Raw genomic sequence first — 70653 nt, 5'->3', positions numbered from 1 at the left:
GTGTGGGGGGAGCACTGACAGTGCTGGCTGTGTGGGGGGAGCACTGACAGTGCTAGCTGTGTGAGGGAGCACTGATAGTGCTGGCTGTGTGGGGAGCACTGACAGTGCTGGCTGTGTGGGGGGAGCACTGACAGTGCTGGCTGTGTGGGGGGAGCACTGACAGTGCTGGCTGTGTGGGAGAGCACTGACAGTGCTGGCTGTGTGGAGGGAGAACTGACAGTGCTGGCTGTGTGGGTGGGAGCACTGACAGTGCTGGCTGTGTGGGGAGCACTGACAGTGCTGGCTGTGTGGGGAGCACTGACAGTGCTGGCTGTGTGGGGGGAGCACTGACAGTGCTGACTGTGTGGTGGGAGCACTGACAGTGCTGGCTGTGTGGGCGAGCACTGACAGTGCTGGCTGTGTGGGGGGAGCACTGACAGTTATGACTGTGTGGGGGGAGCACTGACAGTGCTGACTGTGTGGTGGGAGCACTGACAGTGCTGGCTGTGTGGGGGGAGCACTGACAGTGCTGGCTGTGTGGGGGAGCACTGACAGGGCTGGCTGTGTGGTGGAAGCACTGACAGTGCTGGCTGTGTGGGGGGAGCACTGACAGTGCTGGCTGTGTGGGGAGCACTGACAGTGCTGGCTGTGTGGGGGGAGCACTGACAGTGCTGGCTTTGTGGAGGGAGCACTGAAAGAGCTGGCTGTGTGGTGGAAACACTGGCAGTGCTGGCTGTGTGGGGGAGCACTGACAGTGCTGGCTGTGTGGGGGGAGCACTGACAGTGCTGGCTGTGTGGGGGAGCACTGACAGTGCTGGCTGTGTGGGGGGAGCACTGACAGTGCTGGCTGTGTGGGGAGCACTGACAGTGCTGGCTGTGTGGGGAGCACTGACAGTGCTGGCTGTGTGGGGGGAGCACTGACAGTGCTGACTGTGTGGTGGGAGCACTGACAGTGCTGGCTGTGTGGGCGAGCACTGACAGTGCTGGCTGTGTGGGGGGAGCACTGACAGTTATGACTGTGTGGGGGAGCACTGACAGTGCTGACTGTGTGGTGGGAGCACTGACAGTGCTGGCTGTGTGGGGGGAGCACTGACAGTGCTGGCTGTGTGGGGGAGCACTGACAGGGCTGGCTGTGTGGTGGAAGCACTGACAGTGCTGGCTGTGTGGGGGGAGCACTGACAGTGCTGGCTGTGTGGGGAGCACTGACAGTGCTGGCTGTGTGGGGGGAGCACTGACAGTGCTGGCTTTGTGGAGGGAGCACTGAAAGAGCTGGCTGTGTGGTGGGAACACTGGCAGTGCTGGCTGTGTGGGGGAGCACTGACAGTGCTGGCTGTGTGGGGGGAGCACTGACAGTGCTGGCTGTGTGGGGGGAGCACTGACAGTGCTGGCTGTGTGGGGGGAGCACTGTCAGTGCTGGCTGTGTGGGCGGAGCACTGACAGTGCTGGCTGTGTGTGGGGAGCACTGGCAGTGCTGGCTGTGAGGGGGGAGCACTGACAGTGCTGGCTGTGTGGTGGGAGTACTGACAGTGCTGGCTGTGTGGTGGGAGCACTGACAGTGCTGTCTGTGGGGGAGCACTGACAGTGCTGGCTGTGTGGGGGAGCACTGACAGTGCTGGCTGTGTGGTGGGAGCACTGACAGTGCTGACTGTGTGGTGGGAGCACTGACAGTGCTGGCTGTGTGGTGGGAGCACTGACAGTGCTGTCTGTGTGGGGCGGAGCACTGACAGTGCTGGCTGTGTGTGGGGAGCACTGACAGTGCTGTCTGTGTGGTGGGAGCATTGACAGTGCTGGCTGTGTGTGGTGGATGCACTGACAGTGCTAGCTGTGTGGTGGGAGCATTGACAGTGCTGGCTGTGTGTGGGGAGCACTGACAGTGCTGGCTGTGTGGTGGGAGCATTGACAGTGCTGGCTGTGTGGGGGAGCACTGAGAGTGCTGGCTGTGTGGGGGAGCACTGAGAGTGCTGGCTGTGTGGGGGGAGCACAGACAGTGCTGGCTGTGTGGGGGGTCACTGACAGTGCTGGCTGTGTGGTGGGAACACTGACAGTGCTGGCTGTGTGTGGGAGCACTGACAGCGCTGGCTGTATGGGGGAGCACTGACAGTGCTGACTGTGTGGTGGGAGCACTGACAGTGCTGGCTGTGTGGGGAGCACTGACAGTGCTGGCTGTGTGGGGAGCACTGACAGTGCTGGCTGTGTGGGGGGAGCACTGACAGTGCTGACTGTGTGGTGGGAGCACTGACAGTGCTGGCTGTGTGGGCGAGCACTGACAGTGCTGGCTGTGTGGGGGGAGCACTGACAGTTATGACTGTGTGGGGGGAGCACTGACAGTGCTGACTGTGTGGTGGGAGCACTGACAGTGCTGGCTGTGTGGGGGGAGCACTGACAGTGCTGGCTGTGTGGGGGAGCACTGACAGGGCTGGCTGTGTGGTGGAAGCACTGACAGTGCTGGCTGTGTGGGGGGAGCACTGACAGTGCTGGCTGTGTGGGGAGCACTGACAGTGCTGGCTGTGTGGGGGGAGCACTGACAGTGCTGGCTTTGTGGAGGGAGCACTGAAAGAGCTGGCTGTGTAGTGGGAACACTGGCAGTGCTGGCTGTGTGGGGGAGCACTGACAGTGCTGGCTGTGTGGGGGGAGCACTGACAGTGCTGGCTGTGTGGGGGGAGCACTGACAGTGCTGGCTGTGTGGGGGGAGCACTGACAGTGCTGGCTGTGTGGGGAGCACTGACAGTGCTGGCTGTGTGGGGAGCACTGACAGTGCTGGCTGTGTGGGGGGAGCACTGACAGTGCTGACTGTGTGGTGGGAGCACTGACAGTGCTGGCTGTGTGGGCGAGCACTGACAGTGCTGGCTGTGTGGGGGGAGCACTGACAGTTATGACTGTGTGGGGGGAGCACTGACAGTGCTGACTGTGTGGTGGGAGCACTGACAGTGCTGGCTGTGTGGGGGGAGCACTGACAGTGCTGGCTGTGTGGGGGAGCACTGACAGGGCTGGCTGTGTGGTGGAAGCACTGACAGTGCTGGCTGTGTGGGGGGAGCACTGACAGTGCTGGCTGTGTGGGGAGCACTGACAGTGCTGGCTGTGTGGGGGGAGCACTGACAGTGCTGGCTTTGTGGAGGGAGCACTGAAAGAGCTGGCTGTGTGGTGGGAACACTGGCAGTGCTGGCTGTGTGGGGGAGCACTGACAGTGCTGGCTGTGTGGGGGGAGCACTGACAGTGCTGGCTGTGTGGGGGGAGCACTGACAGTGCTGGCTGTGTGGGGGGAGCACTGACAGTGCTGGCTGTGTGGGCGGAGCACTGACAGTGCTGGCTGTGTGGGGGGAGCACTGACAGTGCTGGCTGTGTGTGGGGAGCACTGGCAGTGCTGGCTGTGAGGGGGGAGCACTGACAGTGCTGGCTGTGTGGTGGGAGTACTGACAGTGCTGGCTGTGTGGTGGGAGCACTGACAGTGCTGTCTGTGGGGGAGCACTGACAGTGCTGGCTGTGTGGGGGAGCACTGACAGTGCTGGCTGTGTGGTGGGAGCACTGACAGTGCTGACTGTGTGGTGGGAGCACTGACAGTGCTGGCTGTGTGGTGGGAGCACTGACAGTGCTGTCTGTGTGGGGCGGAGCACTGACAGTGCTGGCTGTGTGTGGGGAGCACTGACAGTGCTGTCTGTGTGGTGGGAGCATTGACAGTGCTGGCTGTGTGTGGTGGATGCACTGACAGTGCTAGCTGTGTGGTGGGAACATTGACAGTGCTGGCTGTGTGTGGGGAGCACTGACAGTGCTGGCTGTGTGGTGGGAGCATTGACAGTGCTGGCTGTGTGGGGGAGCACTGAGAGTGCTGGCTGTGTGGGGGAGCACTGAGAGTGCTGGCTGTGTGGGGGGAGCACAGACAGTGCTGGCTGTGTGGGGGGTCACTGACAGTGCTGGCTGTGTGGTGGGAACACTGACAGTGCTGGCTGTGTGTGGGAGCACTGACAGCGCTGGCTGTATGGGGGAGCACTGACAGTGCTGACTGTGTGGTGGGAGCACTGACAGTGCTAGCTGTGTGGGCGAGCACTGACAGTGCTGGCTGTGTGGGGGGAGCACTGACAGTTATGACTGTGTGGGGGAGCACTGACAGTGCTGACTGTGTGGTGGGAGCACTGACAGTGCTGGCTGTGTGGGGGGAGCACTGACAGTGCTGGCTGTGTGGGGGAGCACTGACAGGGCTGGCTGTGTGGTGGAAGCACTGACAGTGCTGGCTGTGTGGGGGGAGCACTGACAGTGCTGGCTGTGTGGGGAGCACTGACAGTGCTGGCTGTGTGGGGGAGCACTGACAGTGCTGGCTTTGTGGAGGGAGCACTGAAAGAGCTGGCTGTGTGGTGGGAACACTGGCAGTGCTGGCTGTGTGGGGGAGCACTGACAGTGCTGGCTGTGTGGGGGGAGCACTGACAGTGCTGGCTGTGTGGGGGGAGCACTGACAGTGCTGGCTGTGTGGGGGGAGCACTGACAGTGCTGGCTGTGTGGGCGGAGCACTGACAGTGCTGGCTGTGTGGGGGGAGCACTGACAGTGCTGGCTGTGTGTGGGGAGCACTGGCAGTGCTGGCTGTGAGGGGGGAGCACTGACAGTGCTGGCTGTGTGGTGGGAGTACTGACAGTGCTGGCTGTGTGGTGGGAGCACTGACAGTGCTGTCTGTGGGGGAGCACTGACAGTGCTGGCTGTGTGGGGGAGCACTGACAGTGCTGGCTGTGTGGTGGGAGCACTGACAGTGCTGACTGTGTGGTGGGAGCACTGACAGTGCTGGCTGTGTGGTGGGAGCACTGACAGTGCTGTCTGTGTGGGGCGGAGCACTGACAGTGCTGGCTGTGTGTGGGGAGCACTGACAGTGCTGTCTGTGTGGTGGGAGCATTGACAGTGCTGGCTGTGTGTGGTGGATGCACTGACAGTGCTAGCTGTGTGGTGGGAGCAGTGACAGTGCTGGCTGTGTGTGGGGAGCACTGACAGTGCTGGCTGTGTGGTGGGAGCATTGACAGTGCTGGCTGTGTGGGGGAGCACTGAGAGTGCTGGCTGTGTGGGGGAGCACTGAGAGTGCTGGCTGTGTGGGGGGAGCAAAGACAGTGCTGGCTGTGTGGGGGGTCACTGACAGTGCTGGCTGTGTGGTGGGAACACTGACAGTGCTGGCTGTGTGTGGGAGCACTGACAGTGCTGGCTGTATGGGGGAGCACTGACAGTGCTGGCTGTGTGGGGGAGCACTGACAGTGCTGGCTGTGTGGGGGGAGCACCGACAGTGCTGGCTGTGTGGGGGGAGCACTGACAGTGCTGGCTGTGTGGGGGAGCACTGACAGTGCTGGCTGTGTGGGGGGAGCACTGACAGGGCTGGCTGTGTGGGGGAGCACTGACAGTGCTGGCTGTGTGGGGGGAGCACTGACAGTGCTGGCTGTGTGGGGGAGCACTGACAGTGCTGGCTGTGTGGGGGAAGCACTGACAGTGCTGGCTGTGTGGTGGGAGCACTGACAGTGCTGGCTGTGTGGTGGGAGCACTGACAGTGCTGTCTGTGGGGGAGCACTGACAGTGCTGGCTGTGTGGGGGGAGCACTGACAGTGCTGGCTGTGTGGTGGGAGCATTGACAGTGCTCGCTGTGTGTGGGGAGCACAGACAGTGCTGGCTGTGTGGTGGGAGCATTGACAGTGCTGGCTGTGTGGGGGAGCACTGACAGTGCTGGCTGTGTGGGGGGAGTACTGACAGTGCTGGCTGTGTGGGGGGTCCCTGACAGTACTGGCTGTGTGGGGGGAGTACTGACAGTGCTGGCTGTGTGGGAGAGCACTGACAGTGCTGGCTGTGTGGGAGCACTGACAGTGTTGGCTGTGTGGGAGAGCACTGACAGTGCTGGCTGTGTGGGGGAGCACTGACAGTGCTGCCTGTGTGTGGGGAGCTCTGACAGTGCTGGCTGTGTGGTGGGAGCATTGACAGTGCTGGCTGTGTGGGGGAGCACTGACAGTGCTGGCTGTGTGGGGGGAGCACCGACAGTGCTGGCTGTGTGGGGGGAGCACTGACAGTGCTGGCTGTGTGGGGGAGCACTGACAGTGCTGGCTGTGTGGGGGAGCACTGACAGGGCTGGCTGTGTGGGGGGAGCACTGACAGTGCTGGCTGTGTGGGGGGAGCACTGACAGTGCTGGCTGTGTGGGGGAGCACTGACAGTGCTGGCTGTGTGGGGGAAGCACTGACAGTGCTGGCTGTGTGGTGGGAGCACTGACAGTGCTGGCTGTGTGGTGGGAGCACTGACAGTGCTGTCTGTGGGGGAGCACTGACAGTGCTGGCTGTGTGGGGGGAGCACTGACAGTGCTGGCTGTGTGGTGGGAGCATTGACAGTGCTCGCTGTGTGTGGGGAGCACAGACAGTGCTGGCTGTGTGGTGGGAGCATTGACAGTGCTGGCTGTGTGGGGGAGCACTGACAGTGCTGGCTGTGTGGGGGGATTACTGACAGTGCTGGCTGTGTGGGGGGTCCCTGACAGTACTGGCTGTGTGGGGGGAGTACTGACAGTGCTGGCTGTGTGGGAGAGCACTGACAGTGCTGGCTGTGTGGGAGCACTGACAGTGTTGGCTGTGTGGGAGAGCACTGACAGTGCTGGCTGTGTGGGGGAGCACTGACAGTGCTCCCTGTGTGTGGGGAGCACTGACAGTGCTGGCTGTGTGGTGGGAGCATTGACAGTGCTGGCTGTGTGCGGGAGCACTGACAGTGCTGGCTGTGTGGGGGAGCACTGACAGTGCTGGCTGTGTGGTGGGAGCACTGACAGTGCTGGCTGTGTGGTGGGAGCATTGACAGTGCTGGCTATGTGGGGGAGCACTGACAGTGCTGGCTGTGCGGGGGAGCACTGACAGTGCTGGCTGTGTGGGGGAGCACTGACAGTGCTGGCTGTGTGGGGGGAGCACTGACAGTGCTGGCTGTGTGGGGGGAGCACTGACAGTGCTGGCTGTGTGGGGGGAGCACTGACAGTGCTAGCTGTGTGAGGGAGCACTGATAGTGCTGGCTGTGTGGGGAGCACTGACAGTGCTGGCTGTGTGGGGGGAGCACTGACAGTGCTGGCTGTGTGGGGGGAGCACTGACAGTGCTGGCTGTGTGGGAGAGCACTGACAGTGCTGGCTGTGTGGAGGGAGAACTGACAGTGCTGGCTGTGTGGGTGGGAGCACTGACAGTGCTGGCTGTGTGGGGAGCACTGACAGTGCTGGCTGTGTGGGGAGCACTGACAGTGCTGGCTGTGTGGGGGGAGCACTGACAGTGCTGACTGTGTGGTGGGAGCACTGACAGCGCTGGCTGTGTGGGCGAGCACTGACAGTGCTGGCTGTGTGGGGGGAGCACTGACAGTTATGACTGTGTGGGGGGAGCACTGACAGTGCTGACTGTGTGGTGGGAGCACTGACAGTGCTGGCTGTGTGGGGGGAGCACTGACAGTGCTGGCTGTGTGGGGGAGCACTGACAGGGCTGGCTGTGTGGTGGAAGCACTGACAGTGCTGGCTGTGTGGGGGGAGCACTGACAGTGCTGGCTGTGTGGGGAGCACTGACAGTGCTGGCTGTGTGGGGGGAGCACTGACAGTGCTGGCTTTGTGGAGGGAGCACTGAAAGAGCTGGCTGTGTGGTGGGAACACTGGCAGTGCTGGCTGTGTGGGGGAGCACTGACAGTGCTGGCTGTGTGGGGGGAGCACTGACAGTGCTGGCTGTGTGGGTGGAGCACTGACAGTGCTGGCTGTGTGGGGGGAGCACTGACAGTGCTGGCTGTGTGGGGAGCACTGACAGTGCTGGCTGTGTGGGGAGCACTGACAGTGCTGGCTGTGTGGGGGGAGCACTGACAGTGCTGACTGTGTGGTGGGAGCACTGACAGTGCTGGCTGTGTGGGCGAGCACTGACAGTGCTGGCTGTGTGGGGGGAGCACTGACAGTTATGACTGTGTGGGGGGAGCACTGACAGTGCTGATTGTGTGGTGGGAGCACTGACAGTGCTGGCTGTGTGGGGGGAGCACTGACAGTGCTGGCTGTGTGGGGGAGCACTGACAGGGCTGGCTGTGTGGTGGAAGCACTGACAGTGCTGGCTGTGTGGGGGGAGCACTGACAGTGCTGGCTGTGTGGGGAGCACTGACAGTGCTGGCTGTGTGGGGGGAGCACTGACAGTGCTGGCTTTGTGGAGGGAGCACTGAAAGAGCTGGCTGTGTGGTGGGAACACTGGCAGTGCTGGCTGTGTGGGGGAGCACTGCCAGTGCTGGCTGTGTGGGGGGAGCACTGACAGTGCTGGCTGTGTGGGGGGAGCACTGACAGTGCTGGCTGTGTGGGGGGAGCACTGACAGTGCTGGCTGTGTGGGCGGAGCACTGACAGTGCTGGCTGTGTGGGGGGAGCACTGACAGTGCTGGCTGTGTGTGGGGAGCACTGGCAGTGCTGGCTGTGAGGGGGGAGCACTGACAGTGCTGGCTGTGTGGTGGGAGTACTGACAGTGCTGGCTGTGTGGTGGGAGCACTGACAGTGCTGTCTGTGGGGGAGCACTGACAGTGCTGGCTGTGTGGGGGAGCACTGACAGTGCTGGCTGTGTGGTGGGAGCACTGACAGTGCTGACTGTGTGGTGGGAGCACTGACAGTGCTGGCTGTGTGGTGGGAGCACTGACAGTGCTGTCTGTGTGGGGCGGAGCACTGACTGTGCTGGCTGTGTGTGGGGAGCACTGACAGTGCTGTCTGTGTGGTGGGAGCATTGACAGTGCTGGCTGTGTGTGGTGGATGCACTGACAGTGCTAGCTGTGTGGTGGGAGCATTGACAGTGCTGGCTGTGTGTGGGGAGCACTGACAGTGCTGGCTGTGTGGTGGGAGCATTGACAGTGCTGGCTGTGTGGGGGAGCACTGAGAGTGCTGGCTGTGTGGGGGAGCACTGAGAGTGCTGGCTGTGTGGGGGGAGCACAGACAGTGCTGGCTGTGTGGGGGGTCACTGACAGTGCTGGCTGTGTGGTGGGAACACTGACAGTGCTGGCTGTGTGTGGGAGCACTGACAGCGCTGGCTGTATGGGGGAGCACTGACAGTGCTGGCTGTGTGGGGGAGCACTGACAGTGCTGGCTGTGTGGGGGGAGCACCGACAGTGCTGGCTGTGTGGGGGGAGCACTGACAGTGCTGGCTGTGTGGGGGAGCACTGACAGTGCTGGCTGTGTGGGGGGAGCACTGACAGGGCTGGCTGTGTGGGGGGAGCACTGACAGTGCTGGCTGTGTGGGGGGAGCACTGACAGTGCTGGCTGTGTGGGGGAGCACTGACAGTGCTGGCTGTGTGGGGGAAGCACTGACAGTGCTGGCTGTGTGGTGGGAGCACTGACAGTGCTGGCTGTGTGGTGGGAGCACTGACAGTGCTGTCTGTGGGGGAGCACTGACAGTGCTGGCTGTGTGGGGGGTGCACTGACAGTGCTGGCTGTGTGGTGGGAGCATAGACAGTGCTCGCTGTGTATGGGGAGCACAGACAGTGCTGGCTGTGTGGTGGGAGCATTGACAGTGCTGGCTGTGTGGGGGAGCACTGACAGTGCTGGCTGCGTGGGGGGAGTACTGACAGTGCTGGCTGTGTGGGGGGTCCCTGACAGTACTGGCTGTGTGGGGGGAGTACTGACAGTGCTGGCTGTGTGGGAGAGCACTGACAGTGCTGGCTGTGTGGGAGCACTGACAGTGTTGGCTGTGTGGGAGAGCACTGACAGTGCTGGCTGTGTGGGGGAGCACTGACAGTGCTGCCTCTGTGTGGGGAGCACTGACAGTGCTGGCTGTGTGGTGGGAGCATTGACAGTGCTGGCTGTGTGGGGGAGCACTGACAGTGCTGGCTGTGTGGGGGGAGCACTGACAGTGCTGGCTGTGTGGTGGGAGCACTGACAGTGCTGGCTGTGTGGTGGGAGCATTGACAGTGCTGGCTATGTGGGGGAGCACTGACAGTGCTGGCTGTGTGGGGGAGCACTGATAGTGCTGGCTGTGTGGTGGGAGCACTGACAGTGCTGGCTGTGTGGGGAGTCACTGACAGTGCTGACTGTGTGGTGGGAGCACTGACAGCGCTGGCTGTGTGTGGGAGCACTGACAGTGCTGGCTGTATGGGGGAGCACTGACAGTGCTGGCTGTGTGGGGGAGCACTGACAGTGCTGGCTCTGTGGGGGGAGCACCGACAGTGCTGGCTGTGTGGGGGAGCACAGACAGTGCTGGCTGTGTGGGGAGCACTGACAGTGCTGGCTGTGTGTGGGGAGCACTGACAGGGCTGGCTGTGTGGGGGGAGCACTGACAGTGCTGGCTGTGTGGGGGAGCACTGACAGTGCTGGCTGTGTGGGGGAGCACTGACAGTGCTGGCTGTGTGGTGGGAGCACTGACAGTGCTGGCTGTGTGGTGGGCGCACTGACAGTGCTGTCTGTGGGGGAGCACTGACAGTGCTGGCTGTGTGGGGAGTCACTGACAGTGCTGACTGTGTGGTGGGAGCACTGACAGCGCTGGCTGTGTGTGGGAGCACTGACAGTGCTGGCTGTATGGGGGAGCACTGACAGTGCTGGCTGTGTGGGGGAGCACTGACAGTGCTGGCTGTGTGGGGGGAGCACCGACAGTGCTGGCTGTGTGGGGGAGCGCAGACAGTGCTGGCTGTGTGGTGGGAGTACTGACAGTGCTGTCTGTGTGGTGGGAGCACTGACAGTACTGGCGGTGTGGTGGGACTGCTGGCTGTGTGGGGGGAGCACTGACAGTGCTGGCTGTGTGGGGGAGCACTGACAGTGCTGGCTGTGTGGGGGGAGCGCAGACAGTGCCGGCAGTGTGGGGGAGCACTGACAGTGCTGGCTGTGTGGGGGGAGCACTGCCAGTGCCGGCTGTGTGGGGGAGCACTGACAGTGCTGGATGTGTGGCGGAGCACTGACAGTGCTTGCTGTGTGGGGGGAGCACTGACAGTGCTGGCTGTGTGGGGGGAGCGCAGACAGTGCCGGCTGTGTGGGGGAGCACTGACAGTGCTGGCTGTGTGGGGGGAGCACTGCCAGTGCCGGCTGTGTGGGGGAGCACTGACAGTGCTGGCTGTGTGGGGGGAGCACTGACAGTGCTGGGTGTGTGTGGTGGAGCACTGACAGTGCTGGCTGTGTGGGGAGCACTGACAGTGCTGGCTGTGTGGGGGAGCACTGACAGTGCTGGCTGTGTGGGGGAGCACTGACAGTGCTGGCTGTGTGGGGGAAGCACTGACAGTGCTGGCTGTGTGGAGGGAGCACTGACAGTGCTGGCTGTGTGTGGGGAGCACTGACCGGGCTGGCTGTGTGGGGGGAGCACTGACAGTGCTGGCTGTGTGGGGGAGCACTGCCAGTGCTGGCTGTGTGGGGGAGCACTGACAGTGCTGGCTGTGTGGTGGGAGCACTGACAGTGCTGGCTGTGTGGTGGGCGCACTGACAGTGCTGTCTGTGGTGAGCACTGACAGTGCTGGCTGTGTGGGGGAGCACTGACAGTTCTGGCTGTGTGGGGGGAGCACTGCCAGTGCCGGCTGTGTGGGGAGCACTGACAGTGCTGGCTGTGTGGGGGGAGCACTGACAGTGCTGGGTGTGTGTGGTGGAGCACGGACAGTGCTGGCTGTGTGGGGAGCACTGACAGTGCTGGCTGTGTGGAGGGAGCACTGACAGTGCTGGCTGTGTGTGGGGAGCACTGACAGGGCTGGCTGTGTGGGGGGAGCACTGACAGTGCTGGCTGTGTGGGGGAGCACTGACAGTGCTGGCTGTGTGGGGGAGCACTGACAGTGCTGGCTGTGTGGGGGAAGCACTGACAGTGCTGGCTGTGTGGTGGGAGCATTGACAGTGCTGGCTGTGTGGTGGGAGCACTGACAGTGCTGTCTGCGGGGGAGCACTGACAGTGCTGGCTGTGTGGGGGAGCACTGACAGTGCTGGCTGTGTGGTGGGAGTACTGACAGTTCTGGCTGTGTGGTGGGAGCACTGACAGTGCTGGCTGTGTGGTGGGAGCACTGACAGTGCTGTCTGTGGGGGAGCACTGACATTGCTGGCTATGTGGGGGAGCACTGACAGTGCTGACTGTGTGGTGGAAGCATTGACAGTGCTGGCTGTGTGTGGTGGAAGCACTGACAGTGCTAGCAGTGTGGTGGGAGCAGTGACAGTGCTGGCTGTGTGTGGGGAGCACTGACAGTGCTGGCTGTGTGGTGGGAGCACTGACAGTGCTGGCTGTGTGGGGAGCACTGACAGTGCTGGCTGTGTGGCGGGAGCACTGACAGTGCTGGCTGTGTGGTGGGAGCACTGACAGTGCTGGCTGTGTGGGGGGAGCACTGACAGTGCTGACTGTGTGGGGGGTCACTGACAGTGCTGGCTGTGTGGTGGGAGCACTGACAGTGCTGGCTATGTGTGGGAGCACTGAGTGCTGGCTGTAAGGGGGAGCACTGACAGTGCTGAATGTGTGGCGGAGCACTGACAGTGCTGGCTGTGTGGGGGAGCAGTGATAGTGCTGTCTGTGTGGGGGGAGCACTGACAGTGCTGGCTGTGTGGTGGGAGCATTGACAGTGTTGGCTGTGTGTGGGGAGCACTGACAGTGCTGGCTGTGTGGGGGGAGCACTGACAGTGCTGGATGTGTGGGGGGGAGCACTGACAGTGCTGGCTGTGTGGGGGAGCACTGACAGTGCTGGCTGTGTGGGGGGAGCACTGACAGGGCTGGCTGTGTGGGGGAGCACTGACAGTGCTGGCTGTGTGGGGGAGCACTGACAGTGCTGGCTGTGTGGGGGAGCACTGACAGTGCTGGCTGTGTGGTGGGAGCATTGACAGTGCTCGCTGTGTGTGGGGAGCACTGACAGTGCTGGCTGTGTGGTGGGAGCATTGACAGTGCTGGCTGTGTGGGGGAGCACTGACAGTGCTGGCTGTGTGGGGGGAGTACTGACAGTGCTGGCTGTGTGGGGGGTCCCTGACAGTGATGGCTGTGTGGGGGGAGTACTGACAGTGCTGGCTGTGTGGGGAGCACTGACAGTGCTGGCTGTGTGGGGGCACTGACAGTGCTGGCTGTGTGGGAGAGCACTGACAGTGCTAGCTGTGTGGGGGAGCACTGACAGTGCTGCCTGTGTGTGGGGAGCACTGACAGTGCTGGCTGTGTGGTGGGAGCATTGACAGTGCTGGCTGTGTGGGGGAGCACTGACAGTGCTGGCTGTGTGGGGGGAGCACTGACAGTGCTGGCTGTGTGGGGAGTCACTGACAGTGCTGACTGTGTGGTGGGAGCACTGACAGCGCTGGCTGTGTGTGGGAGCACTGACATGCTGGCTGTATGGGGGAGCACTGACAGTGCTGGCTGTGTGGGGGAGCACTGACAGTGCTGGCTGTGTGGGGGGAGCACCGACAGTGCTGGCTGTGTGGTGGGGGCACTGACAGTGCTGTCTGTGTGGTGGGAGCACTGACAGTACTGGCGGTGTGGTGGGACTGCTGGCTGTGTGGGGGGAGCACTGACAGTGCTGGCTGTGTGGGGGAGCACTGACAGTGCTTGATGTGTGGCGGAGCACTGACAGTGCTTGCTGTGTGGGGGAGCACTGACAGTGCTGGCTGTGTGGGGGGAGCGCAGACAGTGCCGGCTGTGTGGGGGAGCACTGACAGTGCTGGCTGTGTGGGGGGAGCACTGCCAGTGCCGGCTGTGTGGGGGAGCACTGACAGTGCTGTCTGCGTGGGGGGAGCATTGACAGTGCTGGGTGTGTGTGGTGGAGCACTGACAGTGCTGGCTGTGTGGGGGGAGCGCAGACAGTGCCGGCTGTGTGGGGGAGCACTGACAGTGCTGGCTGTGTGGGGGGAGCACTGCCAGTGCCGGCTGTGTGGGGGAGCACTGACAGTGCTGTCTGCGTGGGGGGAGCACTGACAGTGCTGGGTGTGTGTGGTGGAGCACTGACAGTACTGGCGGTGTGGTGGGACTGCTGGCTGTGTGGGGAGCACTGACATTGCTGGCTGTGTGGGGGGAGCACTGACAGTGCTGGGTGTGTGTGGTGGAGCACTGACAGTGCTGGCTGTGTGTTGGGAGCACGGACAGTGCTGGCTGTGTGGGGGAAGCACTGACAGTGCTGGCTGTGTGGAGGGAGCACTGACAGTGCTGGCTGTGTGGGCGAGCACTGACAGTGCTGCCTGTGTGTGGGGAGCACTGACAGTGCTGGCTGTGTGGTGGGAGCATTGACAGTGCTGGCTGTGTGGGGGAGCACTGACAGTGCTGGCTGTGTGGGGGGAGCACTGACAGTGCTGGCTGTGTGGTGGGAGCACTGACAGTGCTGGCTGTGTGGTGGGAGCATTGACAGTGCTGGCTGTGTGGGGGAGCACTGAAAGTGCTGGCTGTGTGGGGGGAGCACTGACAGTGCTGGCTGTGTGGGGGAGCACTGACAGTGCTGGCTGTGTGGTGGGAGCACTGACCGTGCTGGCTGTGTGGGGAGTCACTGACAGTGCTGACTGTGTGGTGGGAGCACTGACAGCGCTGGCTGTGTGGGGGAGCACTGACAGTGCTGCCTGTGTGTGGGGAGCACTGACAGCGCTGGCTGTGTGGTGGGAGCATTGACAGTGCTGGCTGTGTGGGGGAGCACTGACAGTGCTGGCTGTGTGGGGGGAGCACTGACAGTGCTGGCTGTGTGGTGGGGGCACTGACAGTGCTGGCTGTGTGGTGGGAGCATTGACAGCGCTGGCTGTGTGGGGGAGCACTGACAGTGCTGGCTGTGTGGGGGAGCACTGACAGTGCTGGCTGTGTGGGGAGCACTGACAGTGCTGGCTGTGTGGTGGGAGCACTGACAGTGCTGGCTGTGTGGGGAGTCACTGACAGTGCTGACTGTGTGGTGGGAGCACTGACAGCGCTGGCTGTGTGTGGGAGCACTGACAGTGCTGGCTGTATGGGGGAGCACTGACAGTGCTGGCTGTGTGGGGAGCACTGACAGTGCTGGCTGTGTGGAGGGAGCACCGACAGTGCTGGCTGTGTGGGGGAGCACAGACAGTGCTGGCTGTGTGGGGAGCACTGACAGTGCTGGCTGTGTGTGGGGAGCACTGACAGGGCTGGCTGTGTGGGGGGAGCACTGACAGTGCTGGCTGTGTGGGGGAGCACTGACAGTGCTGGCTGTGTGGGGGAGCACTGACAGTGCTGGATGTGTTGTGGGAGCACTGACAGTGCTGGCTGTGTGGTGGGCGCACTGACAGTGCTGTCTGTGGGGGAGCACTGACAGTGCTGGCTGTGTGGGGAGTCACTGACAGTGCTGACTGTGTGGTGGGAGCACTGACAGCGCTGGCTGTGTGTGGGAGCACTGACAGTGCTGGCTGTATGGGGGAGCACTGACAGTGCTGGCTGTGTGGGGGAGCACTGACAGTGCTGGCTGTGTGGGGGGAGCACCGACAGTGCTGGCTGTGTGGGGGAGCACAGACAGTGCTGGCTGTGTGGTGGGAGTACTGACAGTGCTGTCTGTGTGGTGGGAGCACTGACAGTACTGGCGGTGTGGTGGGACTGCTGGCTGTGTGGGGGGAGCACTGACAGTGCTGGCTGTGTGGGGGAGCACTGACAGTGCTGGCTGTGTGGGGGGAGCGCAGACAGTGCCGGCTGTGTGGGGGAGCACTGACAGTGCTGGCTGTGTGGGGGAGCACTGCCAGTGCCGGCTGTGTGGGGGAGCACTGACAGTGCTGGATGTGTGGCGGAGCACTGACAGTGCTTGCTGTGTGGGGGGAGCACTGACAGTGCTGGCTGTGTGGGGGGAGCGCAGACAGTGCCGGCTGTGTGGGGGAGCACTGACAGTGCTGGCTGTGTGGGGGGAGCACTGCCAGTGCCGGCTGTGTGGGGGAGCACTGACAGTGCTGGCTGTGTGGGGGGAGCACTGACAGTGCTGGGTGTGTGTGGTGGAGCACTGACAGTGCTGGCTGTGTGGGGAGCACTGACAGTGCTGGCTGTGTGGGGGAGCACTGACAGTGCTGGCTGTGTGGGGGAGCACTGACAGTGCTGGCTGTGTGGGGGAAGCACTGACAGTGCTGGCTGTGTGGAGGGAGCACTGACAGTGCTGGCTGTGTGTGGGGAGCACTGACAGGGCTGGCTGTGTGGGGGAGCACTGACAGTGCTGGCTGTGTGGTGGGAGCATTGACAGTGCTGGCTGTGTGGGGGAGCACTGACAGTGCTGGCTGTGTGGGGGGAGCACTGACAGTGCTGGCTGTGTGGTGGGAGCACTGACAGTGCTGGCTGTGTGGTGGGAGCATTGACAGTGCTGGCTGTGTGGGGGAGCACTGAAAGTGCTGGCTGTGTGGGGGGAGCACTGACAGTGCTGGCTGTGTGGGGGAGCACTGACAGTGCTGGCTGTGTGGTGGGAGCACTGACCGTGCTGGCTGTGTGGGGAGTCACTGACAGTGCTGACTGTGTGGTGGGAGCACTGACAGTGCTGGCTGTGTGGGGGAGCACTGACAGTGCTGGCTGTGTGGGGGAAGCACTGACAGTGCTGGCTGTGTGGAGGGAGCACTGACAGTGCTGGCTGTGTGTGGGGAGCACTGACAGGGCTGGCTGTGTGGGGGAGCACTGACAGTGCTGGCTGTGTGGTGGGAGCATTGACAGTGCTGGCTGTGTGGGGGAGCACTGACAGTGCTGGCTGTGTGGGGGGAGCACTGACAGTGCTGGCTGTGTGGTGGGAGCACTGACAGTGCTGGCTGTGTGGTGGGAGCATTGACAGTGCTGGCTGTGTGGGGGAGCACTGAAAGTGCTGGCTGTGTGGGGGGAGCACTGACAGTGCTGGCTGTGTGGGGGAGCACTGACAGTGCTGGCTGTGTGGTGGGAGCACTGACCGTGCTGGCTGTGTGGGGAGTCACTGACAGTGCTGACTGTGTGGTGGGAGCACTGACAGCGCTGGCTGTGTGGGGGAGCACTGACAGTGCTGCCTGTGTGTGGGGAGCACTGACAGCGCTGGCTGTGTGGTGGGAGCATTGACAGTGCTGGCTGTGTGGGGGAGCACTGACAGTGCTGGCTGTGTGGGGGGAGCACTGACAGTGCTGGCTGTGTGGTGGGGGCACTGACAGTGCTGGCTGTGTGGTGGGAGCATTGACAGCGCTGGCTGTGTGGGGGAGCACTGACAGTGCTGGCTGTGTGGGGGAGCACTGGCAGTGCTGGCTGTGTGGGGAGCACTGACAGTGCTGGCTGTGTGGTGGGAGCACTGACAGTGCTGGCTGTGTGGGGAGTCACTGACAGTGCTGACTGTGTGGTGGGAGCACTGACAGCGCTGGCTGTGTGTGGGAGCACTGACAGTGCTGGCTGTATGGGGGAGCACTGACAGTGCTGGCTGTGTGGGGGAGCACTGACAGTGCTGGCTGTGTGGAGGGAGCACCGACAGTGCTGGCTGTGTGGGGGAGCACAGACAGTGCTGGCTGTGTGGGGAGCACTGACAGTGCTGGCTGTGTGTGGGGAGCACTGACAGGGCTGGCTGTGTGGGGGGAGCACTGACAGTGCTGGCTGTGTGGGGGAGCACTGACAGTGCTGGCTGTGTGGGGGAGCACTGACAGTGCTGGATGTGTTGTGGGAGCACTGACAGTGCTGGCTGTGTGGTGGGCGCACTGACAGTGCTGTCTGTGGGGGATCACTGACAGTGCTGGCTGTGTGGGGAGTCACTGACAGTGCTGACTGTGTGGTGGGAGCACTGACAGCGCTGGCTGTGTGTGGGAGCACTGACAGTGCTGGCTGTATGGGGGAGCACTGACAGTGCTGGCTGTGTGGGGGAGCACTGACAGTGCTGGATGTGTGGGGGGAGCACCGACAGTGCTGGCTGTGTGGGGGAGCACAGACAGTGCTGGCTGTGTGGTGGGAGTACTGACAGTGCTGTCTGTGTGGTGGGAGCACTGACAGTACTGGCGGTGTGGTGGGACTGCTGGCTGTGTGGGGGGAGCACTGACAGTGCTGGCTGTGTGGGGGAGCACTGACAGTGCTGGCTGTGTGGGGGGAGCGCAGACAGTGCCGGCTGTGTGGGGGAGCACTGACAGTGCTGGCTGTGTGGGGGGAGCACTGCCAGTGCCGGCTGTGTGGGGGAGCACTGACAGTGCTGGATGTGTGGCGGAGCACTGACAGTGCTTGCTGTGTGGGGGGAGCACTGACAGTGCTGGCTGTGTGGGGGGAGCGCAGACAGTGCCGGCTGTGTGGGGGAGCACTGACAGTGCTGGCTGTGTGGGGGGAGCACTGCCAGTGCCGGCTGTGTGGGGGAGCACTGACAGTGCTGGCTGTGTGGGGGAGCACTGACAGTGCTGGGTGTGTGTGGTGGAGCACTGACAGTGCTGGCTGTGTGGGGAGCACTGACAGTGCTGGCTGTGTGGGGGAGCACTGACAGTGCTGGCTGTGTGGGGAGCACTGACAGTGCTGGCTGTGTGGGGGAAGCACTGACAGTGCTGGCTGTGTGGAGGGAGCACTGACAGTGCTGGCTGTGTGTGGGGAGCACTGACAGGGCTGGCTGTGTGGGGGAGCACTGACAGTGCTGGCTGTGTGGGGGAGCACTGACAGTGCTGGCTGTGTGGTGGGAGCACTGACAGTGCTGGCTGTGTGGTGGGCGCACTGACAGTGCTGTCTGTGGGGGAGCACTGACAGTGCTGGCTGTGTGGGGGAGCACTGACAGTGCTGGCTGTGTGGGGGGAGCACTGCCAGTGCCGGCTGTGTGGGGGAGCACTGACAGTGCTGGCTGTGTGGGGGGAGCACTGACAGTGCTGGGTGTGTGTGGTGGAGCACTGACTGTGCTGGCTGTATGTTGGGAGCACGGACAGTGCTGGCTGTGTGGGGAGCACTAACAGTGCTGGCTGTGTGGAGGGAGCACTGACAGTGCTGGCTGTGTGTGGGGAGCACTGACAGGGCTGGCTGTGTGGGGGGAGCACTGACAGTGCTGGCTGTGTGGGGGAGCACTGACAGTGCTGGCTGTGTGGGGGAGCACTGACAGTGCTGGCTGTGTGGGGGAAGCACTGACAGTGCTGGCTGTGTGGTGGGAGCATTGACAGTGCTGGCTGTGTGGTGGGAGCACTGACAGTGCTGTCTGCGGGGGAGCACTGACAGTGCTGGCTGTGTGGGGGAGCACTGACAGTGCTGGCTGTGTGGTGGGAGTACTGACAGTTCTGGCTGTGTGGTGGGAGCACTGACAGTGCTGGCTGTGTGGTGGGAGCACTGACAGTGCTGTCTGTGGGGGAGCACTGACATTGCTGGCTGTGTGGGGGAGCACTGACAGTGCTGGCTGTGTGGTGGAAGCATTGACAGTGCTGGCTGTGTGTGGTGGAAGCACTGGCAGTGCTAGCAGTGTGGTGGGAGCAGTGACAGTGCTGGCTATGTGTGGGGAGCATTGACAGTGCTGGCTGTGTGGGGGAGCACTGACAGTGCTGGCTGTGTGGGGGGAGCACTGACAGTGCTGGCTGTGTGGGGAGTCACTAACAGTGCTGACTGTGTGGTGGGAGCACTGACAGCGCTGGCTGTGTGTGGGAGCACTGACAGTGCTGGCTGTATGGGGGAGCACTGACAGTGCTGGCTGTGTGGGGGAGCACTGACAGTGCTGGCTGTGTGGGGGGAGCACTGACAGTGCTGGCTGTGTGGGGGAGCACAGACAGTGCTGGCTGTGTGGGGAGCACTGACAGTGCTGGCTGTGTGTGGGAAGCACTGACAGGGCTGGCTGTGTGGGGGGAGCACTGACAGTGCTGGCTGTGTGGGGGAGCACTGACAGTGCTGGCTGTGTGGGGGAGCACTGACAGTGCTGGCTGTGTGGTGGGAGCACTGACAGTGCTGGCTGTGTGGTGGGCGCACTGACAGTGCTGTCTGTGGGGGAGCACTGACAGTGCTGGCTGTGTGGGGAGTCACTGACAGTGCTGACTGTGTGGTGGGAGCACTGACAGCGCTGGCTGTGTGTGGGAGCACTGACAGTGCTGGCTGTATGGGGGAGCACTGACAGTGCTGGCTGTGTGGGGGAGCACTGACAGTGCTGGCTGTGTGGGGGGAGCACCGACAGTGCTGGCTGTGTGGGGGAGCACAGACAGTGCTGGCTGTGTGGTGGGAGTACTGACAGTGCTGTCTGTGTGGTGGGAGCACTGACAGTACTGGCGGTGTGGTGGGACTGCTGGCTGTGTGGGGGGAGCACTGACAGTGCTGGCTGTGTGGGGGAGCACTGACAGTGCTGGCTGTGTGGGGGGAGCACTGCCAGTGCCGGCTGTGTGGGGGAGCACTGACAGTGCTGGCTGTGTGGTGGGAGTACTGACAGTGCTGTCTGTGTGGTGGGAGCACTGACAGTACTGGCGGTGTGGTGGGACTGCTGGCTGTGTGGGGGGAGCACTGACAGTGCTGGCTGTGTGGGGGAGCACTGACAGTGCTGGCTGTGTGGGGGGAGCACTGCCAGTGCCGGCTGTGTGGGGGAGCACTGACAGTGCTGGCTGTGTGGGGGGAGCGCAGACAGTGCCGGCTGTGTGGGGGAGCACTGACAGTGCTGGCTGTGTGGGGGGAGCACTGCCAGTGCCGGCTGTGTGGGGGAGCACTGACAGTGCTGGCTGTGTGGGGGGAGCACTGACAGTGCTGGGTGTGTGTGGTAGAGAACTGACAGTGCTGGCTGTGTGGGGAGCACTGACAGTGCTGGCTGTGTGGGGGAGCACTGACAGTGCTGGCTGTGTGGGGAGCACTGACAGTGCTGGCTGTGTGGGGGAAGCACTGACAGTGCTGGCTGTGTGGAGGGAGCACTGACAGTGCTGGCTGTGTGTGGGGAGCACTGACAGGGCTGGCTGTGTGGGGGGAGCACTGACAGTGCTGGCTGTTTGGGGGAGCACTGACAGTGCTGGCTGTGTGGGGGAGCACTGACAGTGCTGGCTGTGTGGTGGGAGCACTGACAGTGCTGGCTGTGTGGTGGGCGCACTGACAGTGCTGTCTGTGGGGGAGCACTGACAGTGCTGGCTGTGTGGGGGAGCACTGACAGTGCTGGCTGTGTGGGGGGAGCACTGCCAGTGCCGGCTGTGTGGGGGAGCACTGACAGTGCTGGCTGTGTGGGGGAGCACTGACAGTGCTGGGTGTGTGTGGTGGAGCACTGACAGTGCTGGCTGTATGTTGGGAGCACGGACAGTGCTGGCTGTGTGGGGAGCACTGACAGTGCTGGCTGTGTGGAGGGAGCACTGACAGTGCTGGCTGTGTGTGGGGAGCACTGACAGGGCTGGCTGTGTGGGGGGAGCACTGACAGTGCTGGCTGTGTGGGGGAGCACTGACAGTGCTGGCTGTGTGGGGGAGCACTGACAGTGCTGGCTGTGTGGGGGAAGCACTGACAGTGCTGGCTGTGTGGTGGGAGCACTGACAGTGCTGTCTGTGGGGGAGCACTGACATTGCTGGCTGTGTGGGGGAGCACTGACAGTGCTGGCTGTGTGGTGGAAGCATTGACAGTGCTGGCTGTGTGTGGTGGAAGCACTGGCAGTGCTAGCAGTGTGGTGGGAGCAGTGACAGTGCTGGCTGTGTGGTGGGAGCACTGACAGTGCTGGCTGTGTGGGGAGTCACTGACAGTGCTGACTGTGTGGTGGGAGCACTGACAGCGCTGGCTGTGTGTGGGAGCACTGACAGTGCTGGCTGTATGGGGGAGCACTGACAGTGCTGGCTGTGTGGGGGAGCACTGACAGTGCTGGCTGTGTGCGGGGAGCACCGGCAGTGCTGGCTGTGTGGGGGAGCACAGACAGTGCTGGCTGTGTGGGGAGCACTGACAGTGCTGGCTGTGTGTGGGGAGCACTGACAGGGCTGGCTGTGTGGGGGGAGCAATGACAGTGCTGGCTGTGTGGGGGAGCACTGACAGTGCTGGCTGTGTGGGGGAGCACTGACAGTGCTGGCTGTGTGGTGGGAGCACTGACAGTGCTGGCTGTGTGGTGGGCGCACTGACAGTGCTGTCTGTGGGGGAGCACTGACAGTGCTGGCTGTGTGGGGAGTCACTGACAGTGCTGGCTGTATGGGGGAGCACTGACAGTGCTGGCTGTGTGGGGGAGCACTGACAGTGCTGGCTGTGTGGGGGGAGCACCGACAGTGCTGGCTGTGTGGGGGAGCGCAGACAGTGCTGGCTGTGTGGTGGGAGTACTGACAGTGCTGTCTGTGTGGTGGGAGCACTGACAGTACTGGCGGTGTGGTGGGACTGCTGGCTGTGTGGGGGGAGCACTGACAGTGCTGGCTGTGTGGGGGAGCACTGACAGTGCTGGCTGTGTGGGGGGAGCGCAGACAGTGCCGGCTGTGTGGGGGAGCACTGACAGTGCTGGCTGTGTGGGGGGAGCACTGCCAGTGCCGGCTGTGTGGGGGAGCACTGACAGTGCTGGATGTGTGGCGGAGCACTGACAGTGCTTGCTGTGTGGGGGGAGCACTGACAGTGCTGGCTGTGTGGGGGGAGCGCAGACAGTGCCGGCTGTGTGGGGGAGCACTGACAGTGCTGGCTGTGTGGGGGGAGCACTGCCAGTGCCGGCTGTGTGGGGGAGCACTGACAGTGCTGGCTGTGTGGGGGGAGCACTGACAGTGCTGGGTGTGTGTGGTGGAGCACTGACAGTGCTGGCTGTGTGGGGAGCACTGACAGTGCTGGCTGTGTGGGGGAGCACTGACAGTGCTGGCTGTGTGGGGGAGCACTGACAGTGCTGGCTGTGTGGGGGAAGCACTGACAGTGCTGGCTGTGTGGAGGGAGCACTGACAGTGCTGGCTGTGTGTGGGGAGCACTGACCGGGCTGGCTGTGTGGGGGGAGCACTGACAGTGCTGGCTGTGTGGGGGAGCACTGACAGTGCTGGCTGTGTGGGGGAGCACTGACAGTGCTGGCTGTGTGGTGGGAGCACTGACAGTGCTGGCTGTGTGGTGGGCGCACTGACAGTGCTGTCTGTGGTGAGCACTGACAGTGCTGGCTGTGTGGGGGAGCACTGACAGTTCTGGCTGTGTGGGGGGAGCACTGCCAGTGCCGGCTGTGTGGGGGAGCACTGACAGTGCTGGCTGTGTGGGGGGAGCACTGACAGTGCTGGGTGTGTGTGGTGGAGCACTGACTGTGCTGGCTGTATGATGGGAGCACGGACAGTGCTGGCTGTGTGGGGAGCACTGACAGTGCTGGCTGTGTGGAGGGAGCACTGACAGTGCTGGCTGTGTGTGGGGAGCACTGACAGGGCTGGCTGTGTGGGGGGAGCACTGACAGTGCTGGCTGTGTGGGGGAGCACTGACAGTGCTGGCTGTGTGGGGGAGCACTGACAGTGCTGGCTGTGTGGGGGAAGCACTGACAGTGCTGGCTGTGTGGTGGGAGCATTGACAGTGCTGGCTGTGTGGTGGGAGCACTGTGCTGTCTGCGGGGGAGCACTGACAGTGCTGGCTGTGTGGGGGAGCACAGACAGTGCTGGCTGTGTGGGGAGCACTGACAGTGCTGGCTGTGTGTGGGAAGCACTGACAGGGCTGGCTGTGTGGGGGGAGCACTGACAGTGCTGGCTGTGTGGGGGAGCACTGACAGTGCTGGCTGTGTGGGGGAGCACTGACAGTGCTGGCTGTGTGGTGGGAGCACTGACAGTGCTGGCTGTGTGGTGGGCGCACTGACAGTGCTGTCTGTGGGGGAGCACTGACAGTGCTGGCTGTGTGGGGAGTCACTGACAGTGCTGACTGTGTGGTGGGAGCACTGACAGCGCTGGCTGTGTGTGGGAGCACTGACAGTGCTGGCTGTATGGGGGAGCACTGACAGTGCTGGCTGTGTGGGGGAGCACTGACAGTGCTGGCTGTGTGGGGGGAGCACCGACAGTGCTGGCTGTGTGGGGGAGCACAGACAGTGCTGGCTGTGTGGTGGGAGTACTGACAGTGCTGTCTGTGTGGTGGGAGCACTGACAGTACTGGCGGTGTGGTGGGACTGCTGGCTGTGTGGGGGGAGCACTGACAGTGCTGGCTGTGTGGGGGAGCACTGACAGTGCTGGCTGTGTGGGGGGAGCGCAGACAGTGCCGGCTGTGTGGGGGAGCACTGACAGTGCTGGCTGTGTGGGGGGAGCACTGCCAGTGCCGGCTGTGTGGGGGAGCACTGACAGTGCTGGCTGTGTGGGGGGAGCGCAGACAGTGCCGGCTGTGTGGGGGAGCACTGACAGTGCTGGCTGTGTGGGGGGAGCACTGCCAGTGCCGGCTGTGTGGGGGAGCACTGACAGTGCTGGCTGTGTGGGGGGAGCACTGACAGTGCTGGGTGTGTGTGGTAGAGAACTGACAGTGCTGGCTGTGTGGGGAGCACTGACAGTGCTGGCTGTGTGGGGGAGCACTGACAGTGCTGGCTGTGTGGGGGAGCACTGACAGTGCTGGCTGTGTGGGGGAAGCACTGACAGTGCTGGCTGTGTGGAGGGAGCACTGACAGTGCTGGCTGTGTGTGGGGAGCACTGACAGGGCTGGCTGTGTGGGGGGAGCACTGACAGTGCTGGCTGTTTGGGGGAGCACTGACAGTGCTGGCTGTGTGGGGGAGCACTGACAGTGCTGGCTGTGTGGTGGGAGCACTGACAGTGCTGGCTGTGTGGTGGGCGCACTGACAGTGCTGTCTGTGGGGGAGCACTGACAGTGCTGGCTGTGTGGGGGAGCACTGACAGTGCTGGCTGTGTGGGGGGAGCACTGCCAGTGCCGGCTGTGTGGGGGAGCACTGACAGTGCTGGCTGTGTGGGGGAGCACTGACAGTGCTGGGTGTGTGTGGTGGAGCACTGACAGTGCTGGCTGTATGTTGGGAGCACGGACAGTGCTGGCTGTGTGGGGAGCACTGACAGTGCTGGCTGTGTGGAGGGAGCACTGACAGTGCTGGCTGTGTGTGGGGAGCACTGACAGGGCTGGCTGTGTGGGGGGAGCACTGACAGTGCTGGCTGTGTGGGGGAGCACTGACAGTGCTGGCTGTGTGGGGGAGCACTGACAGTGCTGGCTGTGTGGGGGAAGCACTGACAGTGCTGGCTGTGTGGTGGGAGCACTGACAGTGCTGTCTGTGGGGGAGCACTGACATTGCTGGCTGTGTGGGGGAGCACTGACAGTGCTGGCTGTGTGGTGGAAGCATTGACAGTGCTGGCTGTGTGTGGTGGAAGCACTGGCAGTGCTAGCAGTGTGGTGGGAGCAGTGACAGTGCTGGCTGTGTGGTGGGAGCACTGACAGTGCTGGCTGTGTGGGGAGTCACTGACAGTGCTGACTGTGTGGTGGGAGCACTGACAGCGCTGGCTGTGTGTGGGAGCACTGACAGTGCTGGCTGTATGGGGGAGCACTGACAGTGCTGGCTGTGTGGGGGAGCACTGACAGTGCTGGCTGTGTGCGGGGAGCACCGGCAGTGCTGGCTGTGTGGGGGAGCACAGACAGTGCTGGCTGTGTGGGGAGCACTGACAGTGCTGGCTGTGTGTGGGGAGCACTGACAGGGCTGGCTGTGTGGGGGGAGCAATGACAGTGCTGGCTGTGTGGGGGAGCACTGACAGTGCTGGCTGTGTGGGGGAGCACTGACAGTGCTGGCTGTGTGGTGGGAGCACTGACAGTGCTGGCTGTGTGGTGGGCGCACTGACAGTGCTGTCTGTGGGGGAGCACTGACAGTGCTGGCTGTGTGGGGAGTCACTGACAGTGCTGGCTGTATGGGGGAGCACTGACAGTGCTGGCTGTGTGGGGGAGCACTGACAGTGCTGGCTGTGTGGGGGGAGCACCGACAGTGCTGGCTGTGTGGGGGAGCGCAGACAGTGCTGGCTGTGTGGTGGGAGTACTGACAGTGCTGTCTGTGTGGTGGGAGCACTGACAGTACTGGCGGTGTGGTGGGACTGCTGGCTGTGTGGGGGGAGCACTGACAGTGCTGGCTGTGTGGGGGAGCACTGACAGTGCTGGCTGTGTGGGGGGAGCGCAGACAGTGCCGGCTGTGTGGGGGAGCACTGACAGTGCTGGCTGTGTGGGGGGAGCACTGCCAGTGCCGGCTGTGTGGGGGAGCACTGACAGTGCTGGATGTGTGGCGGAGCACTGACAGTGCTTGCTGTGTGGGGGGAGCACTGACAGTGCTGGCTGTGTGGGGGGAGCGCAGACAGTGCCGGCTGTGTGGGGGAGCACTGACAGTGCTGGCTGTGTGGGGGGAGCACTGCCAGTGCCGGCTGTGTGGGGGAGCACTGACAGTGCTGGCTGTGTGGGGGGAGCACTGACAGTGCTGGGTGTGTGTGGTGGAGCACTGACAGTGCTGGCTGTGTGGGGAGCACTGACAGTGCTGGCTGTGTGGGGGAGCACTGACAGTGCTGGCTGTGTGGGGGAGCACTGACAGTGCTGGCTGTGTGGGGGAAGCACTGACAGTGCTGGCTGTGTGGAGGGAGCACTGACAGTGCTGGCTGTGTGTGGGGAGCACTGACCGGGCTGGCTGTGTGGGGGGAGCACTGACAGTGCTGGCTGTGTGGGGGAGCACTGACAGTGCTGGCTGTGTGGGGGAGCACTGACAGTGCTGGCTGTGTGGTGGGAGCACTGACAGTGCTGGCTGTGTGGTGGGCGCACTGACAGTGCTGTCTGTGGTGAGCACTGACAGTGCTGGCTGTGTGGGGGAGCACTGACAGTTCTGGCTGTGTGGGGGGAGCACTGCCAGTGCCGGCTGTGTGGGGGAGCACTGACAGTGCTGGCTGTGTGGGGGGAGCACTGACAGTGCTGGGTGTGTGTGGTGGAGCACTGACTGTGCTGGCTGTATGATGGGAGCACGGACAGTGCTGGCTGTGTGGGGAGCACTGACAGTGCTGGCTGTGTGGAGGGAGCACTGACAGTGCTGGCTGTGTGTGGGGAGCACTGACAGGGCTGGCTGTGTGGGGGGAGCACTGACAGTGCTGGCTGTGTGGGGGAGCACTGACAGTGCTGGCTGTGTGGGGGAGCACTGACAGTGCTGGCTGTGTGGGGGAAGCACTGACAGTGCTGGCTGTGTGGTGGGAGCATTGACAGTGCTGGCTGTGTGGTGGGAGCACTGACAGTGCTGTCTGCGGGGGAGCACTGACAGTGCTGGCTGTGTGGGGGAGCACTGACAGTGCTGGCTGTGTGGTGGGAGTACTGACAGTTCTGGCTGTGTGGTGGGAGCACTGACAGTGCTGGCTGTGTGGTGGGAGCACTGACAGTGCTGTCTGTGGGGAAGCACTGACATTGCTGGCTATGTGGGGGAGCACTGACAGTGCTGGCTGTGTGGTGGAAGCATTGACAGTGCTGGCTGTGTGTGGTGGAAGCACTGACAGTGCTAGCAGTGTGGTGGGAGCAGTGACAGTGGTGGCTGTGTGTGGGGAGCACTGACAGTGCTGGCTGTGTGGTGGGAGCACTGACAGTGCTGGCTGTGTGGGGAGCACTGACAGTGCTGGCTGTGTGGCGGGAGCACTGACAGTGCTGGCTGTGTGGTGGGAGCACTGACAGTGCTGGCTGTGTGGGGGGAGCACTGACAGTGCTGACTGTGTGGGGGGTCACTGACAGTGCTGGCTGTGTGGTGGGAGCACTGACAGTGCTGGCTATGTGTGGGAGCACTGAGTGCTGGCTGTATGGGGGAGCACTGACAGTGCTGAATGTGTGGCGGAGCACTGACAGTGCTGGCTGTGTGGGGGAGCAGTGATAGTGCTGTCTGTGTGGGGGGAGCACTGACAGTGCTGGCTGTGTGGTGGGAGCATTGACAGTGTTGGCTGTGTTTGGGGAGCACTGACAGTGCTGGCTGTGTGGGGGGAGCACTGACAGTGCTGGCTGTGTGGGGGGAGCACTGACAGTGCTGGCTGTGTGGGGGAGCACTGACAGTGCTGGCTGTGTGGGGGGAGCACTGACAGGGCTGGCTGTGTGGGGGAGCACTGACAGTGCTGGCTGTGTGGGGGAGCACTGACAGTGCTGGCTGTGTGGGGGAGCACTGACAGTGCTGGCTGTGTGGTGGGAGCATTGACAGTGCTCGCTGTGTGTGGGGAGCACTGACAGTGCTGGCTGTGTGGTGGGAGCATTGACAGTGCTGGCTGTGTGGGGGAGCACTGACAGTGCTGGCTGTGTGGGGGGAGTACTGACAGTGCTGGCTGTGTGGGGGGTCCCTGACAGTGCTGGCTGTGTGGGGGGAGTACTGACAGTGCTGGCTGTGTGGGGAGCACTGACAGTGCTGGCTGTGTGGGGGCACTGACAGTGCTGGCTGTGTGGGAGAGCACTGACAGTGCTAGCTGTGTGGGGGAGCACTGACAGTGCTGCCTGTGTGTGGGGAGCACTGACAGTGCTGGCTGTGTGGGGGGAGCACTGACAGTGCTGGCTGTGTGGGGAGTCACTGACAGTGCTGACTGTGTGGTGGGAGCACTGACAGCGCTGGCTGTGTGTGGGAGCACGGACAGTGCTGGCTGTATGGGGGAGCACTAACAGTGCTGGCTGTGTGGGGGAGCACTGACAGTGCTGGCTGTGTGGGGGGAGCACCGACAGTGCTGGCTGTGTGGTGGGAGCACTGACAGTGCTGTCTGTGTGGTGGGAGCACTGACAGTACTGGCGGTGTGGTGGGACTGCTGGCTGTGTGGGGGAGCACTGACAGTGCTGGCTGTGTGGGGGGAGCACTGACAGTGCTTGATGTGTGGCGGAGCACTGACAGTGCTTGCTGTGTGGGGGAGCACTGACAGTGCTGGCTGTGTGGGGGGAGCGCAGACAGTGCCGGCTGTGTGGGGGAGCACTGACAGTGCTGGCTGTGTGGGGGGAGCACTGCCAGTGCCGGCTGTGTGGGGGAGCACTGACAGTGCTGTCTGCGTGGGGGGAGCATTGACAGTGCTGGGTGTGTGTGGTGGAGCACTGACAGTGCTGGCTGTGTGGGGGGAGCGCAGACAGTGCCGGCTGTGTGGGGGAGCACTGACAGTGCTGGCTGTGTGGGGGGAGCACTGCCAGTGCCGGCTGTGTGGGGGAGCACTGACAGTGCTGTCTGCGTGGGGGGAGCACTGACAGTGCTGGGTGTGTGCGGTGGAACACTGACAGTACTGGCGGTGTGGTGGGACTGCTGGCTGTGTGGGGAGCACTGACATTGCTGGCTGTGTGGGGGGAGCACTGACAGTGCTGGGTGTGTGTGGTGGAGCACTGACAGTGCTGGCTGTGTGTTGGGAGCACGGACAGTGCTGGCTGTGTGGGGGAAGCACTGACAGTGCTGGCTGTGTGGAGGGAGCACTGACAGTGCTGGCTGTGTGGGCGAGCACTGACAGTGCTGCCTGTGTGTGGGGAGCACTGACAGTGCTGGCTGTGTGGTGGGAGCATTGACAGTGCTGGCTGTGTGGGGGAGCACTGACAGTGCTGGCTGTGTGGGGGGAGCACTGACAGTGCTGGCTGTGTGGTGGGAGCACTGACAGTGCTGGCTGTGTGGTGGGAGCATTGACAGTGCTGGCTGTGTGGGGGAGCACTGAAAGTGCTGGCTGTGTGGGGGGAGCACTGACAGTGCTGGCTGTGTGGGGGAGCACTGACAGTGCTGGCTGTGTGGTGGGAGCACTGACCGTGCTGGCTGTGTGGGGAGTCACTGACAGTGCTGACTGTGTGGTGGGAGCACTGACAGCGCTGGCTGTGTGGGGGAGCACTGACAGTGCTGCCTGTGTGTGGGGAGCACTGACAGCGCTGGCTGTGTGGTGGGAGCATTGACAGTGCTGGCTGTGTGGGGGAGCACTGACAGTGCTGGCTGTGTGGGGGGAGCACTGACAGTGCTGGCTGTGTGGTGGGGGCACTGACAGTGCTGGCTGTGTGGTGGGAGCATTGACAGCGCTGGCTGTGTGGGGGAGCACTGACAGTGCTGGCTGTGTGGGGGAGCACTGACAGTGCTGGCTGTGTGGGGAGCACTGACAGTGCTGGCTGTGTGGTGGGAGCACTGACAGTGCTGGCTGTGTGGGGAGTCACTGACAGTGCTGACTGTGTGGTGGGAGCACTGACAGCGCTGGCTGTGTGTGGGAGCACGGACAGTGCTGGCTGTATGGGGGAGCACTAACAGTGCTGGCTGTGTGGGGGAGCACTGACAGTGCTGGCTGTGTGGGGGGAGCACCGACAGTGCTGGCTGTGTGGTGGGAGCACTGACAGTGCTGTCTGTGTGGTGGGAGCACTGACAGTACTGGCGGTGTGGTGGGACTGCTGGCTGTGTGGGGGAGCACTGACAGTGCTGGCTGTGTGGGGGGAGCACTGACAGTGCTTGATGTGTGGCGGAGCACTGACAGTGCTTGCTGTGTGGGGGAGCACTGACAGTGCTGGCTGTGTGGGGGGAGCGCAGACAGTGCCGGCTGTGTGGGGGAGCACTGACAGTGCTGGCTGTGTGGGGGGAGCACTGCCAGTGCCGGCTGTGTGTGGGAGCACTGACAGTGCTGTCTGCGTGGGGGGAGCATTGACAGTGCTGGGTGTGTGTGGTGGAGCACTGACAGTGCTGGCTGTGTGGGGGGAGCGCAGACAGTGCCGGCTGTGTGGGGGAGCACTGACAGTGCTGGCTGTGTGGGGGGAGCACTGCCAGTGCCGGCTGTGTGGGGGAGCACTGACAGTGCTGTCTGCGTGGGGGGAGCACTGACAGTGCTGGGTGTGTGCGGTGGAACACTGACAGTACTGGCGGTGTGGTGGGACTGCTGGCTGTGTGAGGAGCACTGACATTGCTGGCTGTGTGGGGGGAGCACTGACAGTGCTGGGTGTGTGTGGTGGAGCACTGACAGTGCTGGCTGTGTGTTGGGAGCACGGACAGTGCTGGCTGTGTGGGGGAAGCACTGACAGTGCTGGCTGTGTGGAGGGAGCACTGACAGTGCTGGCTGTGTGGGCGAGCACTGACAGTGCTGCCTGTGTGTGGGGAGCACTGACAGTGCTGGCTGTGTGGTGGGAGCATTGACAGTGCTGGCTGTGTGGGGGAGCACTGACAGTGCTGGCTGTGTGGGGGGAGCACTGACAGTGCTGGCTGTGTGGTGGGAGCACTGACAGTGCTGGCTGTGTGGTGGGAGCATTGACAGTGCTGGCTGTGTGGGGGAGCACTGAAAGTGCTGGCTGTGTGGGGGGAGCACTGACAGTGCTGGCTGTGTGGGGGAGCACTGACAGTGCTGGCTGTGTGGTGGGAGCACTGACCGTGCTGGCTGTGTGGGGAGTCACTGACAGTGCTGACTGTGTGGTGGGAGCACTGACAGCGCTGGCTGTGTGGGGGAGCACTGACAGTGCTGCCTGTGTGTGGGGAGCACTGACAGCGCTGGCTGTGTGGTGGGAGCATTGACAGTGCTGGCTGTGTGGGGGAGCACTGACAGTGCTGGCTGTGTGGGGGGAGCACTGACAGTGCTGGCTGTGTGGTGGGGGCACTGACAGTGCTGGCTGTGTGGTGGGAGCATTGACAGCGCTGGCTGTGTGGGGGAGCACTGACAGTGCTGGCTGTGTGGGGGAGCACTGACAGTGCTGGCTGTGTGGGGAGCACTGACAGTGCTGGCTGTGTGGTGGGAGCACTGACAGTGCTGGCTGTGTGGGGAGTCACTGACAGTGCTGACTGTGTGGTGGGAGCACTGACAGCGCTGGCTGTGTGTGGGAGCACTGACAGTGCTGGCTGTATGGGGGAGCACTGACAGTGCTGGCTGTGTGGGGGAGCACTGACAGTGCTGGCTGTGTGGAGGGAGCACCGACAGTGCTGGCTGTGTGGGGGAGCACAGACAGTGCTGGCTGTGTGGGGAGCACTGACAGTGCTGGCTGTGTGTGGGGAGCACTGACAGGGCTGGCTGTGTGGAGGGAGCACTGACAGTGCTGGCTGTGTGTGGGGAGCACTGACAGGGCTGGCTGTGTGGGGGAGCACTGACAGTGCTGGCTGTGTGGGGGAGCACTGACAGTGCTGGCTGTGTGGGGAGCACTGACAGTGCTGGCTGTGTGGGGGAGCACTGACAGTGCTGGCTGTGTGGGGGAGCACTGACAGTGCTGGCTGTGTGGGGGAAGCACTGACAGTGCTGGCTGTGTGGAGGGAGCACTGACAGTGCTGGCTGTGTGTGGGGAGCACTGACAGGGCTGGCTGTGTGGGGGAGCACTGACAGTGCTGGCTGTGTGGGGGAGCACTGACAGTGCTGGCTGTGTGGTGGGAGCACTGACAGTGCTGGCTGTGTGGTGGGCGCACTGACAGTGCTGTCTGTGGGGGAGCACTGACAGTGCTGGCTGTGTGGTGGGAGCACTGACAGTGCTGGCTGTGTGGTGGGAGCATTGACAGTGCTGGCTGTGTGGGGGAGCACTGAAAGTGCTGGCTGTGTGGGGGGAGCACTGACAGTGCTGGCTGTGTGGGGGAGCACTGACAGTGCTGGCTGTGTGGTGGGAGCACTGACCGTGCTGGCTGTGTGGGGAGTCACTGACAGTGCTGACTGTGTGGTGGGAGCACTGACAGCGCTGGCTGTGTGGGGGAGCACTGACAGTGCTGCCTGTGTGTGGGGAGCACTGACAGCGCTGGCTGTGTGGTGGGAGCATTGACAGTGCTGGCTGTGTGGGGGAGCACTGACAGTGCTGGCTGTGTGGGGGGAGCACTGACAGTGCTGGCTGTGTGGTGGGGGCACTGACAGTGCTGGCTGTGTGGTGGGAGCATTGACAGCGCTGGCTGTGTGGGGGAGCACTGACAGTGCTGGCTGTGTGGGGGAGCACTGACAGTGCTGGCTGTGTGGGGAGCACTGACAGTGCTGGCTGTGTGGTGGGAGCACTGACAGTGCTGGCTGTGTGGGGAGTCACTGACAGTGCTGACTGTGTGGTGGGAGCACTGACAGCGCTGGCTGTGTGTGGGAGCACGGACAGTGCTGGCTGTATGGGGGAGCACTAACAGTGCTGGCTGTGTGGGGGAGCACTGACAGTGCTGGCTGTGTGGGGGGAGCACCGACAGTGCTGGCTGTGTGGTGGGAGCACTGACAGTGCTGTCTGTGTGGTGGGAGCACTGACAGTACTGGCGGTGTGGTGGGACTGCTGGCTGTGTGGGGGAGCACTGACAGTGCTGGCTGTGTGGGGGGAGCACTGACAGTGCTTGATGTGTGGCGGAGCACTGACAGTGCTTGCTGTGTGGGGGAGCACTGACAGTGCTGGCTGTGTGGGGGGAGCGCAGACAGTGCCGGCTGTGTGGGGGAGCACTGACAGTGCTGGCTGTGTGGGGGGAGCACTGCCAGTGCCGGCTGTGTGTGGGAGCACTGACAGTGCTGTCTGCGTGGGGGGAGCATTGACAGTGCTGGGTGTGTGTGGTGGAGCACTGACAGTGCTGGCTGTGTGGGGGGAGCGCAGACAGTGCCGGCTGTGTGGGGGAGCACTGACAGTGCTGGCTGTGTGGGGGGAGCACTGCCAGTGCCGGCTGTGTGGGGGAGCACTGACAGTGCTGTCTGCGTGGGGGGAGCACTGACAGTGCTGGGTGTGTGCGGTGGAACACTGACAGTACTGGCGGTGTGGTGGGACTGCTGGCTGTGTGAGGAGCACTGACATTGCTGGCTGTGTGGGGGGAGCACTGACAGTGCTGGGTGTGTGTGGTGGAGCACTGACAGTGCTGGCTGTGTGTTGGGAGCACGGACAGTGCTGGCTGTGTGGGGGAAGCACTGACAGTGCTGGCTGTGTGGAGGGAGCACTGACAGTGCTGGCTGTGTGGGCGAGCACTGACAGTGCTGCCTGTGTGTGGGGAGCACTGACAGTGCTGGCTGTGTGGTGGGAGCATTGACAGTGCTGGCTGTGTGGGGGAGCACTGACAGTGCTGGCTGTGTGGGGGGAGCACTGACAGTGCTGGCTGTGTGGTGGGAGCACTGACAGTGCTGGCTGTGTGGTGGGAGCATTGACAGTGCTGGCTGTGTGGGGGAGCACTGAAAGTGCTGGCTGTGTGGGGGGAGCACTGACAGTGCTGGCTGTGTGGGGGAGCACTGACAGTGCTGGCTGTGTGGTGGGAGCACTGACCGTGCTGGCTGTGTGGGGAGTCACTGACAGTGCTGACTGTGTGGTGGGAGCACTGACAGCGCTGGCTGTGTGGGGGAGCACTGACAGTGCTGCCTGTGTGTGGGGAGCACTGACAGCGCTGGCTGTGTGGTGGGAGCATTGACAGTGCTGGCTGTGTGGGGGAGCACTGACAGTGCTGGCTGTGTGGGGGGAGCACTGACAGTGCTGGCTGTGTGGTGGGGGCACTGACAGTGCTGGCTGTGTGGTGGGAGCATTGACAGCGCTGGCTGTGTGGGGGAGCACTGACAGTGCTGGCTGTGTGGGGGAGCACTGACAGTGCTGGCTGTGTGGGGAGCACTGACAGTGCTGGCTGTGTGGTGGGAGCACTGACAGTGCTGGCTGTGTGGGGAGTCACTGACAGTGCTGACTGTGTGGTGGGAGCACTGACAGCGCTGGCTGTGTGTGGGAGCACTGACAGTGCTGGCTGTATGGGGGAGCACTGACAGTGCTGGCTGTGTGGGGGAGCACTGACAGTGCTGGCTGTGTGGAGGGAGCACCGACAGTGCTGGCTGTGTGGGGGAGCACAGACAGTGCTGGCTGTGTGGGGAGCACTGACAGTGCTGGCTGTGTGTGGGGAGCACTGACAGGGCTGGCTGTGTGGAGGGAGCACTGACAGTGCTGGCTGTGTGTGGGGAGCACTGACAGGGCTGGCTGTGTGGGGGAGCACTGACAGTGCTGGCTGTGTGGGGGAGCACTGACAGTGCTGGCTGTGTGGGGAGCACTGACAGTGCTGGCTGTGTGGGGGAGCACTGACAGTGCTGGCTGTGTGGGGGAGCACTGACAGTGCTGGCTGTGTGGGGGAAGCACTGACAGTGCTGGCTGTGTGGAGGGAGCACTGACAGTGCTGGCTGTGTGTGGGGAGCACTGACAGGGCTGGCTGTGTGGGGGAGCACTGACAGTGCTGGCTGTGTGGGGGAGCACTGACAGTGCTGGCTGTGTGGTGGGAGCACTGACAGTGCTGGCTGTGTGGTGGGCGCACTGACAGTGCTGTCTGTGGGGGAGCACTGACAGTGCTGGCTGTGTGGGGGAGCACTGACAGTGCTGGCTGTGTGGGGGGAGCACTGCCAGTGCCGGCTGTGTGGGGGAGCACTGACAGTGCTGGCTGTGTGGGGGGAGCACTGACAGTGCTGGGTGTGTGTGGTGGAGCACTGACTGTGCTGGCTGTATGTTGGGAGCACGGACAGTGCTGGCTGTGTGGGGAGCACTGACAGTGCTGGCTGTGTGGAGGGAGCACTGACAGTGCTGGCTGTGTGTGGGGAGCACTGACAGGGCTGGCTGTGTGGGGGGAGCACTGACAGTGCTGGCTGTGTGGGGGAGCACTGACACTGCTGGCTGTGTGGGGGAGCACTGACAGTGCTGGCTGTGTGGGGGAAGCACTGACAGTGCTGGCTGTGTGGTGGGAGCATTGACAGTGCTGGCTGTGTGGTGGGAGCACTGACAGTGCTGTCTGCGGGGGAGCACTGACAGTGCTGGCTGTGTGGGGGAGCACTGACAGTGCTGGCTGTGTGGTGGGAGTACTGACAGTTCTGGCTGTGTGGTGGGAGCACTGACAGTGCTGGCTGTGTGGTGGGAGCACTGACAGTGCTGTCTGTGGGGGAGCACTGACATTGCTGGCTGTGTGGGGGAGCACTGACAGTGCTGGCTGTGTGGTGGAAGCATTGACAGTGCTGGCTGTGTGTGGTGGAAGCACTGTCAGTGCTAGCAGTGTGGTGGGAGCAGTGACAGTGCTGGCTATGTGTGGGGAGCATTGACAGTGCTGGCTGTGTGGGGGAGCACTGACAGTGCTGGCTGTGTGGGGAGCACTGACAGTGCTGGCTGTGTGGGGGAGCACTGACAGTGCTGGCTGTGTGGGGGAGCACTGACAGTGCTGGCTGTGTGGGGGAAGCACTGACAGTGCTGGCTGTGTGGAGGGAGCACTGACAGTGCTGGCTGTGTGTGGGGAGCACTGACAGGGCTGGCTGTGTGGGGGAGCACTGACAGTGCTGGCTGTGTGGGGGAGCACTGACAGTGCTGGCTGTGTGGTGGGAGCACTGACAGTGCTGGCTGTGTGGTGGGCGCACTGACAGTGCTGTCTGTGGGGGAGCACTGACAGTGCTGGCTGTGTGGGGGAGCACTGACAGTGCTGGCTGTGTGGGGGGAGCACTGCCAGTGCCGGCTGTGTGGGGGAGCACTGACAGTGCTGGCTGTGTGGGGGGAGCACTGACAGTGCTGGGTGTGTGTGGTGGAGCACTGACTGTGCTGGCTGTATGTTGGGAGCACGGACAGTGCTGGCTGTGTGGGGAGCACTGACAGTGCTGGCTGTGTGGAGGGAGCACTGACAGTGCTGGCTGTGTGTGGGGAGCACTGACAGGGCTGGCTGTGTGGGGGGAGCACTGACAGTGCTGGCTGTGTGGGGGAGCACTGACACTGCTGGCTGTGTGGGGGAGCACTGACAGTGCTGGCTGTGTGGGGGAAGCACTGACAGTGCTGGCTGTGTGGTGGGAGCATTGACAGTGCTGGCTGTGTGGTGGGAGCACTGACAGTGCTGTCTGCGGGGGAGCACTGACAGTGCTGGCTGTGTGGGGGAGCACTGACAGTGCTGGCTGTGTGGTGGGAGTACTGACAGTTCTGGCTGTGTGGTGGGAGCACTGACAGTGCTGGCTGTGTGGTGGGAGCACTGACAGTGCTGTCTGTGGGGGAGCACTGACATTGCTGGCTGTGTGGGGGAGCACTGACAGTGCTGGCTGTGTGGTGGAAGCATTGACAGTGCTGGCTGTGTGTGGTGGAAGCACTGTCAGTGCTAGCAGTGTGGTGGGAGCAGTGACAGTGCTGGCTATGTGTGGGGAGCATTGACAGTGCTGGCTGTGTGGGGGAGCACTGACAGTGCTGGCTGTGTGGGGGGAGCACTGACAGTGCTGGCTGTGTGGGGAGTCACTAACAGTGCTGACTGTGTGGTGGGAGCACTGACAGCGCTGGCTGTGTGTGGGAGCACTGACAGTGCTGGCTGTATGGGGGAGCACTGACAGTGCTGGCTGTGTGGGGGAGCACTGACAGTGCTGGCTGTGTGGGGGGAGCACCGACAGTGCTGGCTGTGTGGGGGAGCACAGACAGTGCTGGCTGTGTGGGGAGCACTGACAGTGCTGGCTGTGTGTGGGAAGCACTGACAGGGCTGGCTGTGTGGGGGGAGCACTGACAGTGCTGGCTGTGTGGGGGAGCACTGACAGTGCTGGCTGTGTGGGGGAGCACTGACAGTGCTGGCTGTGTGGTGGGAGCACTGACAGTGCTGGCTGTGTGGTGGGCGCACTGACAGTGCTGTCTGTGGGGGAGCACTGACAGTGCTGGCTGTGTGGGGAGTCACTGACAGTGCTGACTGTGTGGTGGGAGCACTGACAGCGCTGGCTGTGTGTGGGAGCACTGACAGTGCTGGCTGTATGGGGGAGCACTGACAGTGCTGGCTGTGTGGGGGAGCACTGACAGTGCTGGCTGTGTGGGGGGAGCACCGACAGTGCTGGCTGTGTGGGGGAGCACAGACAGTGCTGGCTGTGTGGTGGGAGTACTGACAGTGCTGTCTGTGTGGTCGGAGCACTGACAGTACTGGCGGTGTGGTGGGACTGCTGGCTGTGTGGGGGGAGCACTGACAGTGCTGGCTGTGTGGGGGAGCACTGACAGTGCTGGCTGTGTGGGGGGAGCGCAGACAGTGCCGGCTGTGTGGGGGAGCACTGACAGTGCTGGCTGTGTGGGGGGAGCACTGCCAGTGCCGGCTGTGTGGGGGAGCACTGACAGTGCTGGCTGTGTGGGGGGAGCGCAGACAGTGCCGGCTGTGTGGGGGAGCACTGACAGTGCTGGCTGTGTGGGGGGAGCACTGCCAGTGCCGGCTGTGTGGGGGAGCACTGACAGTGCTGGCTGTGTGGGGGGAGCACTGACAGTGCTGGGTGTGTGTGGTAGAGAACTGACAGTGCTGGCTGTGTGGGGAGCACTGACAGTGCTGGCTGTGTGGGGGAGCACTGACAGTGCTGGCTGTGTGGGGGAGCACTGACAGTGCTGGCTGTGTGGGGGAAGCACTGACAGTGCTGGCTGTGTGGAGGGAGCACTGACAGTGCTGGCTGTGTGTGGGGAGCACTGACAGGGCTGGCTGTGTGGGGGGAGCACTGACAGTGCTGGCTGTGTGGGGGAGCACTGACAGTGCTGGCTGTGTGGGGGAGCACTGACAGTGCTGGCTGTGTGGTGGGAGCACTGACAGTGCTGGCTGTGTGGTGGGCGCACTGACAGTGATGTGTGTGTGGGAGCACTGACAGTGCTGGCTGTGTGGGGGAGCACTGACAGTGCTGGCTGTGTGGGGGGAGCACTGCCAGTGCCGGCTGTGTGGGGGAGCACTGACAGTGCTGGCTGTGTGGGGGAGCACTGACAGTGCTGGGTGTGTGTGGTGGAGCACTGACAGTGCTGGCTGTATGTTGGGAGCACGGACAGTGCTGGCTGTGTGGGGAGCACTGACAGTGCTGGCTGTGTGGAGGGAGCACTGACAGTGCTGGCTGTGTGTGGGGAGCACTGACAGGGCTGGCTGTGTGGGGGGAGCACTGACAGTGCTGGCTGTGTGGGGGAGCACTGACAGTGCTGGCTGTGTGGGGGAGCACTGACAGTGCTGGCTGTGTGGGGGAAGCACTGACAGTGCTGGCTGTGTGGTGGGAGCATTGACAGTGCTGGCTGTGTGGTGGGAGCACTGACAGTGCTGTCTGCGGGGGAGCACTGACAGTGCTGACTGTGTGGGGGAGCACTGACAGTGCTGGCTGTGTGGTGGGAGTACTGACAGTTCTGGCTGTGTGGTGGGAGCACTGACAGTGCTGGCTGTGTGGTGGGAGCACTGACAGTGCTGTCTGTGGGGGAGCACTGACATTGCTGGCTGTGTGGGGGAGCACTGACAGTGCTGGCTGTGTGGTGGAAGCATTGACAGTGCTGGCTGTGTGTGGTGGAAGCACTGGCAGTGCTAGCAGTGTGGTGGGAGCAGTGACAGTGCTGGCTGTGTGTGGGGTGCACTGACAGTGCTGGCTGTGTGGTGGGAGCACTGACAGTGCTGGCTGTGTGGGGAGCACTGACAGTGCTGGCTGTGTGGCGGGAGCACTGACAGTGCTGGCTGTGTGGTGGGAGCACTGACAGTGCTGGCTGTGTGGGGGGAGCACTGACAGTGCTGACTGTGTGGGGGGTCACTGACAGTGGTGGCTGTGTGGTGGGAGCACTGACAGTGCTGGCTGTGTGTGGGAGCACTGAGTGCTGGCTGTATGGGGAGCACTGACAGTGCTGAATGTGTGGCGGAGCACTGACAGTGCTGGCTGTGTGGGGGAGCAGTGATAGTGCTGTCTGTGTGGGGGGAGCACTGACAGTGCTGGCTGTGTGGTGGGAGCATTGACAGTGTTGGCTGTGTGTGGGGAGCACTGACAGTGCTGGCTGTGTGGGGGGAGCACTGACAGTGCTGGCTGTGTGGGGGAGCACTGACAGTGCTGGCTGTGTGGGGGAGCAGTGACAGTGCTGGCTGTGTGGGGGGAGCACTGACAGGGCTGGCTGTGTGGGGGGAGCACTGACCGTGCTGGCTGTGTGGGGGAGCACTGACAGTGCTGGCTGTGTGGTGGAGCAGTGACAGTGCTGGCTGTGTGGGGGAAGCACTGACAGTGCTGGCTGTGTGGTGGGAGCACTGACAGTACTGGCTGTTTGGTGGGAGCACTGACAGTGCTGTCTGTGGGGGAGCACTGACAGTGCTGGCTGTGTGGGGGGGAGCACTGACAGTGCTGGCTGTGTGGTGGGAGCATTGACAGTGCTCGCTGTGTGTGGGGAGCACTGACAGTGCTGGCTGTGTGGTGGGAGCATTGACAGTGCTGGCTGTGTGGGGAGCACTGACAGTGCTGGCTGTGTGGGGGAGCACTGACAGTGCTGGCTGTGTGGGGGGAGTACTGACAGTGCTGGCTGTGTGGGGGGTCCCTGACAGTGCTGGCTGTGTGGGGGGAGTACTGACAGTGCTGGCTGTGTGGGGAGCACTGACAGTGCTGGCTGTGTGGGGGCACTGACAGTGCTGGCTGTGTGGGAGAGCACTGACAGTGCTGGCTGTGTGGGGGAGCACTGACAGTGCTGCCTGTGTGTGGGGAGCACTGACAGTGCTGGCTGTGTGGTGGGAGCATTGACAGTGCTGGCTGTGTGGGGGAGCACTGACAGTGCTAGCTGTGTGGGGGAGCACTGACAGTGCTGGCTGTGTGGGGAGTCACTGACAGTGCTGACTGTGTGGTGGGAGCACTGACAGCGCTGGCTGTGTGTGGGAGCACTGACAGTGCTGGCTGTATGGGGCAGCACTGACAGTGCTGGCTGTGTGGGGGAGCACTGACAGTGCTGGCTGTGTGGGGGGAGCACCGACAGTGCTGGCTGTGTGGTGGGAGCACTGACAGTGCTGTCTGTGTGGTGGGAGCACTGACAGTACTGGCGGTGTGGTGGGACTGCTGGCTGTGTGGGGGGAGAACTGACAGTGCTGGCTGTGTGGGGGAGCACTGACAGCGCTGGATGTGTGGCGGAGCACTGACAGTGCTTGCTGTGTGGGGGGAGCACTGACAGTGCTGGCTGTGTGGGGGGAGCGCAGACAGTGCCGGCTGTGTGGGGGAGCACTGACAGTGCTGGCTGTGTGGGGGGAGCACTGCCAGTGCCGGCTGTGTGGGGGAGCACTGACAGTGCTGTCTGCGTGGGGGGAGCACTGATAGTGCTGGGTGTGTGTGGTGGAGCACTGACAGTGCTGGCTGTGTGGGGGGAGCGCAGACAGTGCCGGCTGTGTGGGGGAGCACTGACAGTGCTGGCTGTGTGGGGGGAGCACTGCCAGTGCCGGCTGTGTGGGGGAGCACTGACAGTGCTGTCTGCGTGGGGGGAGCACTGACAGTGCTGGGTGTGTGTGGTGGAGCACTGACAGTACTGGCGGTGTGGTGGGACTGCTGGCTGTGTGGGGAGCACTGACATTGCTGGCTGTGTGGGGGGAGCACTGACAGTGCTGGGTGTGTGTGGTGGAGCACTGACAGTGCTGGCTGTGTGTTGGGAGCACGGACAGTGCTGGCTGTGTGGGGGAAGCACTGACAGTGCTGGCTGTGTGGAGGGAGCACTGACAGTGCTGGCTGTGTGTGGGGAGCACTGACAGGGCTGGCTGTGTGGGGGGAGCACTGACAGTGCTGGCTGTGTGGGGGAGCACTGACAGTGCTGGCTGTGTGGGGGAGCACTGACAGTGCTGGCTGTGTGGTGGGAGCACTGACAGTGCTGGCTGTGTGGTGGGAGCACTGACAGTGCTGTCTGTGGGGGAGCACTGACAGTGCTGGCTGTGTGGGGGAGCACTGACAGTGCTGGCTGTGTGGGGGAGCACTGCCAGTGCCGGCTGTGTGGGGGAGCACTGACAGTGCTGGCTGTGTGGGCGGAGCACTGACAGTGCTGGGTGTGTGTGTTGGAGCACTGACTGTGCTGGCTGTGTGTTGGGAGCACGGACAGTGCTGGCTGTGTGGGGAGCACTGACAGTGCTGGCTGTGTGGGGGAGCACTGACAGTGCTGGCTGTGTGGGGGAGCACTGACAGTGCTGGCTGTGTGGAGGGAGCACTGACAGTGCTGGCTGTGTGTGGGGAGCACTGACAGGGCTGGCTGTGTGGGGGGAGCACTGACAGCGCTGGCTGTGTGGGGGAGCACTGACAGTGCTGGCTGTGTGGGGGAGCACTGACAGTGCTGGCTGTGTGGGGGAAGCACTGACAGTGCTGGCTGTGTGGTGGGAGCACTGACAGTGCTGGCTGTGTGGTGGGAGCACTGACAGTGCTGGCTGTGTGGTGGGAGCACTGACAGTGCTGGCTGCGTGGGGAGCACTGACAGTGCTGGCTGTGTGGCGGGAGCACTGACCGTGCTGGCTGTGTGGTGGGAGCACTGACAGTGCTGGCTGTGTGGGGGGAGCACTGACAGTGCTGGCTGTGTGGAGGGTCACTGACAGTGCTGGCTGTGTGGTGGGAGCACTGACAGTGCTAGCAGTGTGTGGGAGCACTGAGTGCTGGCTGTATGGGGGAGCACTGACAGTGCTGAATGTGTGGCGGAGCACTGACAGTGCTGGCTGTGTGGGGAGCACTGACAGTGCTGGCTGTGTGCTGGGAGCACTGACAGTTCTGGCTGTGTGGGGAGCACTGACAGTGCTGGCTGTGTGGGGGGAGCACTGACAGTGCTGGCTGTGTGGGGGAGCACTGACAGTGATAGGTGTGTGGGTAGCACTGACAGTGCTGGCTGTGTGGGGGGGAGCACTGACAGTGCTGGCTGTGTGGGGGGAGCATTGACAGTGCTGGCTGTGTGGGGGAGCACTGACAGTGCTGGCTGTGTGGTGGGAGCACTGACAGTGCTGGCTGTGTGGTGGGGGGCACTGACAGTGCTGGCTGTGTGGTGGGAGCACTGACAGTGCTGGCTGTGCGGGGGGGGGGGGCACTGACAGTGCTGGCTGTGTGGTGGGAGCACTGACAGTGCTGGCTGTGCGGTGGGAGCACTGACAGTGCTGGCTGTGTGGGGGGAGCACTGACAGTGCTGGCTGTGTGGGGGGAGCACTGACAGTGCTGGCTGTGTGGGAGGAGCACTGACAGTGCTGTCTGTGTGGGTGGAGCCCTGACAGTTCTGTCTGTGTGGGGGAGCACTGACAGTGCTGGGTGTGTGGGGAGCACTGACAGTGCTGTCTGTGTGCGGGGGAGCACTGACAGTGCTGGCTGTGCGGGGAAGCACTGACAGTGCTGGCTGTGTGGGGGGAGCACTGACAGTGCTGGCTGTGTGGTGGGAGCACTGACAGTGCTGGCTGTGTGGGGGAGCACTGACAGTGCTGGCTGTGTGGGGGAAGCACTGACAGTGCTGGCTGTGTGGTGGGAGCTCTGAAAGTGCTGGCTGTGCGGTGGGAGCACTGACAGTGCTGGCTGTGGGGGGGGGGGCACTGACACTGCTGGCTGTGTGGTGGGAGAACTGACAGTGCTGGCTGTGTGGGGGGGCGGCACTGACAGTGCTGGCTGTGTGGTGGGAGCACTGACAGTGCTGGCTGTGCGGTGGGAGCACTGACACTGCTGGCTGTGTGGGGGGAGCACTGACAGTGCTGGCTGTGTGGGGGAGCACTGACAGTGCTGGCTGTGTGGGAGGAGCACTGACAGTGCTGTCTGTGTGGGTGGAGCACTGACAGTGCTGGCTGTGTGGTGGGAGCACTGACAATGCTGGCTGTGTGGGGAGCACTGACAGTGCTGGCTGTGTGGTGGGGGCACTGAAAGTGCTGTCTGTGTGGGGAGCACTGACAGTGCAGGCTGTGTGGTGGGAGCACTGAGAGTGCTGGCTGTGTGGGGGAGCACTGACAGTGCTGGCTGTATGGTGGGAGCACTGAGAGTGCTGGCTGAGTGGGGGAGCACTGACATTGCCGGCTGTGTGGGGGAGCACTGACAGTGCTGACTGTGTGGGGTTGCACTGACAGTGCTGGCTGTGTGGAGGGAGCACTGACAGTGCTAGCAGTGTGGGGGGAGCACTGACAGTGCTGTCTGTGTGGGGGGAGCACTGACAGTGCTGGCTGTGTGGTGGGAGCACTGACAGTGCTGGCTGTGTGGGGGAGCACTGAGAGTGCTGGCTGTGTGGGGTAGCACTGACAGTGCTGGCTGTGTGGGGGAGCACTGACAGTGCTGGCTGTGTGGGGGGAGCACTGACAGTGCTGGCTGTGTGGGGAACACTGACAGTGCTGGCTGTGTGGTGGGAGCACTGCCTGTGCTGGCTATGTGGGGGGAGCACTGACAGTGCTGGCTGTGTGGGGGGAGCACTGACAGTGCTGGCTGTGTGGTGGGATCACTGACAGTGCTGGCTGTGTGGTGGGAGCACTGCCAGTGCTGGCTGTGTGGAGGGAGCACTGACAGTGCTGGCTGTGTGGGGGGAGCACAGACATTGCTGGCTGTGTGGTGGGAGCACTGACAGTGCTGGCTGTGTGGGAGAGCACTGACAGTGCTGGCTGTGTGGGGGAGCACTGACAGTGCTGGCTGTGTGGGGGAGCACTGACAGTGCTGGCTGTGTGGGGGGAGTACTGACAGTGCTGGCTGTGTGGGGGGTCCCTGACAGTGCTGGCTGTGTGGGGGGAGTACTGACAGTGCTGGCTGTGTGGGGAGCACTGACAGTGCTGGCTGTGTGGGGGCACTGACAGTGCTGGCTGTGTGGGAGAGCACTGACAGTGCTGGCTGTGTGGGGGAGCACTGACAGTGCTGCCTGTGTGTGGGGAGCACTGACAGTGCTGGCTGTGTGGTGGGAGCATTGACAGTGCTGGCTGTGTGGGGGAGCACTGACAGTGCTGGCTGTGTGGGGGGAGCACTGACAGTGCTGGCTGTGTGGGGAGTCACTGACAGTGCTGACTGTGTGGTGGGAGCACTGACAGCGCTGGCTGTGTGTGGGAGCACTGACAGTGCTGGCTGTATGGGGGAGCACTGACAGTGCTGGCTGTGTGGGGGAGCACTGACAGTGCTGGCTGTGTGGGGGGAGCACCGACAGTGCTGGCTGTGTGGTGGGAGCACTGACAGTGCTGTCTGTGTGGTGGGAGCACTGACAGTAATGGCGGTGTGGTGGGACTGCTGGCTGTGTGGGGGGAGCACTGACAGTGCTGGCTGTGTGGGGGAGCACTGACAGTGCTGGATGTGTGGCGGAGCACTGACAGTGCTTGCTGTGTGGGGGGAGCACTGACAGTGCTGGCTGTGTGGGGGGAGCGCAGACAGTGCCGGCTGTGTGGGGGAGCACTGACAGTGCTGGCTGTGTGGGGGGAGCACTGCCAGTGCCGGCTGTGTGGGGGAGCACTGACAGTGCTGTCTGCGTGGGGGGAGCACTGACAGTGCTGGGTGTGTGTGGTGGAGCACTGACAGTGCTGGCTGTGTGGGGGGAGCGCAGACAGTGCCGGCTGTGTGGGGGAGCACTGACAGTGCTGGCTGTGTGGGGGGAGCACTGCCAGTGCCGGCTGTGTGGGGGAGCACTGACAGTGCTGTCTGCGTGGGGGGAGCACTGACAGTGCTGGGTGTGTGTGGTGGAGCACTGACAGTACTGGCGGTGTGGTGGGACTGCTGGCTGTGTGGGGAGCACTGACATTGCTGGCTGTGTGGGGGGAGCACTGACAGTGCTGGGTGTGTGTGGTGGAGCACTGACAGTGCTGGCTGTGTGTTGGGAGCACGGACAGTGCTGGCTGTGTGGGGGAAGCACTGACAGTGCTGGCTGTGTGGAGGGAGCACTGACAGTGCTGGCTGTGTGTGGGGAGCACTGACAGGGCTGGCTGTGTGGGGGGAGCACTGACAGTGCTGGCTGTGTGGGGGAGCACTGACAGTGCTGGCTGTGTGGGGGAGCACTGACAGTGCTGGCTGTGTGGTGGGAGCACTGACAGTGCTGGCTGTGTGGTGGGAGCACTGACAGTGCTGTCTGTGGGGGAGCACTGACAGTGCTGGCTGTGTGGGGGAGCACTGACAGTGCTGGCTGTGTGGGGGAGCACTGCCAGTGCCGGCTGTGTGGGGGAGCACTGACAGTGCTGGCTGTGTGGGGGGAGCACTGACAGTGCTGGCTGTGTGGTGGGAGCACTGACAGTGCTGGCTGTGTGGGGGAGCACTGACAGTGCTGGCTGTGTGGGGGAAGCACTGACAGTGCTGGCTGTGTGGTGGGAGCTCTGAAAGTGCTGGCTGTGCGGTGGGAGCACTGACAGTGCTGGCTGTGGGGGGGGGGGCACTGACACTGCTGGCTGTGTGGTGGGAGAACTGACAGTGCTGGCTGTGTGGGGGGGCGGTACTGACAGTGCTGGCTGTGTGGTGGGAGCACTGACAGTGCTGGCTGTGCGGTGGGAGCACTGACACTGCTGGCTGTGTGGGGGGAGCACTGACAGTGCTGGCTGTGTGGGGGAGCACTGACAGTGCTGTCTGTGTGGGTGGAGTACTGACAGTGCTGGCTGTGTGGTGGGAGCACTGACAATGCTGGCTGTGTGGGGAGCACTGACAGTGCTGGCTGTGTGGTGGGGGCACTGAAAGTGCTGTCTGTGTGGGGAGCACTGACAGTGCAGGCTGTGTGGTGGGAGCACTGACAGTGCTGGCTGTGTGGGGAGCACTGACAGTGCTGGCTGTATGGTGGGAGCACTGAGAGTGCTGGCTGAGTGGGGGAGCACTGACATTGCTGGCTGTGTGGGGGAGCACTGACAGTGCTGACTGTGTGGGGTTGCACTGACAGTGCTGGCTGTGTGGAGGGAGCACTGACAGTGCTAGCAGTGTGGGGGGAGCACTGACAGTGCTGTCTGTGTGGGGGGAGCACTGACAGTGCTGGCTGTGTGGTGGGAGCACTGACAGTGCTGGCTGTGTGGGGGAGCACTGAGAGTGATGGCTGTGTGGGGTAGCACTGACAGTGCTGGCTGTGTGGGGGAGCACTGACAGTGCTGGCTGTGTGGGGGGAGCACTGACAGTGCTGGCTGTGTGGGGGAGCACTGACAGTGCTGGCTGTGTGGGGGAGCACTGACAGTGCTGGCTGTGTGGTGGGAGCACTGACAGTGCTGGCTGTGTGGTGGGAGCACTGACAGTGCTGTCTGTGGGGGAGCACTGACAGTGCTGGCTGTGTGGGGGAGCACTGACAGTGCTGGCTGTGTGGGGGAGCACTGCCAGTGCCGGCTGTGTGGGGGAGCACTGACAGTGCTGGCTGTGTGGGGGGAGCACTGACAGTGCTGGCTGTGTGGTGGGAGCACTGACAGTGCTGGCTGTGTGGGGGAGCACTGACAGTGCTGGCTGTGTGGGGGAAGCACTGACAGTGCTGGCTGTGTGGTGGGAGCTCTGAAAGTGCTGGCTGTGCGGTGGGAGCACTGACAGTGCTGGCTGTGGGGGGGGGGGCACTGACACTGCTGGCTGTGTGGTGGGAGAACTGACAGTGCTGGCTGTGTGGGGGGGCGGCACTGACAGTGCTGGCTGTGTGGTGGGAGCACTGACAGTGCTGGCTGTGCGGTGGGAGCACTGACACTGCTGGCTGTGTGGGGGGAGCACTGACAGTGCTGGCTGTGTGGGGGAGCACTGACAGTGCTGGCTGTGTGGGAGGAGCACTGACAGTGCTGTCTGTGTGGGTGGAGCACTGACAGTGCTGGCTGTGTGGTGGGAGCACTGACAATGCTGGCTGTGTGGGGAGCACTGACAGTGCTGGCTGTGTGGTGGGGGCACTGAAAGTGCTGTCTGTGTGGGGAGCACTGACAGTGCAGGCTGTGTGGTGGGAGCACTGAGAGTGCTGGCTGTGTGGGGAGCACTGACAGTGCTGGCTGTATGGTGGGAGCACTGAGAGTGCTGGCTGAGTGGGGGAGCACTGACATTGCTGGCTGTGTGGGGGAGCACTGACAGTGCTGACTGTGTGGGGTTGCACTGACAGTGCTGGCTGTGTGGAGGGAGCACTGACAGTGCTAGCAGTGTGGGGGGAGCACTGACAGTGCTGTCTGTGTGGGGGGAGCACTGACAGTGCTGGCTGTGTGGTGGGAGCACTGACAGTGCTGGCTGTGTGGGGGAGCACTGAGAGTGATGGCTGTGTGGGGTAGCACTGACAGTGCTGGCTGTGTGGGGGAGCACTGACAGTGCTGGCTGTGTGGGGGGAGCACTGACAGTGCTGGCTGTGTGGGGAACACTGACAGTGCTGGCTGTGTGGTGGGAGCACTGCCTGTGCTGGCTATGTGGGGGGAGCACTGACAGTGCTGGCTGTGTGGGGGGAGCACTGACAGTGCTGGCTGTGTGGTGGGATCACTGACAGTGCTGGCTGTGTGGTGGGAGCACTGCCAGTGCTGGCTGTGTGGAGGGAGCACTGACAGTGCTGGCTGTGTGGGGGGAGCACAGACAGTGCTGGCTGTGTGGTGGGAGCACTGACAGTGCTGGCTGTGTGGGAGAGCACTGACAGTGCTGGCTGTGTGGGGGAGCACTGACAGTGCTGGCTGTGTGGGGGAGCACTGACAGTGCTGGCTGTGTGAGGGGAGTACTGACAGTGCTGGCTGTGTGGGGGGTCCCTGACAGTGCTGGCTGTGTGGGGGGAGTACTGACAGTGCTGGCTGTGTGGGGAGCACTGACAGTGCTGGCTGTGTGGGGGCACTGACAGTGCTGGCTGTGTGGGAGAGCACTGACAGTGCTGGCTGTGTGGGGGAGCACTGACAGTGCTGCCTGTGTGTGGGGAGCACTGACAGTGCTGGCTGTGTGGTGGGAGCATTGACAGTGCTGGCTGTGTGGGGGAGCACTGACAGTGCTGGCTGTGTGGGGGGAGCACTGACAGTGCTGGCTGTGTGGGGAGTCACTGACAGTGCTGACTGTGTGGTGGGAGCACTGACAGCGCTGGCTGTGTGTGGGAGCACTGACAGTGCTGGCTGTATGGGGGAGCACTGACAGTGCTGGCTGTGTGGGGGAGCACTGACAGTGCTGGCTGTGTGGGGGGAGCACCGACAGTGCTGGCTGTGTGGTGGGAGCACTGACAGTGCTGTCTGTGTGGTGGGAGCACTGACAGTACTGGCGGTGTGGTGGGACTGCTGGCTGTGTGGGGGGAGCACTGACAGTGCTGGCTGTGTGGGGGAGCACTGACAGTGCTGGATGTGTGGCGGAGCACTGACAGTGCTTGCTGTGTGGGGGGAGCACTGACAGTGCTGGCTGTGTGGGGGGAGCGCAGACAGTGCCGGCTGTGTGGGGGAGCACTGACAGTGCTGGCTGTGTGGGGGGAGCACTGCCAGTGCCGGCTGTGTGGGGGAGCACTGACAGTGCTGTCTGCGTGGGGGGAGCACTGACAGTGCTGGGTGTGTGTGGTGGAGCACTGACAGTGCTGGCTGTGTGGGGGGAGCGCAGACAGTGCCGGCTGTGTGGGGGAGCACTGACAGTGCTGGCTGTGTGGGGGGAGCACTGCCAGTGCCGGCTGTGTGGGGGAGCACTGACAGTGCTGTCTGCGTGGGGGGAGCACTGACAGTGCTGGGTGTGTGTGGTGGAGCACTGACAGTACTGGCGGTGTGGTGGGACTGCTGGCTGTGTGGGGAGCACTGACATTGCTGGCTGTGTGGGGGGAGCACTGACAGTGCTGGGTGTGTGTGGTGGAGCACTGACAGTGCTGGCTGTGTGTTGGGAGCACGGACAGTGCGGGCTGTGTGGGGGAAGCACTGACAGTGCTGGCTGTGTGGAGGGAGCACTGACAGTGCTGGCTGTGTGTGGGGAGCACTGACAGGGCTGGCTGTGTGGGGGGAGCACTGACAGTGCTGGCTGTGTGGGGGAGCACTGACAGTGCTGGCTGTGTGGGGGAGCACTGACAGTGCTGGCTGTGTGGTGGGAGCACTGACAGTGCTGGCTGTGTGGTGGGAGCACTGACAGTGCTGTCTGTGGGGGAGCACTGACAGTGCTGGCTGTGTGGGGGAGCACTGACAGTGCTGGCTGTGTGGGGGAGCACTGCCAGTGCCGGCTGTGTGGGGGAGCACTGACAGTGCTGGCTGTGTGGGCGGAGCACTGACAGTGCTGGGTGTGTGTGTTGGAGCACTGACTGTGCTGGCTGTGTGTTGGGAGCACGGACAGTGCTGGCTGTGTGGGGAGCACTGACAGTGCTGGCTGTGTGGGGGAGCACTGACAGTGCTGGCTGTGTGGGGGAGCACTGACAGTGCTGGCTGTGTGGAGGGAGCACTGACAGTGCTGGCTGTGTGTGGGGAGCACTGACAGGGCTGGCTGTGTGGGGGAGCACTGACAGTGCTGGCTGTGTGGGGGAGCACTGACAGTGCTGGCTGTGTGGGGGAGCACTGACAGTGCTGGCTGTGTGGGGGAAGCACTGACAGTGCTGGCTGTGTGGTGGGAGCACTGACAGTGCTGGCTGTGTGGTGGGAGCACTGACAGTGCTGTCTGCGGGGGAGCACTGACAGTGCTGGCTGTGTGGGGGAGCACTGACAGTGCTGGCTGTGTGGTGGGAGCACTGACAGTTCTGGCTGTGTGGTGGGAGCACTGACAGTGCTGGCTGTGTGGTGGGAGCACTGACAGTGCTGTCTGTGGGGGAGCACTGACAGTGCTGGCTGTGTGGGGGAGCACTGACAGTGCTGGCTGTGTGGTGGGAGCATTGACAGTGCTGGCTGTGTGTGGTGGAAGCATTGACAGTGCTAGCTGTGTGGCGGGAGCACTGACCGTGCTGGCTGTGTGGTGGGAGCACTGACAGTGCTGGCTGTGTGGGGGGAACACTGACAGTGCTGGCTGTGTGGAGGGTCACTGACAGTGCTGGCTGTGTGGTGGGAGCACTGACAGTGCTGGCTGTGTGTGGGAGCACTGAGTGCTGGCTGTATGGGGGAGCACTGACAGTGCTGAATGTGTGGCGGAGCACTGACAGTGCTGGCTGTGTGGGGAGCACTGACAGTGCTGGCTGTGTGCTGGGAGCACTGACAGTTCTGGCTGTGTGGGGAGCACTGACAGTGCTGGCTGTGTGGGGGGAGCACTGACAGTGCTGGCTGTGTGGGGGAGCACTGACAGTGATAGGTGTGTGGGTAGCACTGACAGTGCTGGCTGTGTGGGGGGGAGCACTGACAGTGCTGGCTGTGCGGGGGGAGCACTGACAGTGCTGGCTGTGTGGGGGAGCACTGACAGTGCTGGCTGTGTGGTGGGAGCTCTGGCAGTGCTGGCTGTGCGGTGGGAGCACTGACAGTGCTGGCTGTGTGGGGCGGGGGGGGGGCACTGACAGTGCTGGCTGTGTGGTGGGAGCACTGACAGTGCTGGCTGTGTGGGGGGGGGGGCACTGACAGTGCTGGCTGTGTGGTGGGAGCACTGACAGTGCTGGCTGTGCGGTGGGAGCACGGACAGTGCTGGCTGTGTGGGGGAGCACTGACAGTGCTGGCTGTGTGGGGGGAGCACTGACAGTGCTGGCTGTGTGGGAGGAGCACTGACAGTGCTGTCTGTGTGGGTGGAGCCCTGACAGTTCTGTCTGTGTGGGGGAGCACTGACAGTGCTGGGTGTGTGGGGAGCACTGACAGTGCTGTCTGTGTGCGGGGGAGCACTGACAGTGCTGGCTGTGCGGGGGAGCACTGACAGTGCTGGCTGTGTGGGGGGGAGCACTGACAGTGCTGGCTGTGTGGTGGGAGCACTGACAGTGCTGGCTGTGTGGGGAGCACTGACAGTGCTGGCTTTGTGGGGGAAGCACTGACAGTGCTGGCTGTGTGGTGGGAGCTCTGACAGTGCTGGCTGTGCGGTGGGAGCACTGACAGTGCTGGCTGTGGGGGGGGGGCACTGACACTGCTGGCTGTGTGGTGGGAGAACTGACAGTGCTGGCTGTGTGGGGGGGCGGCACTGACAGTGCTGGCTGTGTGGTGGGAGCACTGACAGTGCTGGCTGTGCGGTGGGAGCACTGACAGTGCTGGCTGTGTGGGGGGAGCACTGACAGTGCTGGCTGTGTGGGGGAGCACTGACAGTGCTGGCTGTGTGGGAGGAGCACTGACAGTGCTGTCTGTGTGGGTGGAGCACTGACAGTGCTGGCTGTGTGGTGGGAGCACTGACAATGCTGGCTGTGTGGGGAGCACTGACAGTGCTGGCTGTGTGGTGGGGGCACTGAAAGTGCTGTCTGTGTGGGGAGCACTGACAGTGCAGGCTGTGTGGTGGGAGCACTGAGAGTGCTGGCTGTGTGGGGGAGCACTGACAGTGCTGGCTGTATGGTGGGAGCACTGAGAGTGCTGGCTGAGTGGGGGAGCACTGACATTGCTGGCTGTGTGGGGGAGCACTGACAGTGCTGACTGTGTGGGGTTGCACTGACAGTGCTGGCTGTGTGGAGGGAGCACTGACAGTGCTAGCAGTGTGGGGGAGCACTGACAGTGCTGTCTGTGTGGGGGGAGCACTGACAGTGCTGGCTGTGTGGTGGGAGCACTGACAGTGCTGGCTGTGTGGGGGAGCACTGAGAGTGCTGGCTGTGTGGGGTAGCACTGACAGTGCTGGCTGTGTGGGGGAGCACTGACAGTGCTGGCTGTGTGGGGGGAGCACTGACAGTGCTGGCTGTGTGGGGAGCACTGACAGTGCTGGCTGTGTGGTGGGAGCACTGCCTGTGCTGGCTGTGTGGGGGGAGCACTGACAGTGCTGGCTGTGTGGGGGGAGCACTGACAGTGCTGGCTGTGTGGTGGGATCACTGACAGTGCTGGCTGTGTGGTGGGAGCACTGCCAGTGCTGGCTGTGTGGAGGGAGCACTGACAGTGCTGGCTGTGTGGGGGGAGCACAGACAGTGCTGGCTGTGTGGTGGGAGCACTGACAGCGCTGGCTGTGTGGGAGAGCACTGACAGTGCTGGCTGTGTGGGGGAGCACTGACAGTGCTGGCTGTGTGGGGAGCACTGACAGTGCTGGCTGTGTGGGGGGAGCACTGACAGTGCTGGCTGTGTGGGGGGAGCACTGACAGTGCTGGCTGTGTGGGGGAGCACTGACAGTGATGGCTGTGTGGGTGGAGCACAGGCAGTGCTGGCTGTGGGATGGCTCTGAACTGACATAAACTGTCCATTGTGAACTGACATAAAATGGCCACCGTGAACTGACATAAAATGGCTGCCGTGAACTGACATAAAATGGCCACCGTGAACTGACATAACATGGCCACCCTGAACTGACATAAAATGGCCATTGCGAGCTGACATAAAATGCCCCCTTCAACCAATATAAAATGACCACTGTGAACTGACATAAAATGGCTGTCATGAACTGACATAAAATAGTCACCGTGAATGGACATAAAATGGCTGCCATGAGCGAACATAAAATAGCCACCGTGACCTGACATAAAATAGCCGCCGTCAACTGACATACAATGGCCACCGTGAACTGACATAAAATGGCCATTGCGAGCTGACAGAAAACGGCCCCCTTCAACCGACATAAAATGACCTCCGTGAACTGACATAAAATGGCCAACGTGTACTGACATAAAATGGCCCCTTCGACTGAAGAAATTGGCTCCCGTGAACTGACATAAAATGGCTACCGTGAACTGAGATAAAATGGCCACCATGAACTGACATGAAATGGCCCCCGTGAACAGACATAAAGTGGCACCGTGAACAGACATAAAATGGCCCCCGTGAACCGAAATGAACAGGCCACCGCAACTGAGATAAAATGGCCATTGCAAACTGACATAAAATGGCTACCGTGAACTGAGATAAAATGGCCACCATGAACTGACATAAAATGGCCCCTGAGAACTGACATAAAATGGCCACCTTGAACTGACATAAAATGTCCACTGTGAACTGACATACAATGGCCACCGTGAACTGACATAAAATGACCATTGTGAACAGACATAAAATGGCCACCGTGTACTGACATAAAATGGACCGCGTGAACTGACATAAAATGGCATTGTGAACAGATATACAATGGCCACCGTGAACTGATATAAAATGGCCATTGTGAACTGACATAAAATGGCCATTGTGAACTGACATAAAATGGCGATTGCGACCTGACATAAAAAGGCCCCCCTGAACTGACATAAATTGTCCATTCTGAACTGACATACAATGGCCCCCTTGAACTGACATAAAATGGCCATTGTGAACTGAAATAAAATGGCCACTGTGAACTGATAGACAATGGCCGCCGTGAACTGACATAAAATGGCCATTGCGACCTGACATAAAAAGGCACCCGTGAACTGACATAAAATGGTCACTTTGAACTGAGATAAAATGGCCACCGTGAACTGAAATAAGATGGCCATTCTGAACTGACATACAATAGCCACCATGAACTGACATAAAATGGCCCCCGTGAACTGACATAAAATGGCCACCGTGAACTGACTTAAAATGGCCCCCGTGAACCGACATGAACTGGCCACCGCAACTGAGATAAAATGGCCATTGCAAACTGACATAAAATGGCCATTGTCAACTGACATACAATGGCCACCGTGAACTGAGATAAAATGGCCATTGCAAACTGACATAAAATGGCCATTGTGAACTGACATAAAATGGCCACCGTGAACTGACAGAAAATGGTCATTGTGAACTGACATAAAATGGCCATTGTGAACTGACATACAGTGGCCACCGTGAACTGACATAAAATGGCTGCCGTGAACTGACATACAATGGCCGCCATGAGCAAACATAAAATAGCCACCGTGACCTGACATAAAATGGCCGCCATGAACTGACATACAATGGCCACCATGAACTGACATAAAATGGCCATTGCTAGCTGACATAAAATGGCCCCCATCGACTGAATAAAATGGCCACCGTGAACTGACATAAAATGGGCACCATGAACTGACATAAAATGGCCCCCGTGAACTGACATAAAATGGCCACCTGAACTGACATAAAATGGCCCGCGTGAACCGACATGAACTGGCCACTGCAACTGAGATAAAATGGCCATTGCATACTGACATAAAATGGCCATTGTGAACTGACATGCAATGGCGATTGTAAACTGACATACAATGGCCATTGTGAACTGACATGCAATGGCCATTGTGAACTGACATAAAATGGCCACCGTGAACTGACATAAAATTGCCCCCGTGAACCGACATGTACTGTCCACCGCAACTGAGATAAAATGGCCATTGCAAACTGACATATAATGGCCATTGTAAACTGACATACAATGGCCACCGTGAACTGACACAAAATAGCGATTGTGAACTGACATACAATGACCATTGTGAACTGACATACAATGGCCACCATGAACTGACATAAAATGGCCCCCGTGAACTGACATAAAATGGCCACCGTGAACTGACATAAAATGGCCCCCGTGAACCGACATATACTGGCCACCGCAACTGAGATAAAATGGCCATTGCAAACTGACATAAAATGGCCATTGTGAACTGACATAAAATGGCCACCGTGAACTGACAGAAAATGGTCATTGTGAGCTGACATAAAATGGCCATTGTGAACTGACATACAGTGGCCACCGTGAACTGACATAAAATGGCTGCCGTGAACTGACATACAATGGCCGCCATGAGCTAACATAAAATCGCCACCGTGACCTGACATAAAATGGCCGCCATGAACTGACATACAATGGCCACCGTGAACTGACATAAAATGGCCATTGCGAGCTGACATAAAATGGCCCCCGTCAACCGACATAAAATGACCACCGTGAACTGACATAAAATGGCCACCGTGTACTGACATAAAATGGCCCCCATCGGCTGAATAAAATGGCCACCGCGAACTGATATAAAATGGGCACCATGAACTGACATAAAATGGCCCCGTGAACTGACATAAAATGGCCACCGTGAACTGACATAAAATGGCCCCGTGAACCGACATGAACAGGCCACTGCAACTGAGATAAAATGGCCATTGCATACTGACATAAAATGGCCATTGAGAACTGACATGCAATGGCCACCATGAACTGACATAAATTGGCCATTGCAAACTGACATAAAATGGCCATTGTGAACTGACATGCAATGGCCATTGTAAACTGACATAAAATGGCCATTGTGAACTGACATAAAATGGCCACCGTGAACTGACACAAAATGGCCATTGCAAACTGAGAAAAAATGGCCATTGTGAACTGACATACAATGGCCATTGTGAACTGACATACAATGGCCACCATGAACTGACATAAAATGGCCACCGTGAACTGACATAAAATGGCCCCCGTGAACCGTCATGAACTGGCCACTGCAACTGAGATAAAATGGCCATTGCAAACTGACATAAAATGGCCATTGTGAACTGACATGCAATGGCCATTGTAAACTGACATACAATGGCCACCATGAACTGACACAAAATGGCCACCGTCAACTGAGAAAAAATGGCCATTGCAAACTGACATAAAATGGCCATTGTGAACTGACACACAATGGTCATTGTGAACTGACATACAATGGCCACCATGAACTGACATAAAATGGCCACCGTGAACTGACAGAAAATGGCCCCCGTGAACCGACATGAACTGGCCACCGCAACTGAGATAAAATGGCCTTTGCAAACTGACATAAAATGGCCATTGTGAACTGACATGCAATGGCCATTGTAAACTGACATGCAATGGCCATTTTAAACTGACATACAATGGCCACCGTGAACTGACACAAAATGGCCACCGTCAACTGAGAAAAAATGGCCATTGCAAACTGACATAAAATGGCCATTGTGAACTGACATTCATTGGCCATTGTGAACTGACATACAATGGCCACCATGAACTGACATAAAATGGCCACCGTGAACTGACATAAAATGGCCCCCGTGAACCGTCATGAACTGGCCACTGCAACTGAGATAAAATGGCCATTGCAAACTGACATAAAATGGCCATTGTGAACTGACATGCAATGGCCATTGTAAACTGACATACAATGGCCACCATGAACTGACACAAAATGGCCACCGTCAACTGAGAAAAATTGGCCATTGCAAACTGACATAAAATGGCCATTGTGAACTGACACACAATGGTCATTGTGAACTGACATACAATGGCCACCATGAACTGACATAAAATGGCCACCGTGAACTGACAGAAAATGGCCCCCGTGAACCGACATGAACTGGCCACCGCAACTGAGATAAAATGGCCTTTGCAAACTGACATAAAATGGCCATTGTGAACTGACATGCAATGGCCATTGTAAACTGACATGCAATGGCCATTTTAAACTGACATACAATGGCCACCGTGAACTGACACAAAATGGCCACCGTCAACTGAGAAAAAATGGCCATTGCAAACTGACATAAAATGGCCATTGTGAACTGACATTCATTGGCCATTGTGAACTGACATACAATGGCCACCATGAACTGACATAAAATGGCCCCCATGAACTGACATAAAATGGCCACCGTGAACTGATATAAAATGGCCCCCGTGAACCGACATTAACTGGCCACCGCAACTGAGATAAAATGGCATTGCAAACTGACATAAAATGGCCATTGTGAACTGACAAAATATGGCCATTGCAAATTGACATAAAATGGCCAATGTGAACTGACATACAATGGCCACCGTGAACTGACATAAAATGGCCGCCGTGAACTGACATAAAATGGCCAATGTGAACTGACATAAAATGGCCATTGTGAACTGACGTAAATGGCCAATGTGAACTGACATACAATGGCTACCGTGAACTGACATAAAATGGCCATTCTGAACTGACATACATTGGCCATTGCGACCTGACATAAAATGGCCCCCGTGAACTGACATTAACTGTCCATTGTGAACTGACATAAAATCGCCATTGCGACCTGACATGAACTGTCCATTGTTAACTGACATAAAATGGCTATTGTGAACTGACATGCAATGGCCATTGTGAACTGACATAAAATGGCCACCGTGAACTGACATAAAATTGCCCCCGTGAACCGACATGTACTGTCCACCGCAACTGAGATAAAATGGCCATTGCAAACTGACATATAATGGCCATTGTAAACTGACATACAATGGCCACCGTGAACTGACACAGAATAGCGATTGTGAACTGACATACAATGACCATTGTGAACTGACATTCAATGGCCACCATGAACTGACATAAAATGGCCCCCGTGAACTGACATAAAATGGCCACCGTGAACTGACATAAAATGGCCCCCGTGAACCGACATATACTGGCCACCGCAACTGAGATAAAATGGCCATTGCAAACTGATATAAAATGGCCATTGTGAACTGAAATACAATGGCCACCGTGAACTGAGATAAAATGGCCATTGCAAACTGACATAAAATGGCCATTGTGAACTGACATAAAATGGCCACCGTGAACTGACAGAAAATGGTCATTGTGAACTGACATAAAATGGCCATTGTGAACTGACATACAGTGGCCACCGTGAACTGACATAAAATGGCTGCCGTGAACTGACATACAATGGCCGCCATGAGCTAACATAAAATAGCCACCGTGACCTGACATAAAATGTCCGCCATGAACTGACATACAATGGCCACCGTGAACTGACATAAAATGGCCATTGCGAGCTGACATGAAATGGCCCCCGTCAACCGACATAAAATGACCACCGTGAACTGACATAAAATGGCCACCGTGTACTGACATAAAATGGCCCCCATCGGCTGAATAAAATGGCCACCGCGAACTGACATAAAATGGGCACCATGAACTGACATAAAATGGCCCCGTGAACTGACATAAAATGGCCACCGTGAACTGACATAAAATGGCCCCGTTAACCAACATGAACTGGCCACTGCAACTGACATAAATGGCCATTGAGAACTGACATGCAATGGCCACCATGAACTGACATAAAATGGCCATTGCAAACTGACATAAAATGGCCATTGTGAACTGACATGCAATGGCCATTGTAAACTGACATAAAATGGCCATTGTGAACTGACATAAAATGGCCACCGTGAACTGACACAAAATGGCCATTGCAAACTGAGAAAAAATGGCCATTGTGAACTGACATACAATGGCCATTGTGAACTGACATACAATGGCCACCATGAACTGACATAAAATGGCCACCGTGAACTGACATAAAATGGTCCCCGTGAACCGTCATGAACTGGCCACTGCAACTGAGATAAAATGGCCATTGCAAACTGACATAAAATGGCCATTGTGAACTGACATGCAATGGCCATTGTAAACTGACATACAATGGCCACCATGAACTGACACAAAATGGCCACCGTCAACTGAGAAAAAATGGCCATTGCAAACTGACATAAAATGGCCATTGTGAACTGACACACAATGGTCATTGTGAACTGACATACAATGGCCACCATGAACTGACATAAAATGGCCACCGTGAACTGACAGAAAATGGCCCCCGTGAACCGACATGAACTGGCCACCGCAACTGAGATAAAATGGCCATTGCAAACTGACATAAAATGGCCATTGTGAACTGACATAAAATGGCCAATGTGAACTGACATACAATGGCCACCGTGAACTGACATAAAATGGCCGCCGTGAACTGACATAAAATGGCCAATGTGAACTGACATAAAATGGCCATTGTGAACTGACGTAAATGGCCAATGTGAACTGACATACAATGGCTACCGTGAACTGACATAAAATGGCCATTCTGAACTGACACACATTGGCCATTGCGACCTGACATAAAATGGCCCCCGTGAACTGACATTAACTGTCCATTGTGAACTGACATAAAATGGCCATTGCGACCTGACATGAACTGTCCATTGTTAACTGACATAAAATGGCTATTGTGAACTGACATAAAATGACTTCCGTGAACCGACATAAAATGGCCACCGTGAACTGAAATACAATGGCCATTATGAACTGACATACTAATGGCTACCGCGAACTGATGTAAAATGTCCACCGTGAACTGACATAAAATGGCCGACTGCTGGTTGTGGATTTTGTTTTGGCAGAGTCCCAGAGAGAGACGGAGAGACGAAGAGACCGAGAGAGATGGAGAGGGGAGAACAGCCTCCCCCCACCGAGAGAGATGGAGAAGGGGAATCCCCTCCCCCACCGAGAGAGATGGAGAAGAGGACCCCCCCTCCCCCCACCGAGCGAGATGGAGAAGGGGTACCTCCTCCCCCACAGAGAGAGATGGAGTTGGTGGAACCCGCCCTCCCCCACCGAGAGATATGGAGAAGGAGACACCCCCCCCCACAAAGCGAGATGGAGAAGGGGGAACCCCCCCCCCCACCGGGAGAGAGATGGAGAGGGTGGAACCCCCCCCCCCCCCCACCGGGAGAGATGGAGAGGGTGGAACCCCCCCCCCCCACTGGGAGAGATGGAGAGGGGGGAAGTCCCCTTCCACCGAGAGAGATGGAGAGGGTGGACCCCCTCTCCGCCGCCGAGAGAGATGGAGAGGGGGTCCCCCCCCCCCACCGAGAGAGATTGAGAGGGGGGAACCCTGCCCCCACCGAGAGAGATGGAGAGGGGAGAACTCCCCCTCCACCGAGAGAGATGGAGAGGGGGACCCCCCACCGAGAGAGATGGAGAGGCGGGAACCCCCCCACCCACCGAGAGAGATGGAGAGGGGGGAACTCCCCCTCAACCGAGAGAGATGGAGAGGGTGGACCCCCCCCCCGCCGCCGAGAGAGATGGAGAGGGGGTCCCCCCTCCACCGAGAGATGGAGAGGGGGGAACCTTGCCGCCACCGAGAGAGATGGAGAGGGGGGACTCCCCCAAAGAGAGAGATGGAGAGGGGGGACTCCCCCACCGAGAGAGATGGAGAGGCGGGAACACCCCACCCACCGAGAGAGATGGGGAGGGGGGACCCTTCCCCCCCCCCCCCCACCCCCACCGAGACGGAGAGGAAAACTGCAGGGGATGGGCACAATGGAAATGTGGAGCTTGTTCAAGGAACAGCTACTGCGTGTCCTTGATAAGTATGTACCTGTCAGGCAGGGAGGAAGTGGTCGAGCAAGGGAACCGTGGTTTACTAAGGCAGTTGAAACACTTGTCTAGAGGAAGAAGGAAGGAGGCTTATGTCAAGCTGAGACATGAAGGTTCAGTAAGGGCGCTCGAGAGTTACAAGTTAGCGAGGAAGGACCTAGAGAGGGAGCTAAGAAGAGCCAGAAGGGGACATGAGAAGTCTTTGGAAGGTAGGATCAAGGATAACACTAAAGCTTTCTATAGATATGTCAGGAATAAAAGAATGACTAGGGTAAGCGTAGGGCCAGTCAAGGACAGGAGTGGGAAGTTGTGCTTGGAGTCCGTGGAGATAGGAGAGGTGCTATACCAATATTTTTCATCACTATTCACACAGGAAAAAGACAATGTTGACGAGGAGAATACTGAGATTCAGGCTACTCGACTAGAAGGACTTGAGGTTCATAAGGAGGAGGTGTTAGCAATTCTGGAAAGGGTGAAAATAGACAAGTCCCCTGGGCCGGATGGGATTTATCCTAGGATTCTCTGGCAAATGTTGTCCCCTTGTTCAAGAAGGGGAGTAGAGACAACCCCGGTAAATATAGACCAGTGAGCCTTACTTCTGTTGTGGGCAAAATCTTGGAAAGGTTTTTAGGAGATAGGGTGTATAATCATCTGGAAAGGAATAATTTGATTAGACATAGTCAACACGGTTTTGTGAAGGGTAGGTTGTGCCTCACAAACCATATAGAGTTCTTTGAGAAGGTGAGAAACAGGTGGATGAGGGTAAAGCAGTTGATGTGGTGTATATGGATTTCAGTAAAGCGTTTGACAAGGTTCCCCACGGTAGGCTACTGCAGAAAATACGGAACCATGGGATTCAGGGAGATTTAGCAGTTTGGATCAGAAATTGGCTAGCTGGAAGAAGACAAAGGGTGGTGGTTGATGGGAAGTGTTCAGACTGGAGTCCAGTTACTAGTGGTGTACGACAAGGATCTGTTTTAGGTCCACTGCTATTTGTCATTTTTATAAATGACCTGGAGGAGGGCGTAGAAGGATGGGTGAGTAAATTTGCAGGTGACACTAAAGTCGGTGGAGTTGTGGACAGTGCGGAAGGATGTTACAAGTTACAGAGGGACATAGATGAGCTGCAGCGCTGGGCTGAGAGGTGGCAAATGGAGTTTAATGCAGAAAAGTGTGAGGTGATTCATTTAGGAAGGAATAACAGGAAGACAGAGTACTGGGCTAATGGTAAGATTCTTGGCAGTGTGGATGAGCAGAGAGATATCGGTGTGCATATACATAGATCCCTGAAAGTTGCCACTCAGGTTGAGAGGGTTGTTAAGAAGGCGTACGGTGTGTTAGCTTTTATTGGTAGAGTGTCTGAGTTTCGGAGCCATGAGGTCATGTTGCAGCTGTACAAAACTCTGGTGCGGCCGCATTTGGAGTATTACGTGCAATTCTGGTCGCCGCATTATAGGAAGGATGTGGAAGCATTGGAAAGAGTGCAGAGGAGATTTACCAGAATGTTGCCTGGTATGGAGGGAAGATCTTATGAGGAAAGGCTGAGGGACTTGAGGCTGTTTTATATAGAGAGAAGAAGGTTAAGAGGTGACTTAATTGAGGCATACAAGATGATCAGAGGATTGGATAGGGTGGACAGTGAGAGCCTTTTTCCTCGGATGGTGATGTCTAGCACGAGGGGACATAGCTTTAAATTGAGGGGAGATAGATATAAGACAGATGTCAGAGGTACGTTCTTTACTCAGAGAGTAGTAAGGGCGTGGAATGCCCTGCTGCAACAGTAGTGGACTCGCCAACACTAAGGGCATTCAAATGGTCATTGGATAGACATATGGGCGATAAGGGAATAGTGTAGATGGGCTTTAGAGTGGTTTCACAGGTCGGCGCAACATCGAGGGCTGAAGGGCCTGTAATGCGCTGTAATGTTCTATGAGAGAGATGGAGAGGGGGTAACACCCCCCCCCCCCCACCGAGAGTGATGGGGAGAGGGGACCCGCCACCGAGAGGGATGGAGAGGGGGAACCCCCACCCCACCGAGAGATATGGAGAGGGGGGAACCCCCCCGCCACCGAGAGTTGTGGAAAGGGGGGAACCCCCCCCCCACCGAGAGAGATGGAGATTGCCCCCCCCCCACCGAGAGAGATGGAGAGGGGGACTCCACCCCCACCGAGAGAGATGGGGAGGGGGAACCCCCCCCCCAATCCACTGAAAGAACACGACTGAAACCGATGGAAGGAGAAAAGAAAGGGGGGGGGGGGTAAGGGGGTAAACAAGGAGCAGGGGGGGTCACACACCAGGTTGGCCCGGAAGGGCATCACGGAGGTTCTGCGGGGGAGAGAGGGGAAGGGTTAGGGAAAGGGGGGGTTGGGGGGGGGGTGGGGCAGACACGCCGAACTGAACGGCAACAATTTGTAACTATAGAAACGTAAGAGAAAGCCTTTTCACTCTCTGAGAAATATAAACAAGCCGCAATGCACAGAATTGTGGAAACGGCAATAAAAAGATTTTTTCAATAAATTCAGAGCCCAGTTCAGTTTTTCCAATTCAGGGGCAAGTTAGCGCGGCCCATCCACCTGCCCTGCACATCTTTGGGTTGTGGGGGTGAAACCCAGGCAGACACAGGGAGAATGTGCAAACTCCACACGGACAGTGACCCAGAGCCGGGATTGAACAGTGGTTAGCACTGCTGCCTCACAGCTACAGGGTCCCAGGTTCGATTCCCGGCTTAGGTCACTGCCTGTGCGGAGTCTGGACGTCCTCCCCGTGTCTGCGTGGGCTTCCTCCGGGTGCTCCGGTTTCCTCCTACCGCCCAAAGACGTGCAGGTTAGGTGGGTTGGCGGTGATCAATCCAAATTGCCCACAGTATCTAAAGATGTTCAGGTTAGGTGGGGTGACAGCGACGGGGTAGGGGAGTGGGCCCAGGTATGGCGCTCTCTTCAGGGTTCACACTGTCTCTGTCATTATTGTTTACACCTACAATGCTGCCAAACTGTCTATCAAACTTTCTATCTCATTATCTTCAATCAGTACTCAACAAAGTCAAACTGAGACACACAGATTCACACACACACACACACACAGACACACACACACACACACACACACAGATACACACACACAGGCACACACAGATACACACACACAGGCACACACACACACAGGCACACAGATACACAGATACACACACACACAGGCACACACACAGTCACAGACTGCAATGAAGTTACTGAGAAAAGTCCCGAGTCGCCAAACTCTGGCGCCTGTTCGGGTACACTGAGGGAGAATACATGATGTCCAATTCACCAAACAGCACGTCCTTTGGGACGTCAGGGGGGAAACCGGAGCACCCGGGAGAAACCCACGCGGACAAGGGGAGAACGTGCAGACTCCGGACAGACTCCGACCCAAGCCGGGATTCGAACCTGGGACCCTGGAGCTGTGAGGCCGCAGTGCTAACCACTGTGCTACCGTGTAACTTCCAGTGCCGCGTAAAGAATGCCACACATAAACGCACATACACGTGTACAGAAAAACAGACACTCAAACTCAGACAGACTGGGTCAATACATCTTTCAAATGGAGAGAGTTCCATTCTCCACCTTTAACTTGGAGAGGTGTATCTGGCCTGTGTGTGACCCAAGTCACACACTGACTCTGAACATCCTCACAGCAGCTTGGGGACAGACTTTTCTAAAGTACTTTTCATAACCTTTGGGTATCACAAACTGCTTCACAGGCAATGGAGCCCTTTTGAAATCTAGTCAGTGGTAATTTAGGAAATGGACCAGCTAATTTCAGAGAGAGACACAGAAACAGGATGAGATTGTGCTGTACATGTTTCAGAGCTGACACTGAGACACACACGAGATGTACAATATCAATTATTATTCTCAAGCATGTGATTAAATCAGCCCTGAGACTGAATTCTAGTGTTTCAGAGTAAAGCTTCATCTACACTGCCCATCAAACACTCACAACCCAAATACTGTCTGGGGTTAAATACAGAGTCAAAATCCCTGTCCTGTCCAAGGAATTTTTCATCGCAGATAGTTATTTTTATTTTTTGGAAAAGCAGAACTCAAATTGCACCGAATCCCAGGGTGGACTCTTGTTTATTTCAGCCCTTCACATTCAAACGTGAAGTTTAAGCTCCGATTACAGGTGTCTGCTTGTCTCTGTCTGTGTATTCAATGTTCCTGTAGCTTATTCACTTGTCTGAAGTATTTGAATAATAGGCCTTGGTTAATCAATCCTTTCTCACGGCACATGGAAGTTGTGAACCTTCAAGGCTCTCAGTCTAATGTAGTTAAAAAACAACTGCTTCCTTTGATCCTCAATCCATTTCCCAACCCTAAATAGATCTCACGCATTTCCATAATGCAGGAATATCTCCATCAAAACTTCTAATCAGTTCCCCATACACTTGTTAAACTTGCCTGTGTGAAGTAAATTCCACTGACAGATTCCGAAAGCTGCACAGAAAAATGACTGCTTATTTTAAACTTTGAAATGGAACTATTTTAACTTGTCCATCAGTCCTATTAAACAGAAATGTTGTCCCTGTGGGCTGACAGTCTCTCAGCAAGATTGAAACATTGAGGGACCCCGCGTCCTGCATTTGACAACATTTGTGGCACTTCCACAATCTACGATATATTGCTGTCTGTATTGTGTGAATCCAGCTGTGAAATATCTGTACAGTTTAAACTTCCACTGTCTCCGCCTTCTCATCATTGATAAAGATCACGGTTTGATCACCCCTCTGCCTGAGGTGGGAATGGGAGCATCGAGGGCTGCAGGCCCAGCCTCCTGCCCTCCCACCCCTCTGCCTGAGGTGGGACTGGGACCATTCAGGGCTGCAGGCCCGGCCTCCTGTCCTCCCACCCCTCTGCCTGAGGTGGGAGTGGGACCATCCGGGGCTGATGGCCCAGCCTCCTGTCCTCCCACCCCTCTGCCTGAGGTGGGAGTGGGACCATCCAGGGCTGCAGGCCCAGCCTCATGTCCTCCCACCCCTCTGCCTGAGGTGGGAGCGGGACCAGCCAGGGTTGCAGGCCCAGCCTCCTGTCCTCCCACCCTCTGGCCAGCACCTCGGGGGCATCCTCCACTCTGCCGGGGGCAGGGCGGACAAGACATTATGTGGGGGCGGCAGCCTCCCGTCGCTCCGCTAAGCCCCCGCGGTGCCCTCGCCCTCCCGCCTGCTCACACGGCAGCTGGGGGTGAAGTGCTATGCCCACCCTACCATGACCATTGAGGTGGGCACCCGTGCGATGGGCGGGGCTGTCGGCCCCTCGGCCATCGTAGCCGCCTCGCGGATGTACGGCAAGGCCGGGTTCTTCCTGCGGGCCGAGCAGGCGGCCCAGCGGGCCCTGGAAAGGGGGCTCACGGTGGGCGGGACACACGTGGCGGTGGAGACGCTGGAGGCCACCGCAGAACGTGTTGTTCTATCAAACGTCCCGCCCTCCCTCCCCACCGAGCTCCTCCTGCCCCATCCCAACCTACTGGGGGAGGTCAGGTCCGGGGCGGCACCGCTGACGCTCGGCCTGCGGGACCCCTCCCTCCGCCATGTCTACTCCTTCCGCCGCCAGGTTCCTGTCCGCCTGAGCCGGGAGGGGGAGGGGGATGCTGCCGGGGCCTCTCCCGCCATGGAGGCCCTGGAGCAGGGCGATCCCGAGCCGCCCCCTCCCCGCAAGCGCCGCCTGCCCGGGCAAGGGGGGGGGGGGTTTGCTGCCCCCTCCCCGGGCGAGGAGGGGGGGGGGTCTCCCGTGTTGGTGCCCATCCCCCCGACGCCTGGCCCGGGGCACACAATGAAGAGAAGCAAGACCGGGGGGGGCTCCGAGGCCCCCGAGCCACTCGAGCTGCTGTCGCCCCCCGAGCAGGAGGACCCGGGGTCAAGCGGAGACAAAGCCTCTGGGGTCCCGTCCTGCCCGGTGCAAGTTTCCTCCTCGGACGCTCTTCACCATCGCCGGGGGCCGGCAGCAGCAGCGACCGCTCATCGTGCCGCTGTGGGCCGTGGAAGGGGGAGGACGGGGAAGGCTCCCCGCCCTCTACACCCGAGCGGGCGACGCTGGAGAGCCCTGTTTTCAACCCGGACATGTTTCCGGGGGGCCTCCCCGAGGTCCCGGAGTCGCCGGCGTGGGTGGAGGCGCCGTCCATGGGCACTGAGCTGCGGGAGGAGCCAGCGAAGGACCTGCCTGAGGACGACCCTGGGGGTGGGGTCGACTCGGGCCAAGGGTTAGCCGTTGGGCCCGTGCCGCCCACTCTCCATGTGGCGGGGGACTCGAGCTCGGGAGGTGACCGTTCGGAGGAGGAAGGCTGCTCGGTGGCGGGTGAGGAGGAGGATTTAGACACGCTCTGCAGAGAGGCAGAGGGCACCCTCACACCCGGCACCGAGTCTCCCCTCGTCCCCCCTGGGGAATGCCGGACATTTCTGCGAACGCACCATGGTCACCCGGACTGTGTGCGGCTGGCCCTGGGCAGCTGGGGAAATCTGGGGCTGCTCCTTGGCTCCGCCTGGGCCTATGCCAGAGAGGCCCGGGAGTTTGATCAACACCAGGAGGAGCAGCGCCAAGCTGCTCAGTTCCTTGTGGGACTCCTGAGGGAGTGGAGGGGGCGGTACCCCCACTCTGAGCACTGAAGGTGATGGATAACTATTGCTGCTGACATGGAGGTAACCATGGCCAGCCTCAACATCAACGGCAGCAGCCACGCGCACCACCGGTTCCAGTTTTTGTCTATCCTCCGGGACGGAAAGTACGGGGTGTGCTTCCTGCAGGAAACCCAGGCCATCCGGGTGATGAAGCTCAGTGGACCCTGGAGGGGCAAGGCGGAGTCTTCATGAGTCACCTGGCCCCACGTTCGGGCGGGGTGGCTATCTTGTTGGCTCCACATTTTCAGCCGGAGATCTTGGGAGGGTCAAGGAGCCGGTGTCAGTCCGTCTGCTGCACCTAAAGGCCCGTTTCGGGGCAGCGGTGATTCACTTTGTAAATGTATCCGCTCCCGTGGCCGGACCGCAGCAGGCGGTTTTCTTCCAAAAGGTGTCCACTCTTCTTAGCACCATCCCGGCGGGCAAGTGCATCGTCCTCGGAGGGGATTTCAACTGCACCCTCCGGGACAAGGACCGCATCGGAGTCCAGCGCGGCCTGGCTGCGGTGGTGGAGTTGAGGGACCTGGTTAGGTCCTTTGACTTGGTGGATGTCTGGCGGACTCTCCATCCTGAATTGCGGGTGCGCACCTCTGTGCGGCCCCCGTTCAGAGCGTCCAGCATCGACCGTCTTTACATTTCCAAGACGTACTTGCCCAGCGTTCCGACGGCCTCCATGGAGCAGGTGCCGAGCTCGGATCACCACCTGGTGTGGGCGGGTCTCGCCCCGTCCCGCGCTCAGACACGGTCCGCGTACTGGCACTTTAACAACCTGCTGCTGGAGGACGAGCGGTTCCTGGACTCGTTCTGCCGTTTCTGGGCCGGCTGGAGAAGGAAGCGGGGTGGCTTCCCCTCCTTGAGGCTGCGGTGGGATGTGGGCAAGGCCCAGATCCGTGCCGTCTGTCAGGGGTACACGGAGGGGTCTCCGGCGGGGCGGAACTCCACGATCACCAACCTGGCTGAGGAACTCCTCGATCTGGAGTCACGTCTCGCTCAGCCCGATGAGGCCCGGCCCTGGGGCTGGTGTACAGGGAGAAGAGGGGCGCACTGCGGGGCCTGCAACTCTACGGGTCCCGCGGCGAGGACGTGAGGTCGCGGATCCGTCTCCTAACGGACATAGACCGCGGCTCCCGCTTCTTCTACTCGCTGGAAAGAGGACGCGGGGCCCGTCGGCAGATTTCTACGCTGCTGGCCGACGACCGGCCCCTCGTCTCGGATCCGGAGGGGGTCAGGACCCTGATCAGGGATTTTTACTCCGACCTCTTCTCTCCGGGTCCGTCCAGCGAGGACGCTTGCAGAGTTCTGTGGGAGGACCTGCCGCAGGTGGGCCCGGAGGGCGCCGGGAAGCTCGATAATGCCATCAACCTCCAAGAGCCTCCCGGCGCCCTGGACAGCCTCTCACGGGGCAAATCCCCAGGGCTGGACGGGCTGACCGTGGAGTTCTTCAGGGCGTGCTGGGACGTCCTGGGGAGTGACTACGCGGGGGTCCTGGGGGAATGTATCGCGACCGGGGAGATGCCCCTTTCGTGGCGCAGGGCCATCATTGCCCTGCTGCCCAAGAAGGGGGATCACCGCCGACTTAAGAACTGGCGACCGGTCTCCCTCCTCAGCACGGACTGTAAAATCTTCGCCAAGGTGCTGTGTTTACGCCTTGGCCCCGAGCTGGACCACATGATCCACCCTGACCAGTCCTACACAGTCCCGGACCGCACAATCTACAACAATATCCACCTGGCCCGGGACATTATTCACTTTACCCAGCGGACTGGTATGTCGAGCACCTCCCTGTCTCTTGACCAGGAGAAGGCGTTCGACAGGGTGGGGCCCGGGGATTTGCTCGGGACTCTGCGAGCTGTCGGGTTCGGGTGGTATTTTGCCGCCCGGATCCGGTTACTGTCCGCCGCCTCGGAGAGTCTGATTAAGGTTAACGGGTCCCTGACGGCGCCCCTTCGCTTTGGGAGAGGAGTGCGTCAGGGCTGCCCCCTGTCCGGCCAACATTATTCCCTCTGCGTGGGGCCTTTCCTGTGCCTCCTGCGGAGGGGGTTCACGGGGCTGGTTCTGCGCGAGCCGGACGGGGGGGTGGTCCTCTCGGCGGACGCTGATGCCGTGTTCCTCATGGTCACTGACACCGGGGACCCCCGGAGGATGCGAGAGAGCCAAGCTGTCTACTCCACCGCGTCCTCCGCACGGATCAACTGGGCTCAATGTTCCGGACTCCTGGTCGGTCCGTGGCAGGTGGACCCCCTCCCGGTGTACGCTGAGCCTCCTCCACGGTGGGGCCCTGGCGACGGATTTCTCCCCCCAGGGGCTCGGCCTGAACTACGACGTGCGGCTCCTGTCTGTGGACCAGCAGGGTCTTCGGAACTCTCTGTTGGCGCTGCCCGTCTTGTACCAGGTCCTCCTCAAAGTCTGGAACACGGTCTCCAGGCGCCGCAGCTCTCCCCCGTCAGGGGTGGCGGCTGTCGTAAGGGAGCCGCTGCTCAGGAATCCGCACCTCCGCCAATCTCCATTCGGGTGGCTGCTGGAGCGGAGGGCGGTGGGTGCCGTGGGCAGGGCTGGGTGGCGGAGGGCGGTGGGTGCCGTGGGAAGGGCTGGGTGGGGAGGGCGGTGGGTGCCGTGGGCAGGGCTGGGTGGCGGAGGGCCGGGCTGTGGGTGCCGTGGGAAGGGCTGGGTGGCGGAGGGCTGTGGGTGCCGTGGGAAGGGCTGGGTGGCGGAGGGCTGTGGGTGCCGTGGGAAGGGCTGGGTGGCGGAGGGCTGTGGGTGCCGGGGGTCCCTGGAGCGGGGGCAGGCGCTGCCCACGGGCACACTCGAAGCTTTCCGGGCTGGCTGGGCCCCGCAGGGGGTGGGCTGCCGGACCGACCCCCATTCTCACACTTTCATTGGGCGGGTATTGGGTGAGGTTTGGTCTCTTTTCCTGTTCTGTTGGGGCTGTGCTCCACCCGCGGTTTGGGGCACTCCCCACATTTTGTTTTGTCCATCAGTTACTTCTGGTCTGTTTTGCTTTGTTGTGTCCCAGCTCCAGGCCGATGCCAGCGGCGGGCGCTGCCTCACCCTGCCCGCGGGAAGAGCGGGCAGGACAGGCAATCTCAGGGAAAACAGATCCAAATAAACATTATATAGACATCAAATAAACAGCACCATCAAACTGTCCGACCCGAGACAATGCTGCTGGGGGAGGGGGACCGCGGCTGCTGGGGGAGGGGGACCGCGGCTGCTGGGGAGGGGGACCGCGGCTGCTGGGGGAGGGGGACCACGGCTGCTGGGGGAGGGGGACCGCGGCTGCTGGGGGAGGGGGACCACGGCTGCTGGGGGAGGGGGACCGCGGCTGCTGGGGGAGGGGGACCGCGGCTGCTGGGGGAGGGGGACCGCGGCTGCTGGGGGAGGGGGACCGCGGCTGCTGGGGGAGGGGGACGGGCACCGCGGCAGCTGGGGGAGGGGGAGGGGGACCGCGGCTGCTGGGGGAGGGGAGGGAGACCGTGGCTGCTGGGGGAGGGGGACCGCAGCTGCTGGGGGAGGGGGACCGCGGCTGCTGGGGGAGGGGGACCGCGGCTGCTGGGGGAGGGGGACCGCGGCTGCTGGGGGAGGGGGACCGCCACTGCTGGGGGAGGGGGAGGGGGACCGCGGCTGCTGGGGGAGGGGGAGGGAGACCGCGGCTGCTGGGGGAGGGGGAGGGGGACCGCGGCTGCTGGGGGAGGGGGACCGCGGCTGCTGGGGGAGGGGGACCGCGGCTGCTGGGGGAGGGGGACGGCGGCTGCTGGGGGAAGGGGACCGCGGCTGCTGGGGGATGGGGACCGCGGCTGCTGGGGGAGGGGGACCGCGGCTGCTGGGGGAGGGGGACCGCGGCTGCAGGGCAGGGGGACCGCGGCTGCTGGGGGAGGGGGACCGCGGCTGCTGGGGGAAGGGGACCGCGGCTGCTGGGGAGGGGGACCGCGGCTGCTGGGGGAAG

The sequence above is a fragment of the Scyliorhinus torazame genome, chromosome 5, assembly GCF_047496885.1.
Source record: "Scyliorhinus torazame isolate Kashiwa2021f chromosome 5, sScyTor2.1, whole genome shotgun sequence".
Lineage (NCBI taxonomy): Eukaryota > Metazoa > Chordata > Chondrichthyes > Carcharhiniformes > Scyliorhinidae > Scyliorhinus > Scyliorhinus torazame.
The sequence above is the reverse complement of the archived record's forward strand: the minus strand, read 5'-3'. Positions refer to the sequence as shown.